Below are 72,089 nucleotides of genomic sequence, written 5' to 3'. Positions count from 1 at the left end.
ATCCGGCTGTCCCCCCAGCATCACCCTAGATCCGGCTGTCCCCCCAGCATCACCCTACATTCGGCTGGCCCTGCCAGCTCTTGTAACTAAAAAAATTGAAAGAGCTGGATGGAAAATGTTTGGCCTTACAGCAGCTGCATTGATTTAGATGCAGCCATTTAAATATTCTGACAGCCACCTGTGTTTTCCTGCAGCTCGCTGCATTGCACCTCTGTGCTGAGTTGCTCCGGCGCTTATCTAGTGCGAAAAATCGCCAGTCGCTGCACTATGTGTAAATGAGCCCTCAAAATAAAACATTTTCTGCTGTATTTACAAGGTACCCCAAGGGTTCATTTATCCCAGATGAAGTCGGGTGTGTTTTTAAACACAGCAAACCTGCAGCACAAACGCATGCAAGAAAAATGAATGTATTCCAATGAGCCTAGTTTACACCACTGCAGTGCTTTCACGAATGAGCCTAGTTTACACCACTGCAGTGCTTTCACGTGCGTTTAAAAAGAAAAAGTACAGCATGTTGCATTTTTCTGCACCAGAATGCACTGAAAATGCAGATGAACTCATGCAAACGCATGTACATGCAACTTGGTAAAGAAAATTTATTGAAATAAATGTAAAAAATGAATCTGAAAAATGCACTAAAACACGTGCAAATGTTTATGCAGAAATGCACAGTGAATGCAGAGATTGTGGTGTAAATGAGCCCTAGAAGTCTCATATGGGGTACTTTTTATTGTTCTTTATTAATAATCAGCAGTTCAGATAGATGAAGCACTATGGCATAGTTGGCTCCGGATGGGACTCTGAGGCTGGGTTCACACTTATGTGAAATGGATGTGGGTTTCCCCCCCATCTAATTAACATGACAGGAGATTGTGATTGGCTCTCAATGGAGATTGCACAAGGGTCCTGTGCAGTGGCGGCTGGTGCTCCATGGGCCGGGGGGGGGGGGGGGGCTGCGGCAGACGGACCGCACCATACCACGGACCACCCCAGGCCGCACACCATACTACCCACCCCCCTGTCGCCGACTCACTCACCCTTCCTGGACATGTGGAGGGAGGGCAGCGGCAGCAAACGGGGGCGGCGGCGGCGGCTTCAGCTTCTTCCCCCTCAGTCTTCTGCGTCTCCTCCCTCCTCCTCCATGGCCAATGGCATGGCTTCTCCTTTCGGCCAATTGGGAATTGGGTCTCAGGACCCGCTTCCTGATTGGCCAGGAGGAGGATCCGTGTGACAATAGCGAATAGTAATTCGCTATTGTCACACAACTGGGTGGGCTCGGGGCGCAGTACCTCTGCGGAGGAGTGGTCGACCGGAGCTGAACCCAGAGGTCCAGGGAAGCTGATTGAGAGGGGAGACACTTGGAGAACCTGTTTTCTGCAGTACCGTGAGTACAGGAACTTGTGTCTAGGGGCCTGACCTGAGGGGGCCACCTCTACTCATAGGACAGTCAGAGTGGACGGGGGTCAGCAGAAAGAGGATGCTAGGGAGAGTGTCCTGAAGATAAGACATTGTTCATCTAGTCGTCTTGTAAGAGAGAGTAAAGAAAACAAGAGACTTAACCCCATTCATCTAAAGTGGCAGGATGAATGAACAGCCTGGTTCAGGGCCGGCCCTACCATGGGTCCCGGTGGGACCATGGGACCCAGGCGGCACTTAGAGAGGGGCGGCCCCCGGCCGCCTCTTCTCTTCTTTGGGTATTGCTGGAGTAAAAAAAAAGTGTTGTGCCAACGTTGGTATCCCCAGATTTATAGTTTCCCCAGGCACTCGGCAATGTCGGCATCAGGAACGCGCACGGGTAATTGCATTAAATCAGGGGTCACATGCGGCCCGCCAAGGACATTTATCTGGCCCGCCGGTGTTTTGCCTTCACTTATTTTTTTAACATGAGACAGACGGTCCGGCAGCCGGCCTATCATTGGTGGAGGGAGAGGGGGCGGTGGCCGCCGATTGGCTGGCCGGCTGAAGCTCAGGATCATGGGAATTGCAGTCCAGCCGCAATCAAGCTCCTGGCAGTGAGAGGAGGGTGTCAGAAGCAAGAAGAAAGGGCTAAGGCTCAGCTTGGGGGGCGGGCAGGTGGAACCGCATAGGATGGAACGCAAATCAGCGGAGGGGCCTGAGAGACAGCGTTTGCAGGGGAAAAGGAGTGTAAAACTAACAAATAAGTGTCACTTTTCCTAGCACCCAGCACTGCCAACCTATCTCCACCACTAAAGTTGCCACTGATGCCATCCCCTCCCCCCACCACCACTGTCACTGAACCCATCAACTCCCCAGCACTACCACTGATCAAAGTGATGATCTGTGATGGGGGTGTCTGTGATAGAGAGGGGGTCTGTGATAGAGAGGGGTCTTTGATGGGGGGGGGGGGATCTGTGATAGAGAGGGGATCTGTGATAGAGAGGGGATCTGTGATAGAGAGGGGTCTGTGATAGAGAGGGGTCTGTGATAGAGAGGGGGTCTGTGATAGAGAGGGGGTCTGTGATAGAGAGGGGGTCTGTGATAGAGAGGGGGTCTGTGATAGAGAAGGGGTCTGTGATAGAGAGGGGATCTGTGATAGAGAGGGGATCTGTGATAGAGAGGGGATCTGTGATAGAGAGGGGATCTGTGATAGAGAGGGGATCTGTGATAGAGAGGGGATCTGTGATAGAGAGGGGATCTGTGATTGGGGGGGGGATCTGTGATAGAGAGGGGATCTGTGATTGGGGGGGGGGATCTGTGATAGAGAGGGGATCTGTGATAGAGAGGGGATCTGTGATAGAGAGGGGTCTGTGATAGAGAGGGGTCTGTGATAGAGAGGGGTCTGTGATAGAGAGGGGATCTGTGATAGAGAGGGGTCTTTGATGGGGGGGGGGATCTGTGATAGAGAGAGGGGTCTGTGATAGAGAGGGGATCTGTGATAGGTGGGGGATCTGTGATAGGTGGGGGATCTGTGATAGGTGGGGGATCTGTGATAGAGAGGGGATCTGTGATAGAGAGGGGATCTGTGATAGGTGGGGGATCTGTGATAGAGAGGGGGTCTGTGATAGAGAGGGGGTCTGTGATAGAGAGGGGATCTGTGATAGGTGGGGGATCTGTGATAGAGAGGGGTCTGTGATAGAGAGGGGGTCTGTGATAGAGAGGGGGTCTGTGATAGAGAGGGGATCTGTGATAGAGAGGGGATCTGTGATAGAGAGGGGATCTGTGATAGAGAGGGGGTTTGTGATAGGTGGGGGATCTGTGATAGAGAGGGGGTCTGTGATAGAGAGGGGGTCTGTGATAGAGAGGGGGTCTGTGATAGAGAGGGGGTCTGTGATAGAGAGGGGGATCTGTGATAGAGAGGGGGATCTGTGATAGAGAGGGGTCTGTGATAGAGAGGGGTCTGTGATAGAGAGGGGTCTGTGATAGGTGGGGGATCTGTGATAGAGAGGGGTCTTTGATGGGGGGGGGGATCTGTGATAGAGAGAGGGGATCTGTGATAGAGAGGGGATCTGTGATAGAGAGGGGATCTGTGATGGAGAGGGGATCTGTGATGGAGAGGGGATCTGTGATAGGTGGGGGATCTGTGATAGGTGGGGGATCTGTGATAGGTGGGGGATCTGTGATAGAGAGGGGATCTGTGATAGGTGGGGGATCTGTGATAGAGAGGGGGTCTGTGATAGGTGGGGGATCTGTGATAGAGAGGGGTCTGTGATAGGTGGGGGATCTGTGATAGAGAGGGGTCTTTGATGGGGGGGGGGATCTGTGATAGAGAGGGGATCTGTGATAGAGAGGGGATCTGTGATAGAGAGGGGATCTGTGATAGAGAGGGGATCTGTGATAGAGAGGGGATCTGTGATAGAGAGGGATCTGTGATAGAGAGGGATCTGTGATAGAGAGGGATCTGTGATAGAGAGGGATCTGTGATAGAGAGGGATCTGTGATAGGTGGGGGATCTGTGATAGAGAGGGGTCTTTGATAGGGGGGGGATCTGTGATAGAGGGGGGGGATCTGTGATAGAGAGGGGTCTGTGATAGAGAGGGGTCTGTGATAGAGAGGGGTCTGTGATAGGTGGGGGGTCTGTGATAGGTGGGGGATCTGTGATAGGTGGGGGATCTGTGATAGGAGAGGGATCTGTGATAGGTGGGGGATCTGTGATAGGTGGGGGATCTGTGATAGAGAGGGGTCTGTGATAGAGAGGGGATCTGTGATAGAGAGGGGATCTGTGATAGAGAGGGGATCTGTGATAGAGAGGGGATCTGTGATAGGTGGGGGATCTGTGATAGAGAGGGGTCTTTGATGGGGGGGGGATCTGTGATAGAGAGGGGATCTGTGATAGAGAGGAGTCTTTGATAGGTGGGGGATCTGTGATAGAGAGGGGTCTTTGATGGGGGGGGGATCTGTGATAGAGAGGGGGTCTGTGATAGAGAGGGGGTCTGTGATAGAGAGGGGGTCTGTGATAGAGAGGGGTCTGTGATAGAGAGGGGTCTGTGATAGAGAGGGGTCTGTGATAGAGAGGGGTCTGTGATAGAGAGGGGTCTGTGATAGGTGGGGGAATCTGTGATAAAGAGGGATCTGTGATAGGTGGGGGATCTGTGATAGAGAGGGGTCTTTGATAGGGGGAGGGGGGTCTGTAATAGAGAGGGGTCTGTGATAGAGAGGGGTATGTGATAGGTGGGGGAATCTGTGATAAAGAGGGATCTGTGATAGAGAGGGGTCTTTGATGGGGGGGGGGGGGATCTGTGATAGAGAGGGGTCTGTGATAGAGAGGGGTCTGTGATAGAGAGGGGTCTGTGATAGAGAGGGGATCTGTGATAGAGAGGGGTATGTGATAGGTGGGGAATCTGTGATAGAGAGGGGTCTTTGATGGGGGGGGGGATCTGTAATAGAGGGGGTCTGTGATAGGTGGGGGGATCTGTGATAGGTGGGGGATCTGTGATAGAGGGGGGATCTGTGATAGGTGGGGGATCTGTGATAGAGAGGGGTCTTTGATGGGGGGGGATCTGTAATAGAGGGGGTCTGTGATAGGTGGGGGGATCTGTGATAGGTGGGGGGATCTGTGATAGGTGGGGGATCTGTGATAGAGAGGGGTCTGTGATAGAGAGGGGATCTGTGATAGAGAGGGGTCTGTGATAGAGAGGGGTCTGTGATAGAGAGGGGTCTGTGATAGAGAGGGGTCTGTGATAGAGAGGGGTCTGTGATAGAGAGGGGGTTTGTGATAGGTGGGGGGTCTGTGATAGAGAGGGGGTCTGTGATAGAGAGGGGGTCTGTGATAGAGAGGGGGTCTGTGATAGAGAGGGGATCTGTGATAGAGAGGGGATCTGTGATAGAGAGGGGATCTGTGATAGAGAGGGGATCTGTGATAGAGAGGGGTCTGTGATAGAGAGGGGTCTGTGATAGGTGGGGGATCTGTGATAGAGAGGGGTCTTTGATGGGGGGGGGGGGATCTGTGATAGAGAGAGGGGATCTGTGATAGAGAGGGGATCTGTGATAGAGAGGGGATCTGTGATAGAGAGGGGATCTGTGATAGGTGGGGGATCTGTGATAGAGAGGGGATCTGTGATAGAGAGGGGATCTGTGATAGGTGGGGGATCTGTGATAGAGAGGGGGTCTGTGATAGGTGGGGGATCTGTGATAGAGAGGGGTCTGTGATAGAGAGGGGGTTTGTGATAGGTGGGGGATCTGTGATAGAGAGGGGTCTGTGATAGAGAGGGGGTCTGTGATAGGTGGGGGATCTGTGATAGAGAGGGGATCTGTGATAGAGAGGGGATCTGTGATAGAGAGGGATCTGTGATAGAGAGGGATCTGTGATAGAGAGGGGATCTGTGATAGAGAGGGGATCTGTGATAGAGAGGGGATCTGTGATAGAGAGGGATCTGTGATAGAGAGGGATCTGTGATAGAGAGGGATCTGTGATAGGTGGGGGATCTGTGATAGAGAGGGGTCTTTGATAGGGGGGGGATCTGTGATAGAGGGGGGGGATCTGTGATAGAGAGGGGTCTGTGATAGAGAGGGGTCTGTGATAGAGAGGGGTCTGTGATAGGTGGGGGGTCTGTGATAGGTGGGGGGTCTGTGATAGGTGGGGGATCTGTGATAGGTGGGGGATCTGTGATAGGAGAGGGATCTGTGATAGGTGGGGGGTCTGTGATAGGTGGGGGATCTGTGATAGAGAGGGGTCTTTGATGGGGGGGGGGGTCTGTGAGAGAGAGGGGATCTGTGATAGAGAGGGGATCTGTGATAGAGAGGGGATCTGTGATAGAGAGGGGATCTGTGATAGAGAGGGGATCTGTGATAGAGAGGGGATCTGTGATAGAGAGGGATCTGTGATAGAGAGGGATCTGTGATAGAGAGGGATCTGTGATAGAGAGGGATCTGTGATAGAGAGGGATCTGTGATAGAGAGAGATCTGTGATAGGTGGGGGATCTGTGATAGAGAGGGGTCTTTGATAGGGGGGGGGATCTGTGATAGAGGGGGGGATCTGTGATAGAGAGGGGTCTGTGATAGAGAGGGGTCTGTGATAGAGAGGGGTCTGTGATAGGTGGGGGGTCTGTGATAGGTGGGGGATCTGTGATAGGAGAGGGATCTGTGATAGGTGGGGGATCTGTGATAGGTGGGGGATCTGTGATAGAGAGGGGTCTTTGATGGGGGGGGGGATCTGTGATAGAGAGGGGGTCTGTGATAGAGAGGGGGTCTGTGATAGAGAGGGGGTCTGTGATAGAGAGGGGTCTGTGATAGAGAGGGGTCTGTGATAGAGAGGGGTCTGTGATAGAGAGGGGTCTGTGATAGGTGGGGGAATCTGTGATAAAGAGGGATCTGTGATAGGTGGGGGATCTGTGATAGAGAGGGGTCTTTGATAGGGGGAGGGGGGTCTGTAATAGGGTCTGTGATAGAGAGGGGATCTGTGATAGAGAGGGGATCTGTGATAGAGAGGGATCTGTGATAGAGAGGGATCTGTGATAGGTGGGGGATCTGTGATAGAGAGGGGTCTTTGATAGGGGGGGATCTGTGATAGAGGGGGGGATCTGTGATAGAGAGGGGTCTGTGATAGAGAGGGGTCTGTGATAGAGAGGGGTCTGTGATAGGTGGGGGGTCTGTGATAGGTGGGGGATCTGTGATAGGAGAGGGATCTGTGATAGGTGGGGGATCTGTGATAGAGAGGGGTCTGTGATAGAGAGGGGTCTGTGATAGAGAGGGGTCTGTGATAGAGAGGGGATCTGTGATAGAGAGGGGATCTGTGATAGAGAGGGGATCTGTGATAGAGAGGGGATCTGTGATAGAGAGGGGATCTGTGATAGGTGGGGGATCTGTGATAGAGAGGGGTCTTTGATGGGGGGGGGGATCTGTGATAGAGAGGGGATCTGTGATAGAGAGGGGATCTGTGATAGAGAGGAGTCTTTGATAGGTGGGGGATCTGTGATAGAGAGGGGTCTTTGATGGGGGGGGGGATCTGTGATAGAGAGGGGGTCTGTGATAGAGAGGGGGTCTGTGATAGAGAGGGGGTCTGTGATAGAGAGGGGGTCTGTGATAGAGAGGGGTCTGTGATAGAGAGGGGTCTGTGATAGAGAGGGGTCTGTGATAGAGAGGGGTCTGTGATAGGTGGGGGAATCTGTGATAAAGAGGGATCTGTGATAGGTGGGGGATCTGTGATAGAGAGGGGTCTTTGATAGGGGGAGGGGGGTCTGTAATAGAGAGGGGTCTGTAATAGAGAGGGGTCTGTAATAGAGAGGGGTCTGTGATAGAGAGGGGTATGTGATAGGTGGGGGAATCTGTGATAAAGAGGGATCTGTGATAGAGAGGGGTCTTTGATGGGGGGGGGGATCTGTGATAGAGAGGGGTCTTTGATGGGGGGGGGGATCTGTGATAGACTAGGACTGCGGTCGTGTGAGAATCAAACATTATGGCAGGTCCCCGGTTTAGAGATAAGCTTAATACAGTGTAGAGTAGAAAATGTACAAAGTCCCTTTGTCCCGTGTCACCACACACCTTAGCTTGATGGCTGTTGCATTTAGGAGGGACACTACTGAGCCTATGTCCACTCCACCAGTCCAATGTACCTCTGCCATCTAACTGCCAGTAACATATTGGGGTCCCACTGTGCACGTAACATGGACCTCATGCGTGCACTTGTTCATTTTATTTTCTTCCCATACCAAGTGGCCAGGGCCGGTGTTGTAAAAGTTTGTTGGACCCATGAAAATACCGGACCTCGTCACTTGCGGTGACGCTACGTGCGAGTCAGCAGTGCGCATGCGTGATTGACCAGTGTCCATGCGCACAGGTCATTTTCGAGGTCCGATGAAATTATAACACAAAGCGAACAGCTGACTGAGAGGAGGTGGACATGAAGTGATGAGGGTCCGGAATTTTTATGGGTCCGATGAAATTTTAGAACACCTGATTAACATAGGGGCTATTGCAGCTCCAGGCTCCTTCCTCGATATAGGCCCAAAACACGGAGCAACGGCAGCCCGAAACTCGCTTACAATAGCGCTTCCTCTGCAATTCAGTCCGGGGTTCCGTGAAAAAAACCTTACCCGTGAAAATTCCCTACCCTTGTCACTTCTTGTGCACCTACGTCATTGAACAGCTGAGCAGCTTACCACTGCGCATGCTCACAGCTCCAGAGGGAATTTTCACGGGGTAGGGTTTTTTAACGTTACACCGCATCAGCTGTTGCCGCGGGTACATGAAATCATCTCCGCTCCTACCCCTGTCACTTCCCTGATCTCGGCTCCTAAATGTAAAAGCGGCGGCGGGTCTATGAAAATATAACTCTATGAGCCGAGATCTCCGTGATTTATATTTTCATACACCCGCCGCTTTTACATTTAGTAGCCGAGTTCAGGGAAGTGACAGGGGTAGGAGCGGAGATGATTTCATGTTGCAGCGGAGATATTTTAATGTACCCGTGGCAACAGCTGATGCGGTGTAACATTACAAAACACTACCCCGTGAAAATTCCCTACCCTCCGGAGCTGTGAGCATGCACACTGGTAAGCTGCTCAGCTGTTCCATGACGTAGATGCTACCCTCCGGAGCTGTGAGCATGCGCAGTGGTAAGCTGCTCAGCTGTTCCATGACGTAGATGCTACCCTCCGGAGCTGTGAGCATGCGCACTGGTAACCTGCTCAGCTGTTCCATGACGTAGGTGCTACCCTCCGGAGCTGTGAGCATGCGCACTGGTAACCTGCTCAGCTGTTCCATGACGTAGGTGCTACCCTCCGGAGCTGTGAGCATGCGCACTGGTAACCTGCTCAGCTGTTCCATGACGTAGGTGCTACCCTCCGGAGCTGTGAGCATGCGCACTGGTAACCTGCTCAGCTGTTCCATGACGTAGGTGCTACCCTCCGGAGCTGTGAGCATGCGCACTGGTAACCTGCTCAGCTCTTCCATGACGTAGGTGCTACCCTCCGGAGCTGTGAGCATGCGCAGTGGTAAGCTGCTCAGCTGTTCCATGACGTAGGTGCTACCCTCCGGAGCTGTGAGCATGCGCAGTGGTAAGCTGCTCAGTTGTTCCATGAGGTATGCGAACAGGAAGTGACGAGGGTAGGGAATTTTCACGAGGTAGGGTTTTTTAACGTTACACCGGTGTTCCGTGAAAAACCCTACCCGTGAAAATTCCCTACCCTCGTCACTTCCGGTGCACCTACGTCATGGAACAGCTGAGCAGCTTACCACTGCGCTTGCTCGAAGCTCCGGAGGGTAGGGAATTCTCACGGGGTAGGGTTTTTTAACCGGTTGCCGACCGCTGCAAGTACATATACTGCGGCGGTCAGCCCCGGCCAGGCAAAGTGACGTACCGGTACGTCACTAGCCTGTCACTGGCTTGTGAGCCAATAGCGGGCGAGCGCGCGCCCGCCCCGGCTCGTTCCCAGACAAGTCAGTGCGTGTGACCGGATGTCCGCCGGTCACTAGCGATTGTTCATCGGGAAGGGAGAAAGGCAGGCGGCTAATGTAAACAAGCCGCCTGTCATTCTCCCCTGTGTAAAAATGGAGATCAGACGGTTCTACTATGTAGGAACGTTGATCTCTGTTTTTACACTAGTAGCCATGTCCCATCACAGTTAGAATCACGCCCCTAGGACACACTTAACCCCTCCCTCTCCAATACAGTTAACCCCTTCCCTGCCAGTGTCATTTTTGCAGTAACAGTGCATATGTATAGCACTGATTACTGCAGTAATGTCACTGGTAACCCCAAAAGTGTCAAAAATGTCAGTCAAGGGTCCGATCTGTCCGCCGCAATGTCGCAGTCCCGCAAAAAAAATCGCAGATCGCCGCCATTACTCGTTAAAAAAAAAACACCAAAAATGACAAAAATCTTTCCCTTTGTTAGTAAACGCGATAACTTTTGCACAAACCAATCAAAATATGCTTTTTGCGTTTTTTTTTTTTTTTTTTTTTTAACCAAACATATGTAGCATAAAACAAATTGGCCAAAAACATTTTGATTTTTACATTTTTTGGGGGGGAATTTCATATAAAAAAAATGTGAAAAATATTGTTATTTTTGCAAAATTGACGCTCTTTTTTGTTTATAGCGCATGATCAAAAAATCGCACAGGTGATCAAATACCACCAAACGAAAGCTCTGTTTGTGGGAAAAAAAGGACGTCAAATTTGTTTAGGTACAGCGTCGCACGACCGCGCAATTGTCCGTTAAAGTCACGCAGTAAAAAAATCGCAAAAAAACCCCTGGTCAGGAAGGGGGTAAAATCTTCCGGGGCTTAAGTGGTTAACGTTACACCGTACAGGTTTCAAGAAGAACTTGCCAGACCACCACCAGACCAGAACGGCCGTGTACATTCCCCACCCCCTCCTCTGCTCTCAAATGAATGTGCATGTGCAGGGCAGGGAAGATTTACTGCAGCCGCAGAGAATTGTTGTCACATGTAAACATAGTAGCCGAGCTTCTGTGTATAGACATGACAGTTGTTAGCGGCCAGCACAGGGCTGGCAGAAATAGCCCTGATCACAGGGAAGCCGGTGTAACATTAAAAAACCCTACCTCGTGAAAATTCCCTACCCTCGTCACTTCCTGTTCACACACGTCATGGAACAGCTGAGCAGCTTACCAATGTGCATGCTCACAGCTCCGGAGTGTAGGGGATTTTCACAGGGTAGGGTTTTTTAACGTTACAACGGCTGGTGGAGACATTAGGTGACATTTTGTACATGGATGTCAGTAGTGTATTAATCGAGCAATTGTGGAAGAAAGAGTAGAATATGGATAGGAGTTCTGTTTTTTTTTTTGGCACTTCTAGACAGACCCATTGTTTTCTGTAAGTGTACAATACTATATATGGCAGGTCTGCCCTAATTCCACTGGTGGTGATCAAGGGAAGGTGCACAGACCCCGACAGGTAATTTCTAGAGTTATTACTGAAAATTGTATTTATTGTGGTGTTCGGGTATACACACACACACACTATATTCCATTCCGGAGTGTGTCTGCCTTTCTAAACCCTGAACTCTCTATGTAATGCACTTCTGAACCCTGCACTCTGCGTAACGCACTTCTGAACCCTGCACTCTGTACGTAAAGCACTTCTGAACCCTGCACTCTGCGTAACGCACTTCTGAACCCTGCACTCTGTACGTAAAGCACTTCTGAACCCTGCACTCTGTACGTAAAGCACTTCTGAACCCTGCACTCTGTACGTAAAGCACTTCTGAACCCTGCACTCTGTACGTAAAGCACTTCTGAACCCGGCACTCTGTACGTAATGCATTTCTGAACCCTGCACTCTGTACAACGCTCTTCTGAACCCTGCACTCTGTGCGTAAAGCACTTCTGAACCCTGCACTCTGTGCGTAAAGCACTTCTGAACCCTGCACTCTGTGCGTAACGCACTTCTGAACCCTGCACTCTGTACGTAATGCATTTCTGAACCCTGCACTCTGTACAACGCTCTTCTGAACCCTGCACTCTGTGCGTAAAGCACTTCTGAACCCTACACTCTGTGCGTAAAGCACTTCTGAACCCTGCAGTCTCTAAGCAATGCACTCCTGAATCCTGAATTCTGTACAAAGCATACTACTGAACCCTGTTCTTTCTCTGTGTAGTGCACTCCTGAACCCTTCAGTCTATATGTAGGGCACTCCTGAACTCTGTACGCAGTGTACTCCTGAACCCTGCACTCTCCTTTTTGTAGTACACTCCTGAACCCTTCAGTCTGTATGTAGAGCACTCCTGAACCCTGCACTCTGTACATAACGCACTTCTGAACCTTGCACTCTCTATGTAATTCACTTCTAAACCCTGCACCCTTTACGTAACACACTTCTGCATTCTGTACGTTGCGCACTCCTGAACCCTTTAATCTGCATGTAGGGCACTCCTGAACGTAGCACGCTCCTGAGTCCTGCACTCTGTACATAACGCACTCCTGAACCCTTCAGTCTGTACGTAGCGCACTCCTGAATCCTGCACTCTCTCTGTGTAGTACACTCCTGAACCCTTCAGTCTGTATGTAGGGCACTCCTGAACCCTGCACTCTGTACGTAGCACACTCCTGAACCCTGCACTTTGTATGTAGGGAACTCCTAAGCCCGGCACCTTTCTGATGCATTATGCACTCCCCCAGTGGGGGGTGAAGGTTATTGGGAGCGTATAGGAAAGGGGGGGAGGCGTGATTGAGTAGCTGCACCTATTCCTTGAGAGAAAAGGGTCAGGACAAGGGGTGGGCAAGAGTGGCGGCTGCCCTTGGCACTGTGGTATCATGTGAGGTGGGGGGGGCACTGCAAGGAAATTTGGGGGGAGAAAATTTGTGTTGGAAGGGGGAATTTGGGGTCGGCAGGGGGTAAGAGTTGTTATAGGAGGGTATATTTGGGCGAATATGGTAGGAGGGGTGATTTAGAAGGATTTGTGTTGGGGGGGAATTAGAGGGTTTGTGCTAGGAGGGGAATTTTGGAGGGAAGAGGATGATTTGTGCCGGGAGGGAGGATTTGGAGTTGGGGGGGGGGGTAGGGTGTGTACTCAGAGGGTAAATTTGAGGGGTAAAGAATTTGTTTAGGAGTGATTTTTTTGGAGGGATTTGGGAGATGGGCAGGCAAAGCATGCAAATTAGGGGATTTTTGCTGACACATAATGCTCATACATCTTAGAGGAGCACAGTTTGGCATATTTGCCCTGGGCTCTGATTGACCTTGTCCTGGCACTGGCTGCAGACACAGTAGATAGTAAGGAAAGGGGTCTCGGGCACAGTAGGCGGTGAGGGAAGGAGTGCCTAGACACAAGTGGTATTTAAGGAAGTTGAGGTTGTAGAGAAAATTTTAATGTAGCATACAGGGCGAGGGGCTTCATAATCCAGAGTTCACTAAAAAAAAAGCTCCCCAAAATTCTCAGCACCAGGCCCATGATGCTCTTTATCCAGCCCTGCAGGTGGCCAGGCTAAGGGTCTCTGTAACATGGGTTCGGTCCCAGTTTCAGAAACCGACCACTGGGGAGGGAGCCAGATCACCGACCCCCCCCCCCACTACCTGTCAACTACACCAGGCATAGCTCCCAACCGTCCCTGATTTTGTGGGACTATCCTTTATTTGGAACAAAGTCCCTCTGTCCCTCTTTCCTCCTCAATTGTCCCTCATTTTGGTCTGATCTATATAGTTGTATATAAAATGCACTTTTTATCTAATAAATGTGCATGTTTTGCAAATTTTATTTCACACTGTATTTGCGCAGCAGTTTTTCAAACGCAGTTGTTTGGGAAGAAAATACACCTTTTTAAATATTAATGCCAAAAATACATAATCCATTTTTTTTTGTAAAATATAAAAGATGAAGTTATGCCGAGTAAATAAATACCGAACATGTCACGCTTTAAAATTACACACGTCCGTGCAACAGCAAAAAAGGATGTAAATTTTACTATCTAAAGGCGATACTTTAAAAGTCTTCACAGGTTACCACTTTAGATGTACAGAGGGGGTCTAGTGCTAGAATTATTGCCCATGATCTGATGTTCACAGCGATACCTCACATGTTTTGGAGGATCGCTGTTTGCATGTGTGTGGGACCAAAACGCGCATTAGCTTTTGCGTGCAAGCAGGGGAGGACAGGGACACTTTCATTTTTTTTTTTTTTCTTTTTGGCTCCTTTCACACGGCCGCTCCGCTGCTTTCCGTGTGTCCGCAAATCATCCTATTTTTTTGCGGATGATTTGCGGACATCAATGTAAGTGAATGGCACTGCGGATGTCAGCGGAATACCATCCGCTGACATCCGATTTTCCTCCTTTCAGTTCTGTTCCGTTTTTTGGAACGGAACAGAACCCCATTTTTCCATCCGTGTAAAAAACGGAAAGGAAGGAAAATCGGATGTCAGCGGTGACATCCGCTGACATCCGCAGTGCCATAGACTTACATTATGTCCGCATATCATCCGCAAACGGATGGGATGATATGCAGGCACACGGAGCGGATGACAGAAATGTCATCCGCTCCGTGGAAAAAAAAAAAAAAAAAAGTCCTGCAGCGGACCTTTCACACGGAGCGGCCGTGTGAAAGGAGCCTTCTGAATTTTTTTTACACAGTTGCTTTAATTTTTTCTTCATCACTTTTGTTGCCGTCACAAGGAATGTAAACATCCTTATGACCGCAATAGGCATGTGAAAGGTGCTCTTTATGGAGAGATTTTGGGTCTGTAAGACTCCAAATCCCTCCTCTGCACGTAAAAACATTCAAAACACCAAGATCAGCAATTCTGAATGCTAGATCCATCATGCACGCCTTTAACGAACTTCAAACCAGGCTTAACTACTTCCAGCCCAGGCCAATTCTGACATTTTTCTGCAACATGGAAAAATCATCAGAACCCCAAACATATACATTTTTTAGGCAGAGGCCCTAGAGATAAAAATGGTGGGTGTTGCAATTTTTTTATGTCACAGTATTTGAGCAGCAATTTTTTAATGCAATTTAAAAAATAAAAAATACACTTTACAAAATACTTTATTTTAATGCAAAAAAAACACAATATCTTACCCATTTTTTTGTAAAATTATAAATGATGTTATGGCATTGAAAAAGATACCTAGCATGTCATGCTTTAATATTGTGCACGCTCGTGGAATGGCGACCAACTCTGATACTTTAAAATGGTAACCTGTGAAAATTTTAAAGCATTACCTATGGAGATTTTTTAGCTACACTGGATGTCTAGTGCTAGAATTATTGTTCTTGCTCTAACGTTCGCAGCAATACCTCACATGTGTGGTGTGAACACTTTTTACTTTATGCACAACCTTAAATGCATTTGCCACTGCACGCGAGCTTGGGGGAACAGGGGCGCTTTAAAATAAGATAAAATGAAATTAAAAAAATTGTTATTTGTTTTACACTGTCCCTTGAATTTTTTTTTTTTTATAACTTTTATTGCTATCACAAGAAATGTAAACATTCCTTGTGATATAAATAAGGCATAACAGGTTCTCTTTATGGAGACATCTAGAGTCTTCTAGATCTCTCCTCTACCCTGCAAAGCATTAGAACAAAAAATGGCTGTGCTTACATCTGCCAAAACCAGAGGTGATGTCATGACTTCGCTTCCAGCCTCCTAGGATCATAGAGATGGCCAGAAAAGATCTGGTCCAGGGCCAGCTCTATGATAAGCCGGCGGCATTGTCAGATTGGATTCTGGGACACCCAATCGCATGGGAGACCCCGGAGAGGGGGCGAGAGGGGACATTCCTAATTAGCTGCTGAGAATGGCTTTTACATAAAAGGGAATCGCTAGCTGAAAATAAATACTGGGATGAAGCCTGCAGCTGCGGGCATCACCCTGGTATACCAACTGAAAGTCATGAACGTCCTATGGCATCCTCCCGGGGATAAGTGGTTAAAAACGTTGATGCAGCCTTTGCTTAAATGATCAGAATGGTACAGTCCAACATGAGCAGTGACATTAGAACTATCTCTAGCAGGCTGCCCAGACATACCTCCAGCAAGGTTGTAGTCCATGTCTGGTGCTCTCCAGAAGCTGGTAGATCTCCAGACTCTCTGTACCTCCAATGGACTGCAAGGCGCAGCAGTCCTCCTCTACAGCAATCACATCCTTCTTTTGAGCGAGAACCTGCATCCTCAGAAACCTGCCTTCCCCCTTTTTAGAATACCAGGTGGATAAGCTGATCACAAAAATCCCGGGAACAGCAAAGTACAGCATTAACCCCTTCCCAGCTTGGGTCAGCCACTTTCTAGCTAGAAAACTGTAGGCATCCTGCTTACAAGCAGATTCTCCCTGCCATCCCAAGTCAACAATGAGTGCACTGGTCACCCGAGGGTTATTTCTGCAGTGCCATTTATAAACCGCAGTAAAAAATAAGCAATTACCACTTTTAGACGTATGGCGGGTGAAAATTGGTTAAAGAGACAAGTGATATAGTCTATAAAAGCGCCCCCTGCCACTGAGATCCCATGTGTTGTCAGTGTCTGAGGCTAGGTGGAGTGGGGATGTCACCCCCTCTATCATTTAAGAATAGAAAAGCCTACTTACAGGCTAGGTGGTCAACAGAAGGAGGTCCCATGTGCCGCTGTACTCTGAAGGACTGGGTTTTCTATGCAATTTGCAGTGCAAGCTTGTATAATGAAAAGAACTGGGGGGTGGGGGGCAACTTGGAAACACGCTGTCACTTTGCCTATTTCCCGCTAAGCCCCACTCTCCTATCTCCACTGTGTCATGACTACCACATTATATATTGGGAAAATATGGTATGCAGCGTCATTTCTGCCCACAGAATAGAGGCACACCAGTTCTACTAGAAAACCCTTTTGTTTTTAAAAAGGCAGTACATCTAAAATAGAGCATCTGAATGCTAAAACATGCATACGGCAAGAGCCAGAGCAATCTGGGTCAGTCTCCAAGGCTACAGGCCACTGGTATATCGCTTGGCTCCTTCATTTAATAAATAGCCTATATAATACAAAGTGACCTTTACAACCTGTCCTGGATTCTTTGAAAACCACTTGGTATGAGCTGAAATAATCCTTTAAAGGAACAAGTTCTTTATTTGCATTACAGGTCCTCTTTAATACATGCCCATTTTTTGTGCAGGATGCTGAATATCACCCATCTCCCAGAGGATGTTCTTCTGGACATTTTCTCTTTGGTTCCACCAATGGACTTGATCCGCCGCTGTCGACTGGTCTGCAGGCAGTGGAGGGACATTATTGACTTAGCGACGTTGTGGAAGATGATATGTCAGAGAATGGGACACATCCCCAAAGACTGGAAACATCAGCCAAAAGACTGGAAGAAGTATACTTATCTCTGCAGCCGCAGACGTAATTTACTGAAAAATACTTGTGCAAATGGTGAGACTCATAGGCATGTTAGTAACGATTATGTGGCAATAGTACTAGGGGCTATTTAGATGTATTGTATGCATATGTGTTTCCACTCCTTTACTGTGCCCATTCAAAGGCTATAGCTGGGGGGTCACCAAACTCTATTGGTTAATGTGTATGTAAAACGCAAAATCTGTTTGCGTATGTTTGGCATCGTGCCTCATTCTTTACAGTTTTCTTAAAGCGGAGTTCCGGTGTAACGTTAAGAAACCATACCCCGTGAAGAAACCATACCTCTCGTCACTTCCGGTCTGAAACAGCAGAGCAGCGCAGCAGAGCGCATGCTCAGAGCCCCGGAGACGTGATTGAACAAGAAAGAAGTGAACAAGTGCGCATGCTCGGAGGGTATGATATGTTAACGGCACGAATACTTGCGGCGGTAACATTAAAACAGTTCTGCTGCAACATCAATCATCTCCTCTCCTCTCCCTGTCACTTCCCTGATCTCCCCTAATAAATATGAAAGCGGCGGCGGGTGTATCTGTGCTCCGTGATCCGCTTTTATATTTATTAACGGAGATCAGGGAAGTGACAGGGGAAGGAGCGGAGATGAGCCATGATGCAGAGGAGCTGTTATAATGTAGCCGCCGCAAGTTCAAGTACCGTGAGAAATCCATACCCTCCGGAAGTAACGAGGGTATGGTTTTCTCACGGGTATGGTTTTTTCACGGAACACCGGGCACAAAAACGATATTTTCTCTGTCGCTCATTGACAGACGTAGTCTTCTTGATTCACAAGAACTGGGTTATGTTGTCTCCGCAGGAGTAGGACTAGGCAGAAAGAAAAAACGTTCTGGCTCCACCCTAGGGGCAGTCCCTGAGGGTATATCCTCTTCCTGTCTGCTACAGAGAATCAGTTTTTTTCTGTCTAGTCAGGAGTAAGGACCTAAGTTCCTTGCTGGGATCTTTTTGGTCCTGGCAAGATTTTTTCTTTAGAAAAAATATTTTTTAGGTAGTTTTCTCCAGTGTTTTTTTCCTGTGAGATCTTCAAGCAAAAACGCCGGACTGGGCGACACTAGTGGTCACCCCAGCCGGCCTACGAGCGCACGCAGACCATTGCATTGCGCTTGGTCGGCCGCGACACATTCAAGTAAGTATGCGGGGCCGGGCGACGGGCTGGATGTTGAGATCCAGTGGTCACCCCGGTTTCTGCCTACGAGCGCGTGCAGACCAGAGCTCCGCGCTGGGTCGGCCGCGACGGAGTCCCATTGGAGGGACTGACCTTGCGAGTTAAAAGTCTCGCTTGGACGCCAGGAACCAGAGAGTCGAGGCGTCCGGAGTGTTCCACAACCCCCCACCCCGGTGGAGAGGGTATTGTGAAGAGAGGGTGCCTGTTGGTTCGGTATGGTGAGTAAACGTTCCCTTTTTTCCTCGTTATGAGGCAGTATGAATTATGGGCCCCTCCATACATGGTCAGTATATATCTGACACTAAAAGTCCCCCTTGTAAATACAGTATGTGTTTGGTGGGAAGTGGACTTGGTTTGAGAGCTAACACTCTACCCAGCAGACTGTAGTATTACAGCAGACATAGGAGGTATAATCCTACCTTAATTGTAGTGTACCTCCTGCAGATCGATAAACCGCCACTTAGCAGAGATGCAGGTGGATGTGCTGGGAAAAACTATTTCGGCGGTCCGCCGCCATTTTGCCGTAGACCAGGTGCATGTATGTCCTCAGGTCACGCCGGCCGCCATGTTTTTGGAGTCTATTGTCTCCTGTATGGGGGCGGCCATGTTTGATGAGCCCAGCTACCTCGTGGAGAGCTGGGAACGCCGGAAGGCGTACACAGGGGGCGGAGCCACGTCCTTCTACCCGGGAAAACGAACACAGCTCTTTCCAGTCTGTAAAAGACAGACGCTGACTGCAGTTGGTTGGAAACTTCTCTGCATCGGGTGGTGAGCCTTGGGGGTCCCTCTCTCTCTCTGTGGGGATCGAGAAGCAGGTACTCTGAGGGGCGCTATTGCGCTAGGGGGAGACACATAAAAAAAAAAAAGAGGTATTTTTTTATTTAAAAAAAAAAAGAAAGTTTTTTGTTTTTTCTGGCAGAGGTGTCCTGAATTAACATGGACCCTGCCACTCATGTATCTCCACCGGATCCCCTCGAGGTGTCTGCAGGATCCTCCAGCACCCCACTGACGGTTGAATCATTGTCAGCTATTATGGAAACTTTTGTGTCCCGGGTGGAAGTGGCTTGTCAGGGACAGGGCGCAAGAAAGCGACCCCCGCCTAACCCCTTATTATCTGAAACTTCGGATTCAGACTCTGAGCCTATTTCTGCAGTTGCAGGTACTTCATCTGGGATTGGTGTCTCGGGTACTGTCTCTTCAGACAGTGAGGAGGATGTTTCGGCATCAGCCATAGCCCGAGAGGAAGCGTTGGTAAACGCACTCATTGTATCTGTTCAAGAAACCTTAAGATTACAGGGTATTCCGTCGGAAATAGCTGAAACTGAAATCCCTTTTGGGACTAAAAAACGCATGAAAATGGCGAAGGTTTTTCCATTGCCCAAATGTTTTGGCAATCCAATCAAAGAAGAATGGAGTCTGCCAAAACGCACCTCTGCTATTTCTAAACGCATTAACAGGTGTTATCCGTTGAGGAAACCCTCATTAAGAAATGGACAGAACCACCTGTGGTGGATTCACCAATTGCTAGATTGAATAAAGCCACGGTTATTCCTTTAGAAGACGCTCCGTCTTTTAAAGATCCAGTGGATCGCAAGATAGAAGCTATGTCTCGCACCATGTTTTCCTTGATTGGATCAGCTTTCAGACCAATAATTGCTATTGGTCTGGTTTCGCAGACTGTAACTGAATGGACCAAGTGGTTACGCCGGGACTTAGAAGAGGTGCCTCAGGCGGTATCAGATTTGTTGGAACAAATGATACAGGGGTTACAGTTTGTGTGTGATGCGGCGTTAGACGCCACTCCATTATTGGCGCAAGCATCAGTTTCAGCAGTGGTTCTCAGGCGTACACTGTGGCTAAAAGGTTGGTTAGCCGACCGAGGTTCCAAAAAAGCATTGGCTAATATCCCCTTTTTAGGAGAGCGTCTATTTGGAGCCAACTTAGATGAGATCATTAAGGATCTCACGGGTGGAAAGAGCACCTTTTTACCACAAAATGTTAAGGGTAAAGGAACTCGTCAAAGACGAGGGCCTTCTTTCTCTGCTCACAAAAAAGTTTTTTCGTCCCGCGGGTGAAAAAATTAAGTCCTCCAAAGCTCCTTCTGGAGGCTTCAGGGGACGTTGGTCGGGCAAGCAAAAGCCCGCCCCCTCCAGACCTGAAGATAAATCGTCCAAAGCCTGAAGGTGCGCCCCCACCCATAATTGGGGTGGGGGGACGTCTTCGCCGGTTCCCGGATCCATGGCTTTCCAGAATCCCGGACAAGTGGGTTTGCGAAGTCATAAGGTCAGGGTACAAGATCGAGTTTCGATCTCTCCCACCGGCGCGATTCTTCCCTTCCAATATCCGACTATCCCCGGATTGTTTAGAAGATCTGCGGAGAGCAGTCACGGATTTACTACAACAAGGAGTGGTAGTCCACGTTCCTTGGACAGAACGTTTTTTCTAGGGTTTTATTCAAACCTATTTACAATACTCAGGAAAGAGGGCAAAGTGCGTCCAATTCTGGACTTAAGGGCACTCAATTCCTTTCTCAACATAAGGAAATTCAAGATGGAATCCATTCGCACAGTAGCAGCCTTCCTGCATCCAGGGGATGTCCTAGCGTCCATAGACATCAAGGACGCCTATCTTCACATTCCCATTTTCGAAGAACATCAGCGGTTTCTACGCTTTTCCGTAGAAGAGAACCACTATCAGTTTGTGGCGTTACCTTTCGGTTTCGCCACGGCTCCTCGGGTCTTCACGAAGGTGTTGGCCCCAATGTTGGCACTACTGCGCCAAAGAGGCATATCGATTCTAGGTTACCTAGACGATCTCCTGCTTCATGCAGAGTCTCCTCAGACCCTGCTACAAAACATAGAAATTACTATAATTTCTTTACAGGAATTCGGGTGGCTGGTGAACCAGCAAAAGTCATTTCTGGTTCCCACCCAGAGGCTCGAATATCTGGGTCTAATTCTAGACACAGTCAGGACAAGAGTTTTCCTTCCGGTAGGGAAACTCCGGAAGATTCAATCAGCAGTCCAGTTGTTACTATCCAACAGCTGGTCTTCCCTTCGGACTTGCATGAGGGTTCTGGGGTTGATGGTGGCTTCCTTCGAAGCAGTCCCATTTGCCCAGTCCCATACCCAAATTCTTCAGCAAGAGATTCTTCTCAGATGGAATCGGAATCCAGAGTCCCTGGACTATCGGATCCAATTGAGCAAACAGACCAGAGAGTCTCTGGTCTGGTGGCTTCGGTCTCCGATGCTCAGCCAGGGAAAGTCATTTCTGCCAATATATTGGACGATAGTGACCACGGATGCCAGCCTATCCGGATGGGGAGGAATTCTCGGTCAGTTATCCGTTCAGGGACTTTGGTCCCCGGAAGAATCCAGGTTACCGATAAATGTATTGGAACTGAGAGCGATCAGACTTTGTCTGATTCACTGGACCGAGCAGCTCCAGGGCAGCCCGGTTCGGATCCAGTTGGACAACGCCACGGCCGTGGCTTATGTCAATCACCAGGGGGGCACCAAGAGTGTCCGAGCGGCCAAAGAAGTGGCTTGCATTCTTCGCTGGGCGGAACGATTTGTTCCAGCAATCTCTGCGGTGTTCATTCCGGGGGTGGAAAATTGGCAGGCAGATTATCTCAGCCGTCAGACTCCGGATCAGGGGGAATGGTCCCTCCATCCAGAAGTTTTCCACCAGTTGTGCCTACGTTGGGGCACCCCGGATGTGGATCTGTTGGCATCACGATTCAACAGAAAAGTACAGAGATTCGTGGCTCGCTCCCGCGATCCTCTAGCAGAGACCGCAGATGCACTGGTCACCCCGTGGGGGCAATACCAGCTAATGTATGCCTTCCCTCCTCTTGGGTACTGCCAAGACTTCTTCGCAGGATAGAGGAGGAAGGAATTCCAGTAATCCTGGCAGCTCCGGACTGGCCTCGTCGAGCTTGATACGCCGACTTGGTCAGACTGGTGGCGGACGTCCCGTGGAGACTTCCTCTCAGGGAGGATCTACTGTCTCAGGGACCGATCTTCCATCCTGCTTTACGATCGCTGGTTTTAAACGGCCTGGTTATTGAGACCCAGGTGCTGAAGGACAAGGGATTGTCAGCTTCAGTTATTCCTACTCTAGTTAAAACAAGGAAAGCGACTTCCAGAAAGATTATCATCGTACATGGAAGTCTTATGTTGTGTGGTGTGAATCCCTTGGGTTCCATCTACATCTTTATTCGGTAGCCCGAATATTGGCTTTTCTGCAACAGGGAGTTGAGCAGAAGCTGGCCTTGAGTGTTATCAAGGGTCTGGTTTCAGCATTTGCTATCTTCTTTCAGAAACCATTGTGGAATGTGCTAGCCCTGACTGTCCCGGGGGTATGTTCATTAAAAAATGACATCTGTGCCCGGAACTCCGCTTTAACCACTTAAGCCCCGGAAGATTTTACCCCCTTCCTGACCAGGGGTTTTTTTGCGATTTTTTTTTTTTTTTTTTTTTTTTTTTTTTTTTTTTTTTTTTTTACTGCATGACTTTGACGGACAATTGCGCGGTCGTGCGACGCTGTACCTAAACGAATTTCACGTCCTTTTTTTCCCACAAACAGTGCTTTCTTTTGGTGGTATTTGATCACCTGTGCGATTTTTTTTTTTTTTTTTTTTTTTTTTTTTTTTTTTGATCATGCGCTATAAACAAAAAAAGAGCGTCAATTTTGCAAAAATAACAATATTTTTCACATTTTTTTATATGAAATTCCCCAAAAAAAAAGTAAAAATCTAAATTTTTTAACATTTTCAGCCAATTTGTTTTATGCTACATATGTTTGGTAAAAAAAATCGCAAAAAGCGTATTTTGATTGGTTTGCGCAAAAGTTATCGCGTTTACTAACAAAGGGAAAGATTTTTATCATTTTTGGTGTTTTTTTTTTTTTAACGCGTAATGGCGGCGATCTGCGATTTTTTTTTTTTTTTTTTTTTTGGTACTGCGACATTGCGGCGGACAGATCGGACCCTTGACTGACATTTTTGACACTTTTGGGGGTACCAGTGACATTACTGCAGTAATCAGTGCTATACATATGCACTGTTACTGCAAAAATGACACTGGCAGGGAAGGGGTTAACTTTATTGGACAGGGAGGGGTTAAGTGTGTCCTAGGGGCGTGATTCTAACTGTGCAGGGACATTGCTATTGGTGTAAAAAAAAAGATCAACGGTCCTACATAGTAGAATCGTCTGATCTTCATTTTTACACCAGGGAGAATGACGGGCGGCTTGTTTACATAAGCCGCTCCGCCTTTCTCCCTTCACCGGAGCGATCGTAGTGTGACCGGCGGACATCGAGTCCGCCGGTCACACGCACTGACTTGTCTGTGAACGAGCCGCGCGCCTCGGCGCGCGCCCGCAATTGCCTCGCAATTCAGTGACAGGCGAGTGACGTACCGGTACGTCACGCTGCCTGGCCGGGGCTGACCGCCGCAGTATATAGTCGTGCGGCGGTCGGCAACCGGTTAACCACTTAAGCCCCGGAGGATTTGGCTGCTAAAGGACCAGGGGTTTTTTTGCGATTTTTTTACTGCGTGACTTTAACGGACAATTGCGCGGTCGTGCGACGCTGTACCTAAACGAATTTGACGTCCTTTTTTTCCCACAAACAGAGCTTTCTTTTGGTGGTATTTGATCACCTGTGCGATTTTTTGATCACGCGCTATAAACAAAAAAAGAGCGTAAATTTTGCAAAAATAACAATATTTTTCACATTTTTTTATATGAAATTCCCCAAAAAAAAAAAAGTAAAAATCAAAATTTTTTAACATTTTTCGGCCAATTTGTTTTATGCTACCTATGTTTGGTAAAAAAAATCGCAAAAAGCGTATTTTGATTGGTTTGCGCAAAAGTTATCGCGTTTACTAACAAAGAGAAAGATTTTTGTCATTTTTGGTGTTTTTTTTTTTAACGCATAATGGCGGCGATCTGCGATTTTTTTTTCGGTACTGCGACATTGCGGCGGACAGATCGGACCCTTGACTGACATTTTTGACACTTTTGGGGTTACCAGTGACATTACTGCAGTAATCAGTGCTATACATATGCACTGTTACTGCAAAAATGACACTGGCAGGGAAGGGGTTAACTTTATTGGACAGGGAGGGGTTAAGTGTGTCCTAGGGGCGTGCTTTCTACTGTGTAGGGACATGGCTATTGGTGTAAAAGCAAAGATCAACCGTTCTACATAGTAGAACGGTCAGATCTTCACTTTTACACAGGGAGAACTGACAGGCAGCTTGTTTACACAAGCTGCTCTGTCTTTCTCCCTTCACAGGAGCGATCGTAGTGTGGCCGGCGGACATCGAGTCCGCCGGTCACACGCACTGACTTGCCTGTGAACGAGCCGTGGCGGGCGCGCGCCTCGGCGGGCGCGCGCCCGCCCGCGATAGGCTCGCAAGTCAGTGACAGGCGAGTGACGTACCGATACGTCACTCTGCCTGGCCGGGGCTGACCGCCGCAGTATATAGTCGTGCGGCGGTCGGCAACCGGTTAAGTAAATCATTTTTTGTGACCAGCACTTCTTCCTGCAGACTTACAGTGCTAAGCCATTGCCTTACAATTAGCAGTAGCGTTGCCAGCCTGCTATGCACACTACTTCAGTTGGCCATTGGGCTCTGTATATGAGAGATGATGCCAAATGTACGAAAAATGGATCTTGGACTTACAGTACATACACTAGTAGAGGAAAGTCAAGTCACTGGCCTGGATGTAAATCACTGGGCTAGATGGAGAGCATTATTATTACTTTGCCAGATAATACAATTTACCATATACTGTAGATATTTAATATGTGTAATAAAACCCAAATTAAGTCTTACTTTCTTTTCTACATAATTTGTAGCTAGGCTGCAAAATAATGTATTTTCTATCACTTTGTGTTCTTAACAGTTTAATTGTCATTTATTTCAGTAATTCAATTCAAAAAGTGAAACTTTTAAATCTATTTCATATAGATTCGTATAGATTAAAATTCACACAGAGTAAAATGTTTCAAGCATTCCTGTTTCTTTCTTTTAAAGCGTTTGTTACCCTAAAAAAAAAAAAAAAAAAAAAACAGATCCTGTTCCCTTAAAGCATGTTATACAGCACAGTGCTTGTGCTGTGTAATTTGGCCCCCCGTATCACCTAAAATACCTGGCTGATCCTGCCAATTTCTACCCTCCTCCCTGTACACTGACCACGGTGTATCATGGCTGCTGAGCTCTGACACCGTGGTCAGCCTATGTGTCCCCGTCATCCGCAGCTATCTGCAGCTCTCCTCTGTCTCCCTCTGTCCTCCTCTCCGCTCCCCTCCCTGCCTGTCAGCTCACTAGCGCCGCTCTGCTCCCCTCCTAGCTGCTACAAAACTATGTGAAATCGGCTTTTTTATTTAATAAAGCACAGGCACTATGATACAGTTTGTAATCTAACAGAGGGGATGATGTAAAGATCACATAGTGGTTTGACAACCACTTTAATTTTGATGATTATGGCTTACAGCTTGTGAAAACGCAAAAATCAGTATCTCAGAAAGTTAGAATATTACATAAGACCATTAAAAAAAAAAAAAAAAAAGATTTTTAACACAGAAATGTTGGCTTACTGAAAAGCATGTCCATATACAGTATAGTATGCACTCAAAACTCAGGGCTCCTTTTGCAAGAATTACTGCATTAATGCAGCCTGTGGCACTGCTGAGGTGTTATGGAAGCCCAGGTTGTTTTGATAGCATCCTTCAACTTGTCTGCATTGTTGGATCTGGTGTCTCTCATTTTCCTCTTGACAATACCCCACAGATTCTCTATGGGGTTTAGGTCAGGCTAGTTTGCTGGCCAATCAAGCACAGTAATACCATGATCATTAAACCAGGTATTGGTACTTTTGGCAGTGTGGGCAGATGCCAAGTCCTCCTGGAAAATGAAATCTGCATCTCCATAAAGATGGTCAGCAGAGGGAAGCATTACGTGCTCTAGAATTTCCTGGTAGAGGGCTGTGCTGACTTTGGACTTGATAAAACACAGTGGACCAACACCAGCAGATGACATGACTCCCCAAATCATCACTGACTGTGGAAAATTTTGCATTTAATTTGGAAATCAAGGTCCCAGAGTCTGGAGGAAGATTAGAGAGGCACAGAATGCATGAGGTCCAGTCTGCATGTAGCACCCTACAGGGTAGGTGCTAGGTAAAGTATAGTGGGCCTTGGCTGCCTAACAGCAGGGCCATGATTTCAGCTGGGCTGTCATGTCTCCCAGGTGTGTCTGCTGAGAGGGGAGTCTCCCCACTGGCTCCATGAGAGGATTCTCATTGGGCAGTGGAGAAAATCCAATCAGAGACACATTTAGGCCTGTATCTACCCCAGAAGGCAGATTCTGCCGCAGAGGATTCTGGGAGTGGGTATAAGTTTGAGGGGAACACTTGATGCAGCGTCTTTGGCGGGAAGCAGAGTCGCAGGAGGGAGAGTACGGCTGTCTCTCCTCCTGTCAGAAGGATCGGGTGTCTCGGGTGGCTGCCAGGGAATCCAGAGAATGCTGAGTTGAGATGCAGAGGGGATCCGGTGTGCCGAGGACCAGTGGAGGAAGAGGGGTTCAGTTCAAAGAAAGCCTGCCAAGGTCGTGAGTACTGTGAACTGTCCCTAGGGGTCTGCCAAGTGTAGAGGGGACCACTCCAGAGAAGGATCCAGGAGTCAGCTAGCTGTAAAGGGGGTGCCTAGTCAGAGGATCCTGAAGTGTAGAGGGGGTGCCAATGGTTGGGCCCTGAAGTGCTAATGTGTGCAGTGTACAGAGTTAGAGTTGCAGCGGCACAAGCAGTGATAAGGAGCTACCTCGGTCAGTGAAGGACTGAAGGAAACTGTTCAGTGACTTTTGAGCTAAATGGAGTGTCAGGAGTCAAGTGTTCTACAGTCCTGGATCTTCTGAGTTAATAAACAAGTTAAAGGCGAAGTTCCAGCACAAGTTCAGCATAACAGTATCTTCAAACGGCAGGAAGCGTTGGTCGGCATTCAGCTGGCGTCAAGACAGCGCCAACGGGCATTTTTGTATAAAGTCCCAGTTAACCTAGTTGAGCCAGAGGGGTATCCCAATCATTTCCCTTCTCCCATCCCCAAAATACAATAAACAAAACCAACCAAAGATGCCGGAGTGGTCATTGTCTCAACTCTCACACCTTGGTTCACAACTTAAATGTGTTGGAAGTGTCACCGGTAACAATGGCCGACCCACGTCAGGCTCAAGACCTGGAAATATTGCTACATGCAGTTTCCAACAAAAGAAGAGGGAATGCCACACTGTGGTAAACATGGCCCTGTTCCAACTTTTATTAGACGTGTTGCTGCCATCAATTTCAAAATGACCTTCTATTTTTCCCATCTAGCCTGACTGCACAACAGGTTAAAAAGTAAGCCCTCCATTGCAATTTAGATGGGAGTCCGCTTTAGGTGTTAGTTTTGCGGATTTGATGGTCACATACTGCATGCGCTTTACGCTTGTGACAAATATGTGATGAAATATCACATACCATAATGTTTCTCTTCCAAACAAAAATTAGTTTGTTTGTCGAAAATGTGGGTAAAACTCTGCTGAAGTTTAGTGCCCATGGTCATATGACAGTAATATTATGTCTCTATAAACTGTATTATTTATTATGTTGTATTTTAATTTGTAACAGAAGGATTCAAGTTCTGGAAGTTGGAGAAAAATGAGGGTCATCGCTGGAAGGTAGAGGTTCTGCCAGGCGAGCATGGACAACGGCCTCCAGATGACACTGTCGCCAAGTACTTTGTAACGTCATTTGAGTAAGTTTGTGAAGGTTCTCATTGATCCATGTCATAGTATATCTAATACTAGTTAGTCATGTCAGTAAGCTATTTTATAATATGTAGTGTAGACAACAATTTGAAAGAACTTCATAGAAAGCATATCCTAAAATGAAAACTCAAGTACATGAGTTACGTATATGGTACATGCTAATGGGTTTGCAGGGCTGCATCTCAGCACTGGGATGCTAAGATCAGTTCCCACAAGATGATCCGTAAAGTGGTAGTCTGGTCAAAATAAAAAATTACATGTATGATCCTGTCAGTACATTAACACAATTGTACAATCATATTGTAATGTGCGGACGGTTTTCTGTTTTAAATGCCACTCTACGTATTAACATACCTCCTTAGACCCATTCTGTACGGACAGTATGCTGACTTAGCACCATCCACAGGCAGTTTAACTCTTCATTAGGCAGGGGAGGACTGGGCCAGGGGGCAGGGGGGCAATTGCTCCCTGGGCCACTTTGATGCCCTGTAAACGGCTGCACCGCTTCTGCCACAGACATGCCTAAAGGATTCCTGGTGAAGAGAAGTAAAAAGTCCCCACCGCTAACCTACTGAGTGCAAGATGAAGACAAGGACAGAGCGCAGGCCCCTTCCCCAAGCATGGATGGTGTAAACTGTGTATTAGCAGAGGCCAGTTCCATGCCCCACTGGAGACTCTCCCTCGGCCAACCCCAACCGAGCTTTCCCAGCTCCCCCCCAACCTTCCCCTGCTGGCCAGGTCAGGAACCCAAATTCGGCCGGTGGGTAGAGAGTCCCTGGAGCGGAGCTTTAGCCTGGAATGCGGGTCAGGAGGAGGCCGGGAAGAGGGAGAGTGGGAGGGGGGACGAGTCGCTGCACCATGGGCCTCTGGATTGTATATGTCCCCTGGGCTGAAAGTTGCACGTCAGCCCCTGTCATTAGGACATAGAAGTTATATCCAACACTATTTTACTTCAGTTATTTGCAGTACAGAAGATCTTTTCCAGTCTTTTGAAGTGTAAGAAGTTAAAGGCTTTCCTAAGCCCTGTCTCTGTAAAGTACTAACACTGACTGGGGGGGGGACATAGAAGAAATGGGGAGAGTCTAGTTAGAACTGAACTAACCAGCACTGAAAGGGAGAGGAGGACAGAAGAAGAAACTAAAATCACATAGGAAACATGTTTTAGTGACCCAAAACCTCCAATAGGTGTCAGCAGACTACAGAACAATAATACCCTGATGCAGTTCAATACAACACAAAAGATACATGTAAGTTGGACAGAACAACCAGAATAAAGTAATTGTAAAGGTAAATTAAAAAACAAAATAAACATGTCTATACTTACCTGCTCTGTGCAATGGAATTGCACAGAGTGGGCGCAAACCTCCTCTTTTCATCTCCCCGGACGGCGCTCCTGCCCCCTTCCCTCTGTCCAGTGCCTCCATGGGGGCACTCATGCATGCTTGCACCCGAGCCCCAATGTTGTGTCTATTGACACAGACAGCGAGACACGGCCCTTTCCCCCACTCCCTCGTCACTGGCTTTGATTGACAGCACTGGGAGCCCCAGCAAAGCCAGCGAGACCCAGAAGTGAGGGGAGAGAAGAGCTGCAGACGTGCATGGTGCTGGATCGAAGGGGGGATGCAAGGAATTCATTAAGGTAAAAAATGTTTAGGCTTTACAACCACTAATGCTTTTAGACAATGAGTTTTTCCATGGAGGAGGAAAGTGCTAGGGGCTGTCTATTTCTGCATTACGCATTCTTTTGTTCCTTTTTTTTAACACCGATGAACATTGACTCCTTTCAATGAAAGCCAGGATACGTTGTACGGGATACCTTGGGTAACTGTTTTTTTGTTTTCCATAGGCTTTGTATCAAGTCTCAGCTTATAGATCTCAGGAAGATGGGATATAATAAGGAATTGATGGACCGGGACCAGCCAGATATCGTTGTCAGAGATTGGTGAGCAATAAAGTTTTTCAAAACTAATAATGATTTAAATGACAAGCTGTATGGAAGTGAACTGCAAATAAATTCACAAATACTTATATGAACATTAAGACTTTGGTCCAGAAACTGACCTGCTGGTTATAGTAACTATTGTGTGCACTTCTACTGAAATGTTACATACAATATTCACCTGTGAATGTTATTGATAGCATACAGAAGCCATTAGATCAGAGGGGGTCAACTTAAGAGTTGGAGGGGGCTCAAATGCAGACCCCAACACTTATAGAGGATTTTCACACCTCAACAGCCAAAGATTTTTTGCAGTGTATTGCAATGCGCCTTGAAGAAGTTGGAGTACAATAACCCCCATTATTAATGTAAGTGAGAGCAATAATAACCCCCTGCATTGGTGACAGTGAGTGCAATAATAACCTCAGCATTGTATCAGTGAGTTCAATAATAACCCCCAACATTGGAGTTAGTAAACAGGCCTGGACTGGCCATTGGGCACACCAGGCATTTGCAGGTCCAGAGCCATTGGGCCACATGTCCCAGGGTAGGGACAAGGTGTGGGCAGAGAGGGCACATGCCCAGCGTTCAGTTGGTGTAATGGCGAGGAAGGAGCATCAGTAGCGTTGCTAGCGCCAGGTATCCAGCTGCTGCCCTTAACAACCCCCAACATTGGTGTTAGTGAGTGCAATAATAACCCCCAGTACTAGTGTCAGTGGACACATAATAACCCCCAGCACTGGTGTCAGTGGACACATAATAACCCCCAGCATTGGTGTCAGCGAGTGCAATAATAACTCCCAGCACTGGTGTCAGTGGACACATAATAACCCCACATCCAAAGAAATGTTTGGCATTTTGCGAAGGCCAAGGCTCCAGGTTCTGATGGGTTACCTGTGGAGTTTTATTCCCATTTCTCTGATATTTTGGCTCCCAGATTGCTCAGTGTGTATGAAGCTGTGTCAGTGAGTGCAATAATAACCCCCAGCACTGGTGTCAGTGGACACATAAAAACCCCCAGCATTTGTGTCAGCGAGTGCAATAATAACTGGTAGCATTAATGTCAGTGAACACAATAACAACCCCCAACATTGGTGTTAGTAAGTGCAATAATAACCCCCAGCACTGGTATCAGTGGACACAATAATAACCTCCAGGATCGGTGTCAGTGGGCACAATAATAGCCCCCAACATTGGTGTCAGTATACACAGTAATAACTACCAACATTGGTGTCAGTACTACATCCCCCCTCCCCAGGTTGGTGGTCACTGGCAGTAAAATGTAACTCCCCCACCCACTGCATTGAAGGTTAGTGGCAGTGAAAAATAACCCTCCCTCCCCTCCTGCACTGTTGGTTAATGGCAGTAAAAAAATTAACTCTCCCTGTATTGTTGGTCAGTGGCAGTAAAGTTAACCCCTCACCCCCCTTTGTATTGGTAGTCATAACCCCTCCCCCATATTGGTGGTGCCGCCATTGGGCCATGTGTTGGGCACCAGGGCTTAAGATGTGCTTTAAGTTGAACATAAAACTTAAAAGACATTGTCATCTTTGTCTCTTTATGCCCAACTGCCATTGATGGGCAGCAGATAGTGGGGGTACAGGTGAATATCAGATCACTCTGACTATGACCACATCAAAGTCATAGCAGGAGCTCTTCTTTCAGGAAATGTTTTAACTTGTACCATTATTTCCTTTGGATGTCTTTACAGGTTTGCAGCTAGGGCAGACTGTGGCTGTCAGTACGAAATAGAGGTGCATCTGTTGTCCGAAGATAAGAAGGTTCTCTGTAAATTTTCCCCGGAGCCGGTATTTATACCGCAGTGGAGTGATGCCCATTGGCAGGAGGTAGGGAGCCATTGCATCCAATTTTGTTAAAGGGTGATGATGTGGTCACAGCCATTTGGCATTTTGCGAAGGCCAAGGCTCCGGGTTCTGATGGGTTACCTGTGGAGTTTTATTCTCATTTCTCTGATATTTTGGCTCCCAGATTGCTCAGTGTGTATGAAGCTGCGTTTGAGGACTGTGCCCTACTGGAGTCTATGCGCGAAGCCCTAATTGTTCCCCAAGCAAGGGAAGGACCCCCGCTTCCCGGAATCCTACAGGCCTATTTCTTTGCTCCAAAGTGACATCAAAATCTTGGCCAAAATCTTGGCCTTGCACCTTAACAAGATAATTCTTTCCATCATCCACTTCGATCAGACTGGCTTCATGCCTGCAAAGAACACTGCGTTCAACACTAGACACTTATTTATGAACATTCAGGCATCCCATCGACTGTGTGGGCTCCAGGGTGGTGGGGATGTTGGACGCCGCCAAGGCCTTTGGCTCTGTGGAGTGGCAATTTCTTTGGCATTGCCTCCATAGGTTTGGTTTTGGACCCAATTTTATTAAATGGCTTACCATTCTGTATCACCAACCCCGGGCTAGGGTGGTGGCTAACGGCTGGACATCTAGGCCGTTCTCCCTTTCTCGGGGAACACGGCAAGGCTGCCCCATCTCCCCTCTTCTATATGTCCTAGCGGTAGAGCCCCTCGCGATAGCCATACGTTCTGACTCTGACATTCGCGGACTGCTCTGTGGTGACTTTGAAGAATGAATAGGCCTCTATGCTGAAGATATGGTCCTGTATTTAGCTGACTCTGCTGAAAGCCCTACAGGTTATTCAACAGTTTGGAAACTGTTCCGGACTTACGGTCAACTGGGACAAATCCCAGATTCTCCCTATAGATGTGTTCCCTCCATCTGCTGATCAAACTGCCTTCCCACTGGCCCGAGTAGCCTCCATTAAACACCTTGACTGACTACATCCCACTAAATGTTCAGCTGCTATATGACCTTGTCAAGGCCAAAACCCAGTCTTGGGCATGTTGGATAAGGCAAAATTATCCTTTTGCCTTAAATTCTTTATGTTCTGTGGCACTCCCCTACCTATTTCCCCTGCAAATACTTTGTTGTGTTAGATAGACTGTTGAAATCATTTATGTGGGGCACAAGTAGACACAAACTGGCATGGAGACATACACAAATACCCACGTAGCTGGGAGGCATGGCTGTTCCAGACTTTGTAGCCTACTACCTCGCAGCCCAACTTTCTCACTTTTTTCATATTGATAAACAGGAAAATCACAGGTATCTGGCACTGGTTAGTCACAGAACTGGTACACGACTCCCGCACCCTTTGTGTGATATTTTGCGTGGAGTGGGTGGCTCCCCGGCGGCCTCTGATCGTGTCGGCCTCCTATTCCAACACAGAAGGGTCTGGGACTTAGTGGTCTCCAAGACAAGGGATGCTAGGTTTCATTCCATGGTTGGCCAAGGGTGTTTACCTGCTTTCCCACCTGCTTCTTAACGGCAACATTAAACCATTCGCCCTTCTTCAGGAGAAGTTTCAGCTCCCTGCTTCTATGCACTTTCACTATCTGCAGGTGAGACATGCACTCCGGGCATCCCCCTGTGCTGTCTTCTGTTGATCTCCTGGATGTGCTTAGGGGACGGGACCATCAGAAACTTATATCTATTCTATATAATATGCTGCTTTCCAAGTCTATGACCAACCTGGCATATGGTGTCAGAACATTGTGGGTGGTGGATGTCGGGGAGCTGGATGAGGATGACTGGTGTGACGCCCTGGAGGCCTGTACTCTTGTGTCTCCGAAGCTTTCTGATAGGCTCACACAAATTTATATAACACACAGATCGTACCTTACTCCGGTGAGAATGGCTAGGCTTGACCCCTTTAGGTCATCCAGATGCCCTAAGTGTCTTCTGTTCCCAGGTACTTTCGGACATCTCCTATGGCACTGTCCACGCATCCAAGGTTTCTGGATGCAGGTGATCCAGTTCCTACATGACCGCATGGCTTCCCTGGTATCCCTGGACCCCAAGGTGTGCCTCCTGGGCATATTCCCGGATGAGGACCTTGATAAACACACACTCTGCTTCCTCCGTGAAACCTTATTCAGTGCTAGAAAGCTAATAGCTCGTACATGGATACAATCTTCCCCACCTACCCTGGCCTCCTCGCTCGCTGCTGTCAACACCACTCTCCCCTACAAAAAGTTATTTACATTCATAGAGGATAACCGAAAAACGCTTTCACAAGATATGGGACAGGTGGCTCGAGGCCTCAGCTACATGCACCCTCTGAGATTTATTGTGTAGCTGGTCCTGTTGCTTACTATTTCTCTCATGGCCCATTCCCCTTCTGCATTTTCGTTGTACTGCTGTATGACCTTGTTGGTGCTTTTACTATGTACTTCCCTGGATGGCTCCTGGTACATGCTTGCTATGTGCTTGCCTTAGAATTCTCATTTTCACTCGCTCTATTTGGTAAATGTTCTTTATGGTTGTAATGTCATTTTCGCTGCTGTTTGTACTTTTTTTGGCATGTGTTATTTTTTTTCTACATGGTTATGCACATGACTCCATAAACGTTTGTTCAAAAAAAATTTGTTAAAGGTTTGCATATCCACGTAACTGCTGGTTTGTAGCACAGATATATAAATTTACGAAGGCACTAATGATATGTAATGCTGTTAAGAAAGCCCAGCACTAGCTTCATAATTTCTGGCAAAGTTTGCTAAATCACTAGTTTATCCAAGAACGGGCAAACTTTCTGCATTAATTATTGGCTGACACGGTACAATACTTTACCAAAACCCTAATTAGTGCATTTTTACTGTCTTTGCATGCTTCTAATTATTCAGGTCTTTTTAGCACTTAACTCCTTTCATCTGAGACTTTATGGAGTTAGAGAAGAAGTTTCATAAGCAATAAAACCTTAGCTGCTGGTCTAGTGGTTAATGTAGAAATACTTATTACTGATTGTGTAAAGAAACCCTGTATGATTTTGCAAAAAATCAATTACTTTTTCTCTTCCATTACTACCTGCTATAAGCCCAATTTGTTGGCGTTCCTATTTAACACAAGCAGAGCTTGGTTGATCCCAACACCTCTGCTGTGGCCGCACATATTGGGTACACCTGATGTGTGTATAACCATCCTGGGCCTGTGTTTGGATAGGTAACAAAGGCAGGAGGACAGAGATGATGTCTTTCGAAACAATGGGGTTCTGGTGTTGGTGAGACTGGTTTAGGTCTCTGGCTGCTGCCTCATTAAAAGCGACTCAGAGATACTCTGGGGGATGTTCTAGAACAAGTTTAGAGGCATGCCCAATGTAGAAGTGAGTCACAACTGAGGTTAGATTTCTAGTAGTTTTATTGTAGTAATAGGTTTATTAAAGCCATTAGCTCACATGTAAAAAAAATCCAATGTGTTTCAGGGGAATTGCCTCCCCCTTCATCAGGGCTGTGGAGAAAGATGTGGTCGGTACAAGTCTGGAACCTGAGATAAGAGCTTTTTTAGTGCTGTCAGATTGTAGCATCTCAGTTTGGAAGGGAACCCCTGGTTGCCACAAATTGCCACTCATTTCTACACTGAGCGTGCCTCTAAACCTGTTCTAGATCATTAGTACTGGTCCAATCTGTATAGCAAAGATAATCAAGTCACGCTAATCCTTAATATAAAGACCAAATAAAGGTCCATACAAAAAGTCCAAAGTGAATAAAATTGATGTGTAGAACCAGTGATTTCATTTCAGGCTCCCAATGGTAATATGCTTACCAAAAAGCTGAATAAATAAGGCAAGGAATCCAAAACCGAGATCTTGACAACTTGATTGTGGAAAACCTTGGTTGGACTCGCAAAGTTATGTGATGTGGAGTCATGGAATTAAATAAAAAGAAAAAAACACCATAGCGTAAAACCCCACAATAAATGTATTGTAGTAGTTTATAGGGTGCTCTCAAAAAGTGATAAATACACCAGTGTAAACCAATAGCCAGTGAAAAATTCCAAATCAAACTAAAGTGAAGGAGTGAATAAGTGAAATTCCTCCACCGATATTTGTGCTGCTTACCAGAACACAAATTAAATGGACACAAAGATACATCAAAAAGAGTAGAGCCCGGTGAGGAAACGACACATGTAGGTAATCCTTACCAGAAAACAATCAAGGCAATCACATACACCAATTGACAAACTGATGTTCTATCCGCCACCGTAAATGATGCCTCTTACCAGTTTTAAAATGTAAAAGCACTTGCAGAAATTCAGAGATTTAGGAGAATATCGCAGGCTCCAAACTGAATGCTCCAAAAAGCCCCCAATGGATGCCACTGCCATAAAAAGAAAAGGGGATCCATAGTGTAAAAATGTACTAACTTTTTATTTTGTAAAAAAGGTAACAAACTCACATGCAGGAACACAGATATCGCTTGTATAAGCCGCCGGCTGGACGGCTGCGCACATCCGCACTTCCTGGACGCTCTAAGGAATGACGTCAGTACGCCGTGACCTTATGCCGTTTTGTCACAGATGACGTTTTCACCTTTGAAAACGTCATCTGTGACGAAACGGCGTACTGATGTCATTCCTTAGAGCGTGGTGTATTTATCACTTTTTGAGTGCACCCTATCACCTACTACAATACATTTATTGTGGGGTTTTACGCTAAGGCATTTTTTTCTTCTTATTTAATTCCATGACTCCACATCACAAAACTTTGCGAGCCCAACCAAGATTTTCCACAATCAAGTTGTCAAGATCTCGGTTTTGGATTCCTTGCCTTATTTATTCAGCTTTTTGATAAGCATATTACCATTGGGAGCCTGGATTGAAATCACTGGTTCTACACATCAATTTTATTTTATTCACTTTGGACTTTTTATATGGACATTTATTTGGTCTTTATATTAAGGATTATCGCGACTTGATTATCTTTGTTTTATTTGAGTGTGGTCACACTTGAAGTTGCAGCTTTATTTAAATTCCACTAGTGCGGTTACTACACAAACAATCTGTATAGCAGACTATACAGGGAAGCTTCCTGCAGAACTGTGCAAATGGGAACAAGTGCTGGCACAACCCCGCACGGCTATTGACTGGAGATCAGGCAAGGCTTACTTGTTTCTACCCCCTCTGGTGGATTTTTTTCAAGCACTTGCTCCTAGACACCTCCTCCCTCTGCATGCGTTGTGATAGCGCTGGTCTGGGACCAGTGCCTGTTGTTGGAGACAAGCTCTGTCATTCAGGGCTAATTAATCATTCATATCCTACAGAAAACAAGGTGACAGCAGTGGAGGGAAGAGGGCGCGCTGTCGGCCATGCCAGGTTGGATCCACCATGCCTATCAAAACAGGACAAAGTTCTACATTGGAGGGACAGGATAAAAAAGAGGTGTATAGTGAGACTTCTTCTCTAGGTCTGCTATGGTTCTAAGAAGCTGCACACAAGGAATATCAGAAAAGAGAGGAGATTGTGTCATGTAACAGAAAAATACTTATGATGTTTTATATGCACTTGAAAAAGACATTTTTAAAAAGTTTGTTTTTAACATTGAGCATATTGAAATCTCCCTGCATACAGAAATAATTGTTAGATGGGCCAGTTAGAAATCCCAACAAGTCTTGAGACCATGGTCACCTGTACGTATGGGTGTGAATATCTATAAACCTACTTCTTACATGTACTGTCTCCTTCCTCCTTAGATGTCTCACACGTTTCGGGACTACGGACCAGGAGTGCGCTATATATACTTCAGTCATGGCGGGAAGGATACGCAGTGGTGGGCTGGCTGGTACGGGATACGTGTCACCAATACCAGTGTCACCATAGAACCAGAGGATCTGACAGCGCAGCCTGTGACACCGCAGCCTGTGACACCCCACACCACCAAGTACCATGGAGATAAAAAACAAAATCAAAGAGGAAAATCGAAAAAAAAGTCTTGCAAGCTCTTTAAGTGAATAAAATGAAGAAGTTCAAGTGTTTGTAAACGTAGGTTTTCAAAAACCTTCTGCATGCAGCTCCCCTGCAGCACCCCCCCCCCAATACATACCTGAGCCCCAGCTCAGTCCAGTGATGTGCATGAACGTTGAGGCTCTCCTGGGTCTCTCACTCCTGATTGTCAGAGATACAGGAACCAGTGAAAGGGGGGTGGGCTGAGCCCTGCTCTGTGTGTCTCAAGGACACACAAAACAGGGCTCACGAGAAAGCCCACTTGAGTGCAAGCAGCTTGCTTTGGAGGGCACTCGGCAGGGGGGGGGGGGTGGAGCCAGGTTCCCCGGCAGGGGACCCAGAAGAGCAGGATCGAGACTGCTCTTTGCAAAACCATTGCACAGAGCGGGTAAGTATACCATGTTTGTTATTTTAAGGCTCCATTATCACTTTTATGACTCCAAAGTTGCGCCAACTTTAGAGTGCAATTTTTGTGCAGCTTCGATGCAACTTTGGATGGGTGCAACTTGGGATACGACTTTGGCTCTGACCAGTGATAATGGACAACTGTTGCAATGTATAACATTCAGGTATGACTTTTATGCAACTTTTGAGGGTTAAATAAAGAAAGATAGTCTGTGTAGGATCTGGGTATGGATCCAAACACTAAGACTACATTTCATAAATGAAGAGAGCTTGGGGAGAACAGAGTGTGAAAATGAAAAAGAGGGGGGAGAGAAAAGGGCAAAGGGAGAAACCTGAAAGCACAAGAACATGAAGAAGAAGGGAAGGGGGAGGGGAGGAAAAAAGAAATGGAAGAACAAAGGAAAGATATGAGGGGGAAAAAAGAAAAAAGGGGGGAGGAGAGGGCTAGTGGGATTTTTTAGCGGTACCGTCACTCTAGAGGGTAAACAACTAGTTTGTAAAAAATATAAATTTTATTTATACATGATTAAAATCACAAAAAACATACATTTAAGACATAAAGTGAGAATGCAGAAAATATATCAATACATCAAGTTTGAACATACAGGCAATGGTAGGCAGTCAAGTATACAACAAAAACCGGTGATCAAATGAGCACCTGGTATCTACCCAACATGTTTCACGGACATTAGAATCCGCTTCTTCAGGGGTTTTGATGTAAGGTATGTTTATTGTTTAGCCTTGAGATTCCTGTATGATAGAAATATACATAAGACATACTGCACATAAATTAATACACAGGGGAGTCTTGTCAAGCGCATGCACACCAGTGTTACGTGCCTCCTACACCCCACACAAGCAAACAGCCACCACCCAGTGAACGCCTCACCAACGGATGTGGAGGGGATATAGGCATGCATTGAGCAGTAAGTAGTAACTGGATAGGATTGTTCGAATTGGAAGGAACAGGGAAGAAAGAGTTTCCTCAAATAATAAAAAATACCTGTATAAACATGATGATGGTAAATATTTGCTGCCAAAAATGCCTATAGTGCTGTAGCCAATTGGCATGGCATGGAAAGTATCACTCTCTGTGAAGCAGAGAGATTCAAGATTCAATCGGGATGTTGGTACATTTTCTATTCAAAACAAACATCAATTTTCAATTTTGAGGGTTAACATTGAAGTCTATGGCCCTCAAGTTGCATGAAAGTCGGACCAAAGTAGTGCATGAACTACTTTGAAGTCACTGCAACTTTAGGGCTCCATTCACACTTGTGCAACTTGTCATGCAACTTTGGACATCAAAGTTACATGACGAGTCGTTCCCCGTGTTTTCCAATGATAACCGTTCATATATACGCGACTTAAAATTGCAGTAGCTTCAAAGCAGTTTATACACTACTTTGGTCCGATATTCAACTTGAGGGCCATAGACTTCAGCGTTAACCCCTCAAAAGTTGCATGAAAGTCATACCTGAATGTAATACAATGCAACTTGGATGCAACAGTTATTCATTATCACTGATCAAAGCCAAAGTCGTAATCAGGTTGCACCCATCCAAAGTTGAGTCAAAGTTGCACTCCAAAGTCGGTGCAACTTTGGAGTCGTACAAGTGTGAATGGAGCCGGATCACAAATATATGAATGGCTATCATTGGAAAACATGGGAAATGACTTGTCATGCAACTTTAATGTCCAAAGTTACATGACAAGTTGCACAAGTGTGAATGGAGCCTAAGAAGAAAAAAAAAGGCTATACAAACACTTTAATGCTGAGCACCAGGCAAACAGCTAAATAAAAAGATGAACTATGTCTAAAGAGGGGTTTCCTTGCCTGTCATTGGACAAATGTCAAATTTTGTATTTGTGAATGCTGCATGGATTCTGGTTGAAATGTTTCTAAAAGAGAAATCCCTTTGAACGTTATCCCCATCTAGTGGCGGAAATGCAGTATATGTTCTCATTGATGAAAAAGTATAGCGCATTTTGGACACTAGATGGTGCTAATGATCATAGAGATTATTCTATCAGAGAAATGATGTCCAGAAGTCATGCAGCATGCACAAAGGTGTTGGACATAAGTGTTTTTTGTGCATTTGTGGAACATGCAAATGTGAACCTAGCTTTAGATTATATGCTTGTTTTAGATTGTGAGCGGGGGTCCTCTTTTATGCATTCTTATATTTAAAGATTTACAATAGAAGGAAAACATATAAAAGCATGTTCAACAAGAACAGTAACATATTAATAAATGTATAACAGAAAAAATATATGTTTACAGTATTGGCAATGAGATGAAACGACATAGTATTATGTCAAGCATAACATATGAGCTAACACAATGGATGAAATAACATACTGTACATTAGGAAGAAAAGAAAAAAAAAGGGAGAGGGCATGGGATGGGGAAAGAGGAGGGGTAGGAGTCTGTCAGGATATGATTGTATTCCTCATAATGGGAGAAGTCCTTCTAGTGGGACCATATAATTGTTAGATTTTTTGGTTGTATCTTTGAGAAAGCTGGTTATATTTTCCATTTGTTCAAAATCAAAAATTTGATGGAACCAATGCCGTATGGTGGTTGGTGAGAAGGATTTCCAAATAGCTGGATGCTGTATCAGACTGCATTTACTAAGTGAATAAGGACTGGATTTTTAGATGTTTTTGTCATTATGATGTAGGACAGGGGTCTCCAAACTTTACAAAGGACCAGTTTACAGTCCTTCAGACTTTAGGGGGTCAGATTGTGGCCATTAGGAGTAGAAATTGCCCTGGCATCAATGGGAGTAAATAATGCACATTTGACATTAGGGGGAGGAATGGTGCCCCATCATTGGTATCAGTTGGTGGAATAGTGCCCCATCGTTGGTATCAGTGGGGGGGAATAGTGCCCCATCATTGCTGTCTGTGGGTGGAAAAGTCCCCCAGAGTTGGTGTCAGTGGGTGGAGTAGTGCCCCATCGTTGGTGCCAGTGGGAGGAATAGTGCCCCATTATTGGGTGAAATATTGCCCCATCATTGATGCCAGTGGGTGGAATAGTGCCCCCTCGTTGGTGTCAGTGGAAGGAGTAGTGCCCCATCCTTGGTGTCAGTGGGAGGAATAGTGCCCTAATAATGGTTCAGTAGGAGGAAAAGTGCCCCAAGGGTTGGATAAAGGCAAGCAAAGGGCCACATACAGCCCCCACAGTTTGGAAACCACTGATGTAGGAGGAATAAAATAGGGTCTTTAGGAATAGAGCGGGGCTCTCTTAATCCTCTTGCACTGAATTGTATTGTAACTGTACCCTCTTCCTTAGTTCTGTAAAGCACTGCCAAAAAATCCTGTATAATAATGCTGTACATATAATAAATCTGCATAGGTTTGTTTCATAGCTGCACATAATTTATAGGTCTAAGTTTAGACCTTTGCTTGTCAGGAACATGCACAAAATCGTGTGCTTTACTGGCACACAGGGGAACGCACTGCCATTTAGCAGACACGCAGTGGTGGCATAAATTGTTAATGGCACCCCAACACTTCTACAAATGGGTGTGCCAAAATGCATGGTGCTGCAGCACCATGTGGTTTGACGTGGCGCGTATTTGGAAAAAGGGACTTCTTTTCTGTTTCTTGCACATAGGGAAGCCTACTGAAATGAAAATGTTTCTTTGTAACAAGCACAGCTTTTTCCAAAAACTAGAAGAGTAAACTACCTCGTAAGATTTACAGAGTAAGAGCCAGTTCACACTAATCCGACTTGTCAGGCGACTTGGTCGCCTGACAAGTAGCTCTCAATGCTGTGCAATGGAACCGTTCTAATCAGAGCGACTCAAGTCGCTCCGGCTTAGAAAAAGGTTCCTGGGCTATTTTTTGGCAAAGTCGGAGCGACTTGCATTGACTTCTATTATGAGAAATTGTATGCAAGCCGCAATGAAGTCGCGCTGCACGGGTGACTTCAAAGTCGCCCAAAGTCGGGGCAACTTTGAGTCGGATTAGTGTGAACCGGCTCTAAGAGTTGATGCATACCTTGAAAAATAGCTCTGTCTGACTTGATGGCCACGCTCATCGTCACAGGATTCAGAGATTGGTGGAATAGGGTCCTTATCAGTGTCTGGAACCTCAATAACCAGGAGCAATCCTGCACAATGGGGTAAGTTATATAGGTCAAGGCAGGCCAAAAACCCGTCACCACCAGATAGTGAGATACCGCAGAACCTACTTTGAGGAACCCCAAAGGGTCGCTCAGTGACACGTCTTGTCTTAGTAAAAGCTGCATTTATTGAAGAATATGCCTTCAGACAGCAGCAATCTGGGCACATGTATTATGTTCTGGGTGGTGCCCCTATCCTTAGTAAAAGCTGCATTGTAGTGAGAATCTGTGAATGTTGAGCATCTGTTAGCAGCCAGGATGGCCTGAATCTCCTACAAAAGTTTGAAAATGCCATTTGTATAACAGAAATAGTATATCATGATGAGTGGGTAATACCAGGAAACTTTCTTCCCTACATCTTGTTTTTCATTGCCTTAGACTATATGTAAAGTGTCTTTAGTTGGAAATGGTTATACCAGGTTGAGGATCTGGTCTAGGCATTTCTTTAGCAGCCAAGGCTGTGCTATGTATATTTGGTGTGCAAGGTGGTGTGAGGAGGGAACACAGGAGTGTAACATATGAATGTAGATTTCCATATATGATGTATGTGGCATGTATTGAGACTTATTTACTAATAAAAAGTGTATTAATAAGAATCCAGCCTCTGGTTATTCTGCTAGTTTCAAAATGGTGGTAGAGTTGCGATTGCCTTAATATGTGGGCATCATGGACGGAACCTGGGAAACCACATTTCTGATTAAAATATTTGCTTTGCAAAAAAAAATATATAATATATACATTTGCTTTGCCATCTGTATTTATAGGGAGTGGCGCCCCTTTCTGTTACAGTAGATGTGTTCTTCATCAGAGAGGGCAAAAAAAAAGGCACAGGGTTAGTCTATGACACCCATGACATTGGGAATCCTAGCAACCGCAGAGAAATCATTCTTAATCTGATCCCATTCCTAACGTGAGTTAGGCGTGTAGATTTAAGCCCCGTACACACGTACCGATCGTCGGCCGAACAATCGGCCGTCTTTTGTCCAGGGCTGTCTTGTCTGTTGAAAACTGCAAAAGACTGCACACGAATTTTGTCGGCCAACAACAGCCGACTGCAGAAGTGATGTCATGTGATGGTTAACTTTCCTGGTCTTCTTTTCTGAGCATGCCCAGTCTTGCAAATCTGCTGTCTGTCGGCCGAATTCTGTACTGACTGGCGAACAATCGGCCGTTCTGGTGTTGGCCAACAAAAATTTTAATGCTTGTGTAGCACCACCCCCGCAGGAGCTGCTGATTATGTTATTGGGTCTACACCCTGCCTAACAACCCACAGAATTGGCTCGATCCCTCCTCAGGCACAACTGACCCAGAATAGGACTGGACTATCAAATGGATACACAGATTGGAATACAATACTTCAATATGCGACAGTGATTTGTTACCTTTTCCAATGATAGCCCTTCTGGGTGACACAATGGAACAACACACAGGATTGTAATTAACCAAAACTTAATTTACTATGCTTCAAATTGAACAAGGAAGATACATTGAAACACAGTTCCTTAAAATGGGTTAAATCAGCTTTAAAAAGATAAAAGAAATACCCCCACACTCCTTCATTAAGGCTAGACACAGTACCAGATAAGTAGGCCTATCTGAGTCCCTCCCCCAAAGTTCTCTTCTTTCTTCTTCTTTAATCTTCGCTAGCAAAACAACTGCGCAGATATATTTGTAATCCGCATTAGGAATGAAGATCAAGAGAGAGAAAAGAGCGGTGAGCTGTTGGTTGTCACAGCAGGGTGTCTGTGTAACTGAGCAATAACTTCTGCGAGAGAGATAGGCCTCTGGCGACTCCTTTACAGCTATTGTTGTTTGTCTATGAGTCTCCTGAGAGAGTATGCTAATCTACCCCGGGGTTTATCACCTTCTGTTACGCTACCGCTATCTGTAGGTAGAGCTACTTCTTCTGAAGATAAAGTCTTTGACAGATAAAGTTAGTTGTCGGGCAGGTGCCCTCTCACCAACAGGTGTTTCCCCTTCGGGCGCTTCACTGTAGTCTTGGTCTCAGGTAGCTGTACCCACCGTGCGAGGTCTTTCCTTGGTGGATAACTCCAGTCTCTACAAACAGCGATGGGACCTCCGGGTGATTGTCTCGTGCTTGAGATGGAACGGTTCAACGTCGTCACTCCAGGCTTTGGCCTAATATCCAGCATCAGTCCTCAGCTCTAGCTTCTTGGTTCCTCTGAGTCCAGCGCAGAAGGGCCGAGCTTGGCTCCTCCCTTCCTTTAAATAACTTCCCCCATAAAGCTGTGCGGTGCAGCCGTGCACCCTGGATCTTACAATGCACACTGGGAGATGTAGTCTCTTCATCTTGCCAAAAAGGAAGTCACAGCCCCGGGAAATTCCATGCAGCTACCACTAGAGGGAGCCTAATTCCTTCTCGCATATCAACAGTATCTTTAGGCATATTTAACCCCGCTACACACTCCCCCCCACTTGAGAAACTTTGGTCCCCAAAGAGGTCAACAGTATGTACCCTAGTGCATAGGTTGGCATTATACAACAAAAACATTAACATATGCCTAACAGGGAGTTATCTGGCTTTTCAGGAGCAGAAGCCAAACTCAACAACTGCATATTACAACACAGGTTCGACAAGGGAACCTCCCACCAATTGTCGGGGGAGGGAAGACAAGTCTGGTCACAGACCCCCGACACTTGGGTGGCTTGTACAGATGTGCCTGGGGGTGAGCTAGGGTCGTCTTCCACCAAATCGGCGGTGGAAGAGCTAGGCTGGTCAGGAGATCTTTTTGAGGTAAAGACAGCTTCTTCTGAACATTCACCCAATTGATCATAGGTCAATCTCTTAGGTGGGTGAATGACTCTCCTTTCCCTCTGTTCCTGTGGAGGCATGCTCTCAGAGGTACTAGGACCAGGCAATTCAGCAGATTCATCAATGCCCACCTCTTCCTGTCCCAACACATAGGAATCTGATAGTTCAAGAGCAGTGAGTTCTTCTTCAGAGAAAGGTGCAACCTCCTCTTCAGGGTCTTCATCCTCAGCTACTTCTTCTGGAAGCATGTGAGAGGGTATGAATTCAGGGGCTTCTGCCCGAAGGGCTCCTCTGTCAGCCAAGTCAGATGAAGACAGGGAGGCAGGTGTGGGTTCTGGCAACTGAGATGACCACAACCAGTCAGGTACCTCCTCTTCATCTTCCAAATCTTCAGATGGAACTTCCCTCCCCCTCATCTGGGAGCGTCGTCTGAGATCTGGTAACTGGTCTGGACCGGCGAGAAGTCGAAGGGGCCTCCGACAAATCTTCCACAGGGTGCATACGGACCGCTTCAGAGAGAGGTAGCAAATGGTTCCTATGCCAAGTCTTCAATGGACCCACACTTCCTTCAGGCCGAATTTGGTATACAGGAAGGTTTGGTAGTTGCTTGCAGATAACATAAGGTTGGGACTTCCAGCGGTCTGCCAACTTGTGTTTTCCCGGGACACCCAAGTTTCTCAACAAAACCCTGTCCCCTGGTTGCAAGTCATGGATCCGAACTTTTAGGTCGAAATTTTTTTTTATTCCGCAGTCCACGTTGATCAGATGTGGCCTGAGCCTTGTCATAGGCCGCCTTCAGACTCTTCCGCAGTCGGTCCACATATCCTCTATGCGATGCTGAGTGATGGGGGATCACTTTTATGCTGAAGTAAAAGAATAGTTTATTTCTTCTCAACAGGACAAGAATAAACCGGGGGAGAGAGGGGTAGGGTCCAGGACACCCTTTAAGAACAGTCTATTAGGCAGACTCCTATTGCAAAAGACAGGTTATTCAGACAGCGGTACAGGATAGCAGACCTTGAGAATGATTAGGTATCCATGAGCTTCAGATTGACCTGGGAGACATCTTCTCTCCACTAGACACAATCCCTTTTTGGTGGTCTGTACTGTCTTGACAGCTATCCTCCATAAGATACAAGCAGGTTACTCACACAGGTTACTGGATGTCTGTGGATGATCTTTCCCTTGTGGGTCGCTGGCTCTCCTCAGCAGAATCCCAGGTATCTGACCAGGCCTCAGGCTTCAGGCCTAGTCAGCAGCAACAGCAGCACACACCTTTCCCCAAGGGGGGTCCGGGCGGGAAGAGACCGATTATTGGACCTCCCATCCATTTTATAAGATCCCCCACAATGCCGTAGTGACACTGTGATTGGCTGAGGGACACATGGACATTAACAGTTTGTTTAACTGTAATTCTCACTCTAGTGCCAGAGGCTAGAGTGCCACCTACTGACGGAAGGGAGAAACGCAGTCAAACCAGATTAAGAAGGGAAGTCCAATTAGCCACAGAATAATTACAGCCAAGCTAGTTAAGGCTCAGCAAACTAAATTTAACAGCAACCTTGCATAAAGACAAGGGTGCTACACACTCCCCCTGCCAAGGAGACTACGTCCTCGGAGTCTGCCGAGACAGAGACTCTCAAGCCTGAGAGTGGATGTCCTGGCAAAAGATGGATGGGTAAGGGTAAAAAAGGAAAGGGTTAAACTTTGGTGTACAAATACGTGTGGCATTCCACACGAAGCAAAAATATGAAACAATATGCACATTACAATACTTCCTAACTGACTAACTGACTGTCAGTACATCCTACAGTGTTATAAGGCAAAACCCATACTCACCAAAGGCACTGTCTCACCTCAGCCGAGAGAGAACGCTGTGGGTATGAAAAATTAGCAACATACTTATACTATCAGCTACTATACCATAGATATATATACATCTAAAATGTTGTTTAACCTCAGCCGAGGGAAACAAGATTTTAATAAGCAAACACATATTATCACATCCTAATACTCTACTCAATTTACCATGAATATATACAAAATATTTGCATGTCAGAGAGAAGGTGCCTATCTCCAGGGGTAGAAGAAGAGATAAGAAGCCCCCCAAATAAGGGCACATCCCCTGAAACATACCAACACATCAGAGAAAATAATCCACTTTAAACTATTTTAATAATAGTATAGAATTTTACTGCTCACTAGGATAGACACTCTCACGCCATCTAGTGGAGAAAAACAGAAAACACTTTGCATCATAAAAAAAACTTTTCAGTCCATGAGTTCCAAATATGCAGGTGAAAAAGACTTGCCGGTTTCCTATAGCACAGCCTATCTGACTAGCTAACTATCTTACAAGGTCTCTGTGACCCCAGAGTCCCAATAGTCTTAGTGTGGATTACAAATAAGCTCTATACACCAACCATTGTCTTTGCTAGCGAAGATCATTTCTTGCTGGCTCTGTTACACCAAAGTCCAGCAGGCACTTAACTTATTACATTTGATTCAAAAATAGGAAAACACACTCCTTTCTAGGAAAGTTCGAGTTCAGTAGTTTGTACCAAACTGTCTTGCATAGTAAATTAAACCTTAAATCAACGTTTAGTTCCAAAAACTGAACTGTAGTGTTGCAAACATCAGGCAACACAAATAACTGAAAGATAGCATCCGCCATTTTCTCCAGGAGGCTGAGGCTAGTTTTCTTCACACCTGGATGAGAAGCATGCTGGCCATTCAAAGCATAAGCCAGCAGGTATTCAACTTGAGCTTGTTTGCATGGCTACTTCCAGAAGCAACACAGCCACACAAAAATGCAGAGGACTATCATCATCATGAACTTTGCTGATTCACTTTTCCAGAGCAAACAAAGTCCCACTGCACATGTAATTTCATCTCACCTTTTTCATAGCAAGACACACTGACAATGAAGAGCGACAGGTCAGTATGTCACTTTTCAGGGCACCTCCTGTAGCTGCTGGCAATTCAGAACACAGCCCAGCAGTAACATAGCACAGACAGGAGTGTCCCCAGAGCAACTTTCAAAAGAGGAACAGCTTCTGGTGAGACAGATACAGCTTCAAACTTGGCATCACATAGCTGTATTCCATAGGATTCCGACACAGAAACTCAGACTTTATACATCACCAGTAGTATCGTGGATCAGGCAGTTGAATAGGCTTCCAGATGATCCAATGGTAGTGATGCACTTTATCTGGTCTTTGAGAAACACTTGCAGGACCAGATTCATGACTTGCAGGCAAAGGCAAGGTAGGCCTAATACTGGAGGTAATATTGGGTGAATGGACATCCTCCTTTTGTAGGCTCAACTTGCAGTGCAGTCTCACTATCAGACCAATTTTCACAAAATGACACAGTGTCAGAGAACAGTTCTGAGATTCGGTCAGACATTATATCAGAGTCTGACTCTGCGGAGAACTCTTCAGCTGGGAGCAGGTTAGGCCGGGAAATTATAGCAACAGACTCTCCTGACTCTGCTCCCAAGGAAGACACTGGTCTCACAGTCCCAACAGGTATGCCACCCTCACCCACATCAGGCTTACCAGGTTCAGGCGATTTCTTTTCCGGTGATCCCATCATTAAAGCAAGTAGGCAACCTCGACCGCGGCCACGGCGGGAGGTCACTGGGATGTCCGGCATTGCAGCGGTCACTGTAGCTGAAGAAGTAGAAGGAACAGGAGCTTCAGCAGGTAGAGCAACAGTAGTAGGGACCACTGGAGCCGGTCCGAAATCGGCAGTTGCAACACATTTGAGCCAGTCCACTTGCAGCACCCGGGGTGATAAGGCCGGTGAGACTACCTCCAACAGCGATTCCCCGCAACTTCCGCAGGTGATCCAGGGCTGAATACTAGTAGCCAATCCAGAACATTTCACACATGTCAGCCCGATCGCTTCGTAGCCTCCAGCCGTGTACAGCACCAGGTTCCCTTTAGGTGTGTACCGCACCCCGGTGTCAGTGATGACTTCCTTCAGCCCAGCGGGGCTAGAACCGATGCCTGGCACAAACACTCTCAGGTCAGAAGAGGGAATTCCAAAGTGCGCCATCTTCACACTCTTCCAACACGTGCGGCCAGGTAACTGCGCACACAAGCGCGGTTTAATTTCCTCCGCGTGGGAACAGCGACCCCTCCCCCTGCCAAGGGATTGGTCCAGCCGTTCAGCAATATCTTCAGCGCCCGCCTCTTTTCCTTTGCGGCGCCAAAAATCTTCTGGAGTCTGCCTTAACCCCTTCAGCCCTGGCGTAAAGTGACAAAAGACCAGGCTGACACTCTCCCCAGAGCAAAGAGACAGTTAGGTTCTTCCCACGTCAAACTCGTCCTTAGAGAATATTTCCCTCCATCGAGCAAGTTGTGCCTTGGCCCGCTTCACCCATTCTGGTGGGAGGGAAGCGTTTCCAGAGCAGAGCTCCTCTATGACAGCTTCGCCCTGTTCCTCTTCTTTAAGATCAATGGGGGCAACTGGGGTAGCCGGGTTAACTTGGCCCAGGAACACTCTGGCCGGTACCTTCACCGGTGTAGTGGAGGTGTTTCTGACACTCACTAAAACCCTTCCACGGTTTTTCTGTAACACCTTCAAAGGGATCACTTCAGGGATCACTTCTATCCCTCTCTCTCTTTCCTTTTGACCTGATTCAAAGATGATAAAAGGACCCGGTTGTTGCCATGTGAGTTTAACAGAAGCCTTAAGACAGGCCACCTCTCCTGGCTGTAGGACCTTTTCCGCTCTGTCCAACTTCCAGAGTCGTCCAACACCTTCTACGGGGGTCTCTTGCTCCAACACTAATCGTTGGTAGGCCTGCCGTAGCATGGGGTGGATCCTTGGCGCTGGAGCATCTTGTCCCTGGACCAGCTGTATCAGAAGGCGCCTTACCAGATCAGTGTTTGTTCCTACGATAAGAGAGCTTTTGTTGGCCCCTGGTGGACGAGGACAGACCACCGCTAAGGTGTCGAAGGTTTCCGATTCACCAGCCACTGATGGATCAAAGGTCAGCTTGATTGGCAGATACCCGTCATAGGGAAAACTTTGAGTCCCGATGCCCCATATCTCCAGATCTTCCAACTTCTGCAAAGGTAGATGAAAGAGCGTATCAACGTGCCTTACAAAAAAATGATATTTCATATTACATTTGTTAGGGCTCATTCTACGATAGAATGTGGCCCCCTGCAATTACAGATTTAACAAGCCAGACTAGCCAGCTGTATTTTGCATTTAGACGACATGTTAAACCACCTGTTGATTCATTCATTCGAACACTTGTCAGTTGGATACTTAGCATTTAGATTACAAGACCTGTTGCGTAAACAATTGACACTTGCTTACATTAACACATGACAAGTGAATGCAGCCGGGGCGACTGTCACAGGACACAAATTATTATACGGGAACACCTCACATTGATACAAATGCATGGCAAAAGCAAAGGCCCTTTCATGTATTGTTCTGTCTGATATGTAATTCGACTGATGAACTGTAAAACCGGTTTGGAGCAGTCTTTCCTGCTCAACAAATATGCTTTAAATATGAGCTTCACATGCAATAAAACTAGTTGTGACTGCACGAAGTTTGAGTGCTGTGTGTCGTCATAACTCCCAGCTGGATGGAGGGTGAATTCATTATCTATTGGGAGGGTAGCAACTGAAGGGCTGTAATATCATCGTGATTGCCTCCTGACAAGATTTGAGCTAACAGTAGATGGGTAAGATGTCTATCATAGAAGTCTCTATACAAAAGAGTCACTTGGGCCCCTGTGTCAAGGAGGGCTCTTGTGTAGATTCCTTCTACCTGAACTGAGACCACTGGGGAGGGCCCGACCAAGTTAGTTGGGAATTCTCTTGATGTAGCCTTGTTGTCTGATTCAGTTCTCTGTACCCAGGCCCTCTTCTCCTTTTTCTTCCTTGGTATGGGCCCCCGCTGAACCCGGTGTGCATTGATTTTCCTTCCCTCAGTAACCCGGAGTCTAGAACTGGGGGTATTGTGTTTGGGCCTGACCCCCTGACTCAGTATCCCTGAACCAGCGAGCCTCCTGGAGTCCCTTAAGGCTGGCGGACACCCGGTTGACTCCTTCACCGGTGTCCTCTGAAGTTTCCCGCCGGCTTGCGAGGTTTCGTGGCAACCTTTCCTGGGCTGGGACATACTCCTCTAACATGCACGATTCCCCCGCAATTGAAACAAGTTAGCAATCTTGCAGGTCTTGGCTCTGGATCTGCGCTGAGGCTAGCAGGTTCATCTGGCTTCTCCGATATACCCCCCTTGGGTAGAGTGGATACCTGACCAGTCAGGATGGACACCATTTCTATTAACTGAGACACTTGGGTCTTTAGGAGTTCAACTTGAGAGTCACCCTCTTCTACACTTATCACTCTAACTCGGGCAGTTGAGTCAAACTGCCGACTTTTCTTTTTGTTATCCAACATGACCTCTTCCTCTCTGACCATTCGAATCAGGTCGGGGTATTCTAGAATGCCGCCATCTTGATGAGTTCGTAACAGTATGGCAATGGGATCTAAAGGTTGAGCCCCTTTCAGAACCTGTCGTGCACGAATCTCATCTACTTTCCGGGGGTCTATTCCTTTCTTTAACAGGATCTGATGGATAATCCTATCCAGGCGTTTAATGAATTCGGACAACTTCTCCTCCTCTTCTTGATAACAATGGTCCAACTGGTAGAGAAGTTCAGCCGCGTTCTCCGTCCGACCAAACACATCTTGCAGAATGTCCAAATAATCCTGTGCAGTGCAGTTCTTCTTGCTAAGCTTTAGATTACGTACAGCCTCTAATGCAGGTCCCCTTAAACTCTCTGTGATTCTCTGCTTCTTGTGCTGTTCTGGTACCTCCCATTCCTCCAAAGTCTGAGTGGCGGTGTCTAACCACTCCTCGAACCCATCTTCTGCTGAAGGCACAGGCTGTTTCCCAGAGAATGTCCGGAGTTTCCTATATCCCGTCATCAGATAGCTTGGGGAGTCCTTACTCCATTTTGCTACAATCTCCCCAAGAACAGCACACAGTTCTGAGCTAAAAGTCGACAAAGGTGATGACTCGGGTTGCCCTTCTTGGACACCTTTCTCTTGGCTGGATACCCCAGGAGTGGTGGATGAGGGACCTGCAGCAGGAACTCCTGGATGTATTAGGAAAAGTTCTGTTTGGTCAGTAGTTTTTACACTGTTTCCATTAAAATAGTCAGGGACCCCTTTCCTCCACTCACACAGTGCATACGTGTGTGGGACGGTGGTGTCGGTTTTTATGTCAATCACCCAGAATTTCCTGTCTGTGGATAGTGCCCTTAAAACAGGGAGGAGCTTTTCTTCAGTCCAGACTTCTCCTTTGATTTCAACCACCAGGCCATTTTCCACTGTGACATTCTCTTCCTTGCACCACTCAGCTGCAGCGGCAGGATCCATTTCTGCGTGGGAGGGGATTCTGTGGCTGAGAGGGTTGTGTTGCAGGACTGTAAAAATCCCGGACGAGCCCCCACGTGTAGCACCACCCCCGCAGGAGCTGCTAATTATGTTATTGGGTCTACACCCTGCCTAACAACCCACAGAATTGGCTCGATCCCTCCTCAGGCACAACTGACCCAGAATAGGACTGGACTATCAAATGGATACACAGATTGGAATACAATACTTCAATATGTGACAGTGATTTGTTACCTTTTCCAATGATAGCCCTTCTGGGTGACACAATGGAACAACACACAGGATTGTAATTAACCAAAACTTAGTTTACTATGCTTCAAATTGAAAAAGGAAGATACATTGAAACACAGTTCCTTAAAATGGGTTAAATCAGCTTTAAAACGATAAAAGAAATACCCCCACACTCCTTCATTAAGGCTAGACACAGTACCAGATAAGTAGGCCTATCTGAGTCCCTCCCCCAAAGTTCTCTTCTTTCTTCTTCTTTAATCTTCGCTAGCAAAACAACTGCGCAGATATATTTGTAATCCGCATTAGGAATGAAGATCAAGAGAGAGAAAAGAGCGGTGAGCTGTTGGTTGTCACCGCAGGGTGTCTGTGTAACTGAGCAATAACTTCTGCGAGAGAGATAGGCCTCTGGCGACTCCTTTACAGCTATTGTTGTTTGTCTATGAGTCTCCTGAGAGAGTATGCTAATCTACCCCGGGGTTTATCACCTTCTGTTACGCTACCGCTATCTGTAGGTAAAGCTACTTCTTCTGAAGATAAAGTCTTTGACAGATAAAGTTAGTTGTCGGGCAGGTGCCCTCTCACCAACAGGAGTTTCCCCTTCGCGCGCTTCACTGTAGTCTTGGTCTCAGGTAGCTGTACCCGCCGTGCGAGGTCTTTCCTTGGTGGATAACTCCGGTCTCTACAAACAGCGATGGGACCTCCGGGTGATTGTCTCGTGCTTGAGATGGAACGGTTCAACGTCGTCACTCCAGGCTTAGAGGCTTTGGCCTAATATCCAGTATCAGTCCTCAGCTCTAGCTTCTTGGTTCCTCGGAGTCCAGCGCAGAAGAGCCGAGCTTGGCTCCTCCCTTCCTTTAAATAACTTCCCCCATAAAGCTGTGCGGTGCAGCCGTGCACCCTGGATCTTACAATGCACACTGGGAGATGTAGTCTCTTCATCTTGCCAAAAAGGAAGTCACAGCCCCGGGAAATTCCATGCAGCTACCACTAGAGGGAGCCTAATTCCTTCTCCCATATCAACAGTATCTTTAGGCATATTTTTTGATTATAAACTTTTATTGAAAAATATATTCAATACAAATAGTATGGTAAATGTAAAATTTACATAAAGGTGTTTCATCAATAAAACATTTTAAGCATTGCCCTGTACACACTATCAGATTATCTGAAGACTTTTGTCTGCAGACTTACCAAAACCATATAATATGAGGTCAAACCTAAACACTTTCAATTTGTATGCAATCCGGCAGGCCCTTGCACTACATAGAAAAGGTAAATCTGAAGACAAAAGTCTTCAGATAATCTGATAGTGTGTACAGGGCATAATAGGCATGTGAAAAAACATACAAGTGATAAAAAAGAAACAATAAATAAACAAAATATAAGATGTATATCCGTTCTTGATGGAAATATAGCGTTGTAAGAATGATAAAATATCCAAGAGTAGAGTGAGCAAGTTAACAGAATACGTGGGAAATCGTCAATATGTAGATTACCTCTTTCGCCTCAGTGAGAGGCGTCCAACTAACATAAACCATGGGTATGGTGTGGTGGAAAACAGAGATATCAAGTAATTGTACAGACAACATATGTTGATTGGTTAAGTTGATGTGATATTCATGTGGTTAGGGAACATTTGTATATGTACCAAGGAGTCCATTTTTGATCAAATTTGATCTTAGTGTTTGTGATGGTGTGATGGTATTGTTCCATTAGTCTTATATCTTCTATTCTACTGATGACCTGATCAAAGGGTATGAAAGTTTCTTTCCAGTGTTTGGAGATAACCCATAACATTGCGATGCAAATGGTATGTGTTAGGCGTGTGAGATCTGTGGTGATTTCTGGAATATTTTTGAAAAGTAGACATTGCAGGTGCAAGAGTGGAAATTTACATCCTGTAACTCTCTCTATTAGATTGAATACTTCCTGCCAGACATTTTTATTTTTGGGGCATTCCCGGAAAATATGTATCAGAGAGCCCACTTCATTACAACCTCTGAAACAATTTTGGGAGACCTCGGGGTAGAATTTATTCAATTTTTTGGGGGTATAATACCATCTCGTGAATATTTTAATAGCCGTTTCCCTCACTCCTAGGGATTTGGTTGTCTTACACATATTTATCCACATGTCTCGCCAGTCGGCTATTGATATAATTCAAATCTGTAAAGAAAAGCGCACGCAACCTCGGGCAATAACGCTTTAATAAAGGACAATAAAACAGTACATTGGAATTGCACTCACACTTTTCCTTTAAGACAATCGCTTTACAGCATTCCAACAGGAGCTACTCGCTCCTCCCGTCCCTCCAGATGGTGACTCTGCGGTCTCCTCATCCGCGGCTGCCACCGCTGTATCCCCGCTCTCCTTCACTTCCTGTGTTGCCTGGTCACCGGATGCCGGTTCTAGTGCGCCTGCACACTATACCAACGTGATCTACAGCGCCTCAGGAGAGCCTCAGCCAAAGCCGGAGCCACAAGTTGTACGGAGCTGCGAGGTGGGGGATTCAAGACACGGGTGCACTGCCTCTGCTGTTACTATGGACAACGCGTTTCGGAGGCTGAGCCTCCTTCCTCAGGTCCCACCTTGCTTCCTGCTAACGCCCTTCCCTATATACCCGGGATACCATCGGCCCTAATTATATAGTTGTGTATTCTTAAAGGGGCCAGTAACCGATAATCCTTATCCACCTTGGCTGGGACGGGAGAAGCAAGGGGCTATCCACTTTTAAAAAACATATATTAAAAATACAGTTTAAGATACAATTTAAAATACAATTTAAAACAGTACAATACCAGCGCAGATATTAACCAGAGCTATTATAGATACATGTTTGGATATCACATTCCCTACATAGCAATGGTTGTCTCCTGCTTAAAATACATAAACGTATCCTAAAAGTATATCAGCATTTCCTAATACCAATAGTCGACAGATCATATTAATTCCACATTATCTCTCATCCATCTACCAAAATAATTTCATAAGTCAGGATAATACACATAATAAATAAAAAATAAAAAGAAAAAGACAAGCACAGCGTGCCAAGACACTTCTGTAAAGCGCATGGTGGGGATACTGCAGGCCTGGAACTATTTGGGATTGAAGCCATATCTATGACTCTCCCAGAAGGTGAAAGGTTTGCGATCCTGTGCAAGCAAGAAACATTCTGGATCTTTACGCTTGGGTCCATGTCGCCGGGTGGGCTCAATGAGGAGCTGGAAGTCAACACGATCATTTGACATATCAGTACGGGGGGGTGGGCATGGTAGAGTGGGTTCTAGCACATGCACATACACATGGTTACTAGGGGTAGGGAACATAGTCCCTGCCCGGCCATGTGTCTGTGAAGTGTGCACGGAGCCATACGCACATTCGTGTCCATACAACAATATCTGAGCAGCTGGGTATGAGAGTCGGTGTATATGTACAGATATATATTATATTTTTTTTGGGATACTCAGGGTGTCACCACCGATGGGTATGTGTAGGTATATGTATTTCATATGTGTGTGTGTGTATATATATATATATATGAGAAATATAAACAACTGCCATGTAGTATATTTGGTTGGCCTATATGGAGTAGTATTTTCATATACTAATTGATATTTGTATATGTGCCATATGGAATTGAATCTTATTTTATTGTATTTTAATGAGACTAGTATCCTTTTTTTTTTTTTTTTATTATGTGTATTATCCTGACTTATGAAATTATTTTGGTAGATGGATGAGAGATAATGTGGAATTAATATGATCTGTCGACTATTGGTATTAGGAAATGCTGATATACTTTTAGGATACGTTTATGTATTTTAAGCAGGAGACAACCATTGCTATGTAGGGAATGTGATATCCAAACATGTATCTATAATAGCTCTGGTTAATATCTGCGCTGGTATTGTACTGTTTTAAATTGTATTTTAAATTGTATCTTAAACTGTATTTTTAATATATGTTTTTTAAAAGTGGATAGCCCCTTGCTTCTCCCGTCCCAGCCAAGGTGGATAAGGTTACTGGCCCCTTTAAGAATACACAACTATATAATTAGGGCCGATGGTATCCCGGGTATATAGGGAAGGGCGTTAGCAGGAAGCAAGGTGGGACCTGAGGAAGGAGGCTCAGCCTCCGAAACGCGTTGTCCATAGTAACAGCAGAGGCAGTGCACCCGTGTCTTGAATCCCCCACCTCGCAGCTCCGTACAACTTGTGGCTCCGGCTTTGGCTGAGGCTCTCCTGAGGCGCTGTAGATCACGTTGGTATAGTGTGCAGGCGCACTAGAACCGGCATCCGGTGACCAGGCAACACAGGAAGTGAAGGAGAGCGGGGATACAGCGGTGGCAGCCGCGGATGAGGAGACCGCAGAGTCACCATCTGGAGGGACGGGAGGAGCGAGTAGCTCCTGTTGGAATGCTGTAAAGCGATTGTCTTAAAGGAAAAGTGTGAGTGCAATTCCAATGTACTGTTTTATTGTCCTTTATTAAAGCGTTATTGCCCGAGGTTGCGTGCGCTTTTCTTTACAGATTTGAATTGTTTTGATCCGCCCCCCCCCCCCCAGTGGAGTGAGAGAGGAGCAGCAGCAACCAGGACATTTCGCCCAAAAAAACATACAAACAAAGGAGGTGAATACATGGACAGCGCCATGGGCTGGTGAAGTACTCCTCTTTGTACTTGTTGCATATCAGCATGTGCAGGATCTGTCCTTTTTGGCTATTGATATAGCAGTCTGTAGTTCCGACTCCCATTTAACCATGTAACCAAGTTTTGTATCCAGATCACAATTGTTAAGTGAGGAATATATTGTAGAGATATGTCCCCTACTTGAGATATCTTTTAGACAAATATGTTCATATGTGCTGAGAGGAGATCCTGAAGGCTTAGGGTAGTGTGATTCAAAGAAGTTTTTGATAAGGTCATAATTGAGCTTTTCCGATAGTGGGATATTTTTGGTGTGTAGTAACGACTCAAAAGAGAGGAAAGTCCCACCATCATATAAGTCTAGTAATGAAGTCAAATTATTTCCGGACCACCATGCGAATCTCTCGGGGGTAATAAATGCTTCAGAAAATCTGGGGTTTCCCAAAAAGGAGGTGCCAAGAGGGGGATGAGATGCGAAGGACCATTTTTTGATGGTCTCCACATCCTGAGAGCGTCAGAAACGATTTTATTACGGGAGGAGATTTTGCGTATAGGGACTATGTGGTCCCATAGTAGCCCTGCTAAGTGGTATGGGGCGACTGAGTTTTCCTCAAAGTTAATCCAAGGCAGATCTGAGGAACGATCTTTAGGCATATTTAACCCCGCTACACTTGCACGACAGATTCTTTTCGGCCGAAAGTGCGCTGTCGGCTGTCGGAAGCATCATACTAACAAGCCTACAATCACCAATCGGTACATGTGTACGGGCCTTTACTTGGGGGCAATTTGTCTGAAACCTTGCAGGACCTTGGCAATAAAACGTGAGAAAGATTTCTGTGATATCCCCACCACCTCTCCTTCTATCATTGGATAGGAGGCCTTGTCCAGAAAGTGAAGGACAGCCAGCAACTTGGTCATGGGTTGTATGACATGACTACGCAGGTCTCAATTCCCCAAATCCCCCAAAAGCATAATGCAGTCCTTGGATAGATGAAATTTAGAGAGCACTTCTGCTTGACGGAAATTATTCAGCAAGGTGCGCTGCTTAACCACTTTACAACCGGAGGATTTTGCTGTCTTCCGTCCAGGCCACTTTTTGCGATTCGGCGCTGTGCGACTTCAACTGACAATTGCGCGGTCGTGCGACGCCGTACCCAAACGAAATTTACGTCCTTTTTTTCCCACAAACAGAGCTTTCTTTTGGTGGTATTTGATCACCTGTGCGATTTTTACTTTTTGCGCTATAAACAAAAAAAGAGCGTTTATTTTGAAAAAATAACAATATTTTTCACATTTTTTTATATGAAATTCCCCCCAAAAAAGATGTAAAAACCAATTTTTTTAAAAGTTTTTGGCCAATTTGTTTTATGCTACATATGTTTGGTAAAAAAAATCGCAATAAGCGTATTTTGATTGGTTTGCGCAAAAGTTATTGCGTTTACTAACAAAGGGAAAGATTTCTGTCATTTTTGGTGTTTTTTTTTTTAACGCGTAATGGCGGCGATCTGCGATTTTTTTTGCGGGACTGCGACATTGCGGCGGACAGACCGGACCCCTGACTGACATTTTTGACACTTTTGGGGGTACCAGTGACATTACTGCAGTAATCAGTGCTATATATATGCACTGTTACTGTAAAAATGACACTGGCAGGGAAGGGGTTAATTTTATTGGAGAGGGAGGGGTTAATGTATGCCTGGTGCTTACTGACGTGTAGGGGGGGAGGTGACTATGTGATTCATGGACAGATCGGATGTCCAGCTATGCTGAACAGTCCGATCTGTCACTCCCTGTCACTATGGAGATCCGCCCGCTGTGTTTACACACAGCGGGCGGATCTCCAGACTCGATCCCCGACGATCGGGTAAGAGCAGCGGCGATCGCCGCTGCTCCTCCCCTGGCCCGACTCCCGCTGTGAATGAAAACAGCGGGAGCGAGCCTCCGGCGGCGCGCAAGCGCCGCCCAGAAGGGGAGGAGTCCAGTCACGTTAATACTACGTGACTGGACGGGAACGAGCCACTCTGCCGCAGTAGTATTACTGTGAGCGGTAGTAGAGTGGTTAACCAGCGTGAGGGTAAAAAAAGCTGATAAACTGCTTCTGTTTACATCATGTGAGCAGCTGTCATTGGCTGACAGCTGATCATATGGTAAAGGGGCCTGATTAGTTCCTTACCCCGATCTGTGATCAGCCAAGTCCCAAGAACTCTAAAATCACAGAGCGCTGCGCAGGGGGCACACGGGCAACGCGAGCACGAGAGAACGTCCATGGATGCCCTCCGGTCATTTTAGGCTTGTGCTGTAGCCATCTTTCAGCTATAGTGTGGGCGTAAAGTGGTTAAATAAAAAAATAATTCTGCCTCATATTGTGGGGGAAATTGTATTAATATTTATGTGGACGTTTCTTTAGGATGTATTTTTAGTTCAATTTCCATTATGTCTCCCAGTGTCAGTTTACTGGTAATCGCTATGCACAGCGACTATGGCTTTAAATGGCATTGAGGAAAGGCCTGTAGATGTGGAAATCTTCCATTAAACTGAGACTGCACGCTACTTGTAGCCTGATCATCCCTATCGGCGGTGCCATTACGGATCTATGGCAGTGCAAGGAGAGTTCCACCGCACAAATGTATATCAGTCAACCGGGGCCCCGGTATTCACTGACGGAGATGTGTTTGTGATATGGAACTCTTATCGTATTGATAATATCTGCCCTTTACCAAGATTAATGGCTGGCACCTTTCTGTCATATTTGATCCATATGATTAAAATACTGCTGCTATTGTCTTTTGCAGATATAGTTAAGTCTCATTCACTGGAACAATAGCATGGTCACTATCAAATATGGTTCAAATATGAAGTAGTGATCGACCGATATCGTTTTTTTAACGCCGATACCGATATTTTGGTCATCGGATATCGGTATTGGCCGATATTTTCGGACATTAATTTTTTTTTTTTTTTTTAATGTCTACAGGTACTGTGGTGGACGGATCTGGGGGTCTTTTACCCCTCCTCTTCACTTAAAAGCATTCAAAACGCCAAGTTTGGCTGTTTTGAATGCTGTAAGTTTTTTTTAAATTCGGTGCCGCCAGTACCCGGAAGTGATGTCATGTCATGACATCACTTCCGGGTACTCGGCGCCGAATTTTAAAAAATGGAGACCCAGTCAGAAGGTGGCGGTGCAGGTAGGATGTCCAGATCTCCCGGTGGGACGAGCCGCGGAAGGTGGCGGGAGGGGGGGGGATGTCCCCTCCCGCTCCTTGTAATGACAGCCGAGCGGCTTCTCAGCCGCATAGGTTGTCATTACAAGTCAGCCGATCGTCTAGCTGCAGGCATCACCCCAGTACATGCACTTTCCCTAAATATCGGTAAATCCAAAGGCCGAATCCGATATATCGGGGAAAGTGCATATCGGCCACCGATATATCAGTGTTGCCGATAATCGGTCGATCTCTAATATGAAGCATATTATATAAGATCCACTCTAACAAGTTATGATCGAAGTGCATGCACATGTATTAGCGGGGCAATGTTCATGGGATTCACGCTAGTTCCATTGCATAGTGTTTGGCAGGCATTTTGTTTTACATGTGGGTCTCATTGTAGTAATAGTGCATGGTCACTTGTGCACCCAACTGCGGGAAACTCAGGCACGCGGCTCCGCTCGTTCATGAACATGCACTTCCCTTCTTATTGTATTTCTGAATGTATACATGTCTGTGATTGGTAGTCTTGAAGCCACTCCCCTGTAACCCCCTTTTTGATCTATGGCTATAAAGTAAACCTGAGCGCTGCTCTGTAAGGCAGAGATACATCAGTTGGCATCGAATTTACAGCGAGTGTCTGTCTGTTTCTTTCTTTGCCGCCTAGCGCGCTGGGATTAACCTTATACAAAAGAGCTGTACATTGTACTTTTAAGTACAAGGGATTAATGGCGCTTGGCGCGTATTATTATCCACAGGTGTGAATTTCAACGCAGTGAATTATTCAGCGCACCTAAGAGAATTTGTATGTTCCAAACTCCATTCATTTCCACAACAATATGGAAGCAAAAAGCCTGGTAAGCAGGATGAGATTATCGGACAAATGATCCCCTGAGAATCTTTAAAACTTTAGTAACCTCTTCATTTTGGAGACTAAAGCCCCGTACACACGTAGCGATTGTCGGCCGAACGATCGGCCGTCTTTTGTCCGGTGCTGTCCTGTCGGTTGAAAAGTGCTAAAGACTGCACAGGAATTTTGTCGGCCAACAACAGCCGACTGCAGAAGTGATGTCATGTGATGGTTAACTTTCCTTGTCTTTTTTCTTCTCTGAGCATGCCCAGTCTTGCTCATCTGCTGTTTGTCGGCCGAATTCTGTACTGACTGAGGAACAATCGGCCGTTCTGGTGTTGGCCAACAAAAATTTTAAAGCCTGCACACCCGATTCTGTTCAGCCGAAAAGTCGCAGTCGGTTGTCGGAAGCATCATACTAACAAGCCGACAATCGGCCGATCGGACGTTGGCCGAATATTTACGGCCGACAATCGCTACGTGTGTACGGGCCTTAACTTCCAACTAAAAACATACAACTGAATAAAAATTCAGAAGTGATGTAATGTGTTGTATTGTATTTTCGGATGAAAACTGTACTGATTAAACAAAAATCGTACAATCTGGTATCATACGGAAGAAAAAGATTTGTGCTGTCCCATTGGATAATTTTGCACGACCTGCCCTGATCAGCTCTCAAAAGCCATGTACTAATGATCAGATTATTGTACGATCGATTCGAAAACCGTATTTTTGTATGATTTTCTGATTTGTGTATGCAGGCCTTAAAATATTCAGTTTCTCTTTGATTGGGGAACTCTTAAAAGAAAGCCTTGCAAGCACTATGTTTGTATCAGAATGAAGAAGATAAGGCTGAACACCAGGCAAACAGGCAGGACTTGATTTTTCTCTGCTATCATTCAGTAACCTTTACATGTTTTTGCCCTGCCCCAGCCTGTGACTGGACAGTGAAAGAAAAAGCAGCAAACTGAGCTCCTCTTTCTGTCACTCTGATCTTTCCTCCTGTTAGCACATGAGAACTTCAGTGCAACCGATTGTCTCTCTGTACTGCTTTTCCCTTTCCCTTTCCCAGTCTGAGCTCTGCTGTATAGGGACCACAAGACGCAGATACCAAGTTAAATTCAGGAAACCTACATTACTTGCAGTTTTTTTTAGAGGCAAATATACTTTTATTTGAAATTACAAGTACAGGTAAAAGAACAGTGAACATCAAACGAGGGACTCGTAATGCAGTTTAAAAAAAAAAAAAAAAAAAAAAAAAAAATGCATGTAACAATGTAGCAATGAATGCAGAGTCTGATTCATTTTTGTAAAGGCAAAAAAATGTTTCTAGTAACATAATGCACTTAGGGCTTGCTAAAGACTCTCAATATCGTTTTTTAAATTGTTTTTGAGCCTTTCTCACACGAATAGGAATTTTATTTTATTTCACATATATTTTATCTTTCGTCCAATAAAGGTTGTACCCCACGCAAAAAATATTTTTTAATAAAAACACATTTTTTCTTTTGTAATTTTTAAATAATTCTTTTTATGTGGCCCTCGTAGTAGCCCCGTGAAAGCTGCTTCGTAAATGATGTAATTTAAGCCGCCCTTTATACTCACCTATATGAATATAGGGAGTAGCAAGATGGCCTTCATTTGGCAACGAACATGGAGCATCAAGATGGCTGACGGTAGTCAATCTGTTGCCATGACAAGGGCTGGCTATAATAAGACCGGGAGTGCGCCGTGGTGACGCCGCTCCAGCAGACGTCGATGACGAAACGCGTAGGGCGGGTCCATTGCGTCACAGCGTCACTTCCGGTTTTGAAATTCCACCGCCGTGGAACGCGGAAGCTTCCCGGCGAGTGCTACTGATTCGAGGCAGCTATCACAGCTTTTCACAGTGAGTGGATGCTACGTTCTTTCTTCATTTTTACGATTGATACTTCATGAGGCTCCCCTCTTCTTTCTCTCCATATGGAAACACGCCAACTGGTGCTTTGATTGTGGAGGGGGACCCTTGGAGATCCATTCTTGCCTAACTTCCGTACAAGGCAGGTTGTATATACAGCGCGACACCTAGTGGTCACACGGGTGATTGCAGCTGACATTTATTTCATTTCATTTTTTCTATTTTAAGAGATTTTTTCCCTGGTTTCACTCATCACTTCTACCTCACTTATATGTTCTCTACTGGCATGTTGCACTTTCAACAGTAAACAGTGCCAGGAATGTCACTAATACTTGATTTTATTTCTACACTGGATTGATTTTCATTACTTGTACATCACAATAAAAACACTGTCTATGTTATTAAATTTATTTATTGCACTTCAGCACTTTCTGGGTTTTACTTATCACAGATCAGGATATTTGATCTTTTCTGACTTGAACCCACTTGATACATAGCATATATATTATTTAACCCTTTTTGGTTTTATGTGACACACCCCATTATAATATTTTTTTTATATTTTTATCATTTGATTGCAAGTGTATGCACTTTATTTCTTTTAATTGCACAAAGGTAGCGCCGTTTACAACCTCTCTCTGCACTTTACACTGATTCATTTTTGGTCCTTTTTTTTTTCTGCCTGACGTTCAGCTATGAAACAATTGTATTTATTTCGTGTTTTTTTTTTCTTATTGCTGCCTGTCCCAATGGGGGCGATTCACTCTCTCTGTCTGTCCTGGTGACTGTGGACAGAGTGTGAGGGGAAATCCAAAATGTTACATTGTCACGAGAAAAGGAGGTGAGGGTAAATTCTCCAATGTGGAAACCTGTTCCTGTGAAAACTTTCTGAGAGGGGACTTTCCATGACTGTAGGAAGATTTTGTCTTAAGGCCCGTATACACGATCCGAAAATCGTATAGTAATTTTCGTACGTCGTTTGATTATCTGCTTGTTAGTATAGTCCTTTCGACGATCGATTTCGAATTTTGGGACGAAAAAAAATCCTGATGTGCAAGCTGCATAATTTTTGTCGTATGTGAACAGAACGTCCGATTTTCGGGTAGTGTGTACAGAATTCAAAACTTGAAAATATAAACCTGCTTGATCGGAACCAAGAACGACCCGGAAGAATTTGGTCACGAAAAATAGCAATCGTATTCAAGAAAGAACATTCATCTCGCAGCAAATTAAATTTAGAAATACAGTGCATTCGGATAGTATTCACAGCGCTTCACTTTTTGTTTGTTGTTATGTTACAGCCTTATTCCAAAATGGATTCAATTCATTATTTTCCTCAAAATTCTACAAACAATACTCCATAATGACAACATGAAAGAAGTTTTAAATCTTTGCAAACTTATTAAAAATAAAAAAATCCCATGTACATAAGTATTCACATCCTTTGCTCAGCACCTTTGGTACCAATTACAGTCTTAAGTCTTATTGAGTATGATGCTACAAGCTTGGCACACCTATTTCTGGTCAGTTTCTCCCATTTTTCTTTGCAGGACCTCTCAAGCTCCATCAGGTTGGATGGGGAGCATCGGCGCACAGAAATTTTCAGATCTCTCCAGAGATGTTCAATCGGCTTCAAGTCTGGGCTCCGTCTGGACCACTCAAGGACATTCACAGAGTTGTCCCGTAGCCACTCCTTTGTTATCTTGGCTGTGTGCTTAGGGTCCTTGTCCTGTTGGAAGATAAATCTTCACCCCAGTCTGAGGTCATGAGCGCTCTGGAGCAGGTTTTCATCAAGGATGTCTCTGTACATTGCTGCATACATCTTTCCATCGATCCTGACTAGTCTCCCAGTTCCTGCCGCTGAAAAATATCCCCCACAGCAAAATGCTGTCACCACCATGTTTCACTGTAGGGATGGTACAAATGGATGTTTGTTGTATGACTGTAATAGTGTACCAACATCCCTGTTAATTTATTCAAAGAAACACTGGGCTGTGTGGGGACCCGGGTGTATGGGTCCAACACAGGAACCGTGTTTTCTACAAAAAGAAAGAGGAGGAATCAGAAGGAAAAGGAGGGGGAGGGGAAAAGGAACTGTGGAGAAACAGAGAAAAAAAAGAAGAAAAGAAAAGAAAGCAAAAAAGAGAAGAAAGGAGAAGGCCGAAGAAAAAAACAGGGGAAAAAATAAAGGAAGGGAGACAGAACAGAGGGAAGGGGAAAAAGAAAAACGGAGAGAAAAAAAGGAAAAAGAGAAAGAATTGTAGAGGGCTAGTGGGATTTTGATGATACTGTAACTAGCGATGGAAAACCACCATATATATAAAAATATAAATTTTATTAATATATTGTGTTAAAAACATTACAGACTAGGACAAAAAGAAAACATGAGGTACAAAATATACAGAGCAAATTACCGAAGTAAATTGTCGAATACATACAGATATATTTTTTCAGGCAATTGTAATGTATCATACAAACACCGGTGATCCCAAAATGAAACACCGGGCATTAACCCAACATGTTTTGCGGGTTCAAAGATTCGCTTCTTCAGGGGTATTTTGATTACATAAATCTGCCTTAGAATTCCTGTATAATAGAAAATATGCAATGAGAGAAATATAATCAACATTACTGTATAGAGGAGTTACTAGCATGCACATCCACCCGAGTGTCTGAAGCTCCCAGCACCATGCAACATGCAGAGGTGGCCACCCAGTGAACGCCTCACCAACGGATGTGGAGGGGGTTAAACAGGCTGCGTGCAGTGGATAGGATAATTATCTACAACCACATGCCAGTAAAATACCTGCATGTGGTGGAACGGTTGTTTATTGCTCAGAAAATGCTTACAGGGCTGTTTGCCAATCAGCATGGCACTTCTCTCTATAAAACACAAGAATGTGAAGATATAGTATTATATATAAAGATTTTTTTATCTTGTATAGAGAGGTTGATTATTCTACTGAAATTTAAGCTTACCACATATCTGGTGTACATATACATATACACCCAGGTAGCACAAGGGATAATGTCGTCCTCAATTCTCCAAGGCCCTGTATTTGAATGGGCCTCAGTATTGAGGAGATAAATTGACCTCCTATGTAGGAGCTCCTCTTAAAAAGATAAGCGGCACTCAAATGTCTGAATAACAAAAGACAGAATATGTATGGATTAAAGGAGGTTTGTATAATGGCATATCGAGGTATCTCCCCAAATGAGGCTCCATGGTGCTTACCTTGCGTGCTGTCTGATGGCGTAAACCCCGGCATCTGCAAGGGTAACGCCATCTCGCCGCCTTTTAAACATCCCCTCAACCCGGCGCGCGTGCGCACATCCGGGCGGAAGTGACGCAAGCGCGTCGGGTCAGGTCTCTAACGGCGCTTCCCATATCAGGGCGCGCGCCGTGCTGCGTAATAATCAGCCGAAAACACAGCTGTACGCAGCCACATGACCAGACATGGGCGGGATCAAGGCCCACCATGCATGTCAGTCCAGGGACCACACATCCGTTGGGAGTGCTGGGCGATGCCGCCCCCTGCCGTCGGGCGGTGGATAGCAGGAGACCTGTAGATGTGCATGAATTGAACTCATATACAGATAGACAAAGATTGTGGATCAACTCCATGTATACAGATTGGAGACATAATATTTTACAATATCGAAAAATACATCAAAATATAAAAATACAAAGATGGGACACCCATATACAAATATAATTGAAAATTATAATCATGGTACATTGTAGGGTCCCGGGACTGTTTCCAATCACATGGGGCCGACAATGACCAATAATGAGCATCACAGGTGGAGAGCGGTGCTTGATTTCCTCCAGACACGACACTTGCCATTCAGGCCAAAGAGTTTAATATGTGTTTCATCAGACAAAAGAATTTTAAAACTCATGGTCTGAGAGTCCTTCAGGTGCCTTTTAGCAAACTCCAGGTGGGCTGTCATGTGCCTTTTACTGAGGAGTGTCTTCCTTCTGCCCACTCTCTTACAGGCCTGATTGGTGGAGTGCTGCAGAAATGGCTGTTCTTCTGGAAGGTTCTTCTCTCTCCACAGAGAAATTCTGGAGCTCTGTCAGAGTGACTATCGGGTTCTTGGTCACCTCCCTGACGAAGGCCCTTCTCCCCCGATCGCTCAGTTTGGCCAGGCTACCCACTCTAGGAAGAGTCCTGGTGATTTCAAACCTCTTCCATGTACGGATGATGGAGGTCACTGTGCTCATTGGGACCTTCAATGCTGCAGAGATTTTTCTGTACCCTTCCCCAGATCTGTGCCTTGATACAATCCTACCTCAGAGGTCTACAGACAATTCCTTGGACTTCATGGCTGGGTTTGTGCTCTGACATGCACTGTTAACTGTGGGACCTTATATAGACAGGTGTGTGCCTTTCCAAATTATGTCCAATCAACTGAATTTAGCACAGGAGGACTCAAATCAAGCTGTAGAAACATCTCAAGGATGATCAGTGGAAACAGGATGCACCTGAGCTCAATTTTGAGTGTCATCACAAAGGCTGTGAATACTTATGTACATGTGATTTTTTTTTTTTTTTTCATTTTTTTTTTTTTTTTAACACACTTGCAAATATTTCAAACAAACTTCTTGCTGTCATTATGGGGTACTGTTTGTAAAATTTTGAGGAAAATTATAAATTTAATCCATTTTGGAATAAGGCTGTAACATAACAAAATGTGAAAAAGTGAAGCGCTGTGAATACTTTCCGGATGCACTGTACAGTGCACATTATCATCTTGGTTAATGTGATAATGATGAAGCTGCTGCTGCCGCTTTTTTTTTTTTTTTTTATATAAAACTTATTTAACCGCTTGCCGACTGCGCCTCGGCTCGTTCACGGAGGAGTGCGGGCGTGTGCCCGGCGGACCCGAAGTCCGCCGGTCACACTACGATCGTCGGTAGAGCGGGAGAAAGGCGGAGCGGCTTATGTAAACAAGCCGTCTGTCATTCTCCCCTGTGTAAAAATGGAGATCAAACGGTTCTACTATGTAGGACCGTTGATCTCTGTTTTTACACTAGTAGCCATGTCCCACTACAGTTAGAATCACGCCCCTAGGACACACTTAACCCCTCCCTGTCCAATACAGTTAACCCCTTCCCTGCCAGTGTCATTTTTACAGTAACAGTGCATATGTATAGCACTGATTACTGCAGAAATGTCACTGGTACCCCCAAAAGTGTCAAAAATGTCAGTCAAGGTTCCGATATGTCTGCCGCAATGTCGCAGTACCGCAAAAAAAATCGCAGATCGCCGCCATTACTCGTTAAAAAAAAAACACCAAAAATGACAAAAATCTTTCCCTTTGTTAGTAAACGCGATAACTTTTGCGCAAACCAATCAAAATACGCTTTTTGCGATTTTTTTTTTTTTTTTTTTACCAAACATATGTAGCATAAAACAAATTGGCCGAAAATGTTAAAAAATTTTGATTTTTACATTTTTTTTGGGGGAATTTCATATAAAAAATGTGAAAAATATTGTTATTTTTGCAAAATTGTCGCTCTTTTTTTGTTTATAGCGCATGATCAAAAAATCGCACAGGTGATCAAATACCACCAAAAGAAAGCTCTGTTTGTGGGAAAAAAAGGACGTCAAATTCGTTTAGGTACAGCGTCGCACGACCGCGCAATTGTCCGTTAAAATAAAAAATTGCAAAAAAAACCCTGGTCAGGAAGGGGGTAAAAAGAAATGTGTTCTGTTGTGAATGATTTGACTATTTGCATATTGCATGGTGTTTATTTAGAGGTAACACAACACCATTATCCGTGAATTAATAATAGAAAAGATAAAACTATTTTGGTGTCCCATGCTTCTTTTATCTTTTTCTCATACATTTAGAACATAAATGTAGCTGCCAACTCCAAATATGCCATAAAAAAAAAAGATAGCCAAGTATTGTGCTCACCAATTTTATTTTATTATAAAAATAAAAAGAACATAAATCAACTTGGAGATCCTCTATGTCAGCCATCAAAACGTATCTTGCTGTAACAAAAAGTGCATTCCATGCTCTAATATCCAAATGAAAAATACCGGTGATAATGGACAGCTGTTGCACAACTGTTGCATTGTATAACATTCAGGTACAACTTTCATGCAACTTTTGAGGGTTAACATTGAAGTCTATGGCCCTCCAATTTGCATGAAAGTTGGACCAAAGAAGTGCTTGAACTACTTTGAAGAAGGTCCATAAAGACATGGATGAGCGAGTTTGCGATGGAGGAACTTAACTGGCCTGCACAGAGTCCTGACCTCAACCCGATTGAACACTTTTGGGATAAATTAGAGTGGAGACTGCGAGCCAGACCTTCTCATCCAACATCTGTGCCTGACCTCACAAATGCGCTTCTGGAAGAATGGTCAAACATTCCCATGGACACACTTCTAAACCTTGTGGACAGCCTTTCCAGAAGAGTTGAAGCTGTTATAGCTGCAAAGGGTGGGCCAACTCAATATTCAACCCTACAAACTAAAGCTGGATACACACTATCCAACTTTTGTGGTTAGATTTCCTTTAGATTTACCTTTTCTATGTAGTGAAAGGGCCTGCCAGATTGCATACAAATTGTGTTTAGGTTTGACCTCATATTATATGGTTTTGGTAAGTCTAAAGGAAAAAGTCTTCAGAAAATCTTATAGTGTGTATGGCCCATTAGACTGGGATGCTATTAAAGTTCATGTGTGTGTAAAGGGAGGTGTCCCAATACTTTTGCCACTATAATGTATAATGGTTATTATTGGAAAACATGGGGAATAACTTGTCGTTTGACTTTGATGTCGAAAGTTGCATGACAAGTCACACATATGTAAATGGAGCCTAAGGTCTCATACACATGTGTTTACCTGCAAGGGGATACACAGGTGCTCCATGCATCCCTGTGCAGCCAGTCCCATTCATGTCAACTAGAATGCAGCAGCTTCACCGACTCAGCCGCAGCTCCCAATTTGACAGCCATGTGGTTGCACAGCCCTGAACACAGACCGTGTACATTCAGGGATGTGAACCTTTTAAAATTTTGAACAGCGGCTGTGTCTGTGCAGCTGCTGCGTCCCAATCGACATGAATGGGTCTGCCTACAAAGGGATGCCATGAACACCTGTATATCCCCGTGTGGGAAAACAGCTCTTGCATGGGTGTATGCTTAAATAAGCCCATGTGAATGAGGCCTTACTATTGTACTGTATACTGGCGTTTTAATTTTTTTAAAAAAATGTTTAGATAGTAATGGCGGAAATCTGCAATTTATAGTGGGATTGCAATATTGCGGCGGACAAGATTGGACACTAACCAACACTTTTGATATTTTCTAGGAACCAGTGAAACTAATACAATAATCAGTGCTAAAAATATACACTGTCACTGTACTAATGACACTGGCTGGGAAGGGGTAAACATCTAAGGGGATCAATGGGTTAAATGTGTGCCTAACCAGTGTTTTTGTGTGCTGCTTTTACTAAGGGATGTGCTGCATTTTATTCCCTTCTTTGCAGGGAAACAAAATACATCACATACCCGCTGGCAGGATGGAGCTCTGCATTGTTTTCATATGCAGAGCTCCTTCCAGCCTCTCTCCTGGCCCATCAGTTGGCGCTGGCGGACATCCATTAGCCGGCAGCGGCTGATCGGCTTCTGTGACTAGTTACAGTAGAAGCAGTACCCAGTATTACAATTAGAAAACATTAAGGGTTCTATTCATACATTTATTGGCCAAATGTCAAACCCATTCATGCATGGTGCATGAATGTTGCCTGTAATTTCTACAATAGAGTATTCCATATTATTTGTAGTCCATCTAGTGACCAAAAGCTGTATATTTTCTCATTGAGGTATTTCAGAACACTACACTGCATTTTGGCCACTAGATGGCACTAATGACCATAGACATTATTGCTCTATTAGAGAAATTACTGACAAAATTTGTGCTGCATCTGTGACATTTAACTTAATCCAACAAATGTTTTGCAAAATAGATCCTTACGCGTAGATATGTAAACAAGCAAAGAATCAGGACTACATACACAAATTCCCTAGATCTGAGAAGAAATAGGGGGAAAAAAGCACAGGAATACAAGTTGGATATAGTAGAAATAAGCAGGGCAAGGTGGCATCTAATTCTAATTGAATCATGGGAAAAATGTTAAAAATGAAGTTATTATAAAAAAAATGTCATGAAATGATGGTCCCCTATATATGCTCCTTTTTTAATGCAATACAACAATCATTCCCATTCAGGAAAATAAAGCGTTCATCCACGTGATACGTAAACAGGGAAAAGACCATGGAGATTGTGCAAATTATAGACCGATTTCCCTAATTAATTTGGATCGGAAGATCATGACAAAGGTCATGGCAGAAAGAATAAACTCATTCTTAACCCAATATTTCCATCCAGACCAATGAGGATTTGTCCCTCATCATCAAGCTTCCGATCAGACACGGAGAATTATAGATGTCATCTCTGCTATCCAATCTAACTGGGATAAAGGGACAATAGACGGGCTATGTTATTATCACTAGATA

The 72,089-nt window shown here is 45.5% G+C and overlaps 1 protein-coding gene across 1 annotated transcript; it reads left to right on the top strand.

The window, feature by feature from the left end:
* Positions 1-17,007: 17,007 nt before the first annotated feature.
* On the top strand, positions 17,008-38,014 carry LOC309568797 (F-box only protein 6-like; the record flags this gene model as incomplete). The annotated part of the gene is made up of 5 exons (XM_082274579.1): positions 17,008-17,266; positions 28,101-28,227; positions 30,087-30,182; positions 31,891-32,026; positions 37,729-38,014. The coding sequence occupies 5 exons, from the start codon at positions 17,008-17,010 to the stop codon at positions 37,984-37,986; spliced, it is 876 nt and encodes a 291-aa protein (XP_082130705.1). The 3' UTR covers positions 37,987-38,014.
* Between the last annotated feature and the right edge of the window lie 34,075 nt (positions 38,015-72,089).

Source organism: Pelophylax lessonae (assembly GCF_965119305.1).
Source record: "Pelophylax lessonae genome assembly, chromosome: 12".
NCBI lineage: Eukaryota > Metazoa > Chordata > Amphibia > Anura > Ranidae > Pelophylax > Pelophylax lessonae.
Note: the sequence above shows the minus strand (reverse complement) of the source record. Positions and strands in the feature narration are given on the sequence as shown.